Source organism: Haematobia irritans, chromosome 3 (assembly GCF_050003625.1).
Source record: "Haematobia irritans isolate KBUSLIRL chromosome 3, ASM5000362v1, whole genome shotgun sequence".
Classification (NCBI taxonomy): Eukaryota; Metazoa; Arthropoda; class Insecta; order Diptera; family Muscidae; genus Haematobia; species Haematobia irritans.
The window spans coordinates 91,197,804-91,269,892 of record NC_134399.1 but is presented as its reverse complement, the minus strand read 5'-3'; positions in this window follow the sequence as shown (position 1 = coordinate 91,269,892).

Genomic DNA, 72,089 nt, shown 5'->3' with positions numbered 1-72,089 from the left:
AATTTTTTGGGGGTGGTCACGAATTAAAGTCCTTTTCGCTCTAGGACGCATATTTAAGGAGATATGGGCAAAAGAAGTTTTTCATATAAAAATTTCAATTTTTGTAGGTTTTGGGTGGATTTTTCAATTTTTTGGGGGTGGTCACGAATTAAAGTCCTTTTCGCTCTAGGACGCATATTTAAGGAGATATGGGCAAAAGAAGTTTTTCATATAAAAATTTCAATTTTTTTAGGTTTTGGGTGGATTTTTCAATTTTTTGGGGGTGGTCACGAATTAAAGTCCTTTTCGCTCTAGGACGCATATTTAAGGAGATATGGGCAAAAGAAGTTTTTCATATAAAAATTTCAATTTTTTTAGGTTTTGGGTGGATTTTTAAATTTTTTGGGGGTGGTCACGAATTAAAGTCCTTTTCGCTCTAGGACGCATATTTAAGGAGATATGGGCAAAAGAAGTTTTTCATATAAAAATTTCAATTTTTTTAGGTTTTGGGTGGATTTTTCAATTTTTTGGGGGTGGTCACGAATTAAAGTCCTTTTCGCTCTAGAACGCATATTTAAGGAGATATGGGCAAAAGAAGTTTTTCATATAAAAATTTCAATTTTTGTAGGTTTTGGGTGGATTTTTCAATTTTTTGGGGGTGGTCACGAATTAAAGTCCTTTTCGCTCTAGGACGCATATTTAAAGAGATATGGGCAAAAGAAGTTTTTCATATAAAAATGTCAATTTTTTTAGGTTTTGGGTGGATTTTTCAATTTTTTGGGGGTGGTCACGAATTAAAGTCCTTTTCGCTCTAGGACGCATATTTAAGGAGATATGGGCAAAAGAAGTTTTTCATATAAAAATTTCAATTTTTGTAGGTTTTGGGTGGATTTTTCAATTTTTTGGGGGTGGTCACGAATTAAAGTCCTTTTCGCTCTAGGACACATATTTAAGGTGATATGGGCAAAAGAAGTTTTTCATATAAAAATTTCAATTTTTTTAGGTTTTGGGTGGATTTTTCAATTTTTTGGGGGTGGTCACGAATTAAAGTCCTTTTCGCTCTAGGACGCATATTTAAGGAGATATGGGCAAAAGAAGTTTTTCATATAAAAATTTCAATTTTTGTAGGTTTTGGGTGGATTTTTCAATTTTTTGGGGGTGGTCACGAATTAAAGTCCTTTTCGCTCTAGGACGCATATTAAAGGAGATATGGGCAAAAGAAGTTTTTCATATAAAAATTTAAATTTTTTTTTAGATTTTGGGTGGATTTTTCAATTTTTTGGGGGTGGTCACGAATTAAAGTCCTTTTCGCTCTAGGACACATATTTAAGGAGATATGGGCAAAAGAAGTTTTTCATATAAAAATTTCAATTTTTGTAGGTTTTGGGTGGATTTTTCAATTTTTTGGGGGTGGTCACGAATTAAAGTCCTTTTCGCTCTAGGACACATATTTAAGGAGATATGGGCAAAAGAAGTTTTTCATATAAAAATTTCAATTTTTGTAGGTTTTGGGTGGATTTTTCAATTTTTTGGGGGTGGTCACGAATTAAAGTCCTTTTCGCTCTAGAACGCATATTTAAGGAGATATGGGCAAAAGAAGTTTTTCATATAAAAATTTCAATTTTTTTAGGTTTTGGGTGGATTTTTCAATTTTTTTGGGGGTGGTCACGAATTAAAGTCCTTTTCGCTCTAGGACGCATATTTAAGGAGATATGGGCAAAAGAAGTTTTTCATATAAAAATTTAATTTTTTTTAGGTTTTGGGTGGATTTTTCGCTCTAGGACGCATATTTAAGGAGATATGGGCAAAAGAAGTTTTTCATATAAAAATTTAAATTTTTTTAGGATTTGGGTGGATTTTTCAATTTTTTGGGGGTGGTCACGAATTAAAGTCCTTTTCGCTCTAGGACGGATATTTAAGGAGATATGGGCAAAAGAAGTTTTTCATATAAAAATGTCAATTTTTTTAGGTTTTTTTTTCATATAAAAATTTAAATTTTTTTTTAGGTTTTGGGTGGATTTTTCAATTTTTGGGGGTGGTCACGAATTAAAGTCCTTTTCGCTCTAGAACGCATATTTAAGGAGATATGGGCAAAAGAAGTTTTTCATATAAAAATTTCAATTTTTTTAGGTTTTGGGTGGATTTTTCAATTTTTTGGGGGTGGTCACGAATTAAAGTCCTTTTCGCTCTAGGACGCATATTTAAGGAGATATGGGCAAAAGAAGTTTTTCATATAAAAATTTAAATTTTTTTAGGTTTTGGTTGGATTTTTCGCTCTAGGACGTATATTTAAGGAGATATGGGCAAAAGAAGTTTTTCATATAAAAATTTAAATTTTTTTAGGATTTGGGTGGATTTTTCAATTTTTTGGGGGTGGTCACGAATTAAAGTCCTTTTCGCTCTAGGACGCATATTTAAGGAGATATGGGCAAAAGAAGTTGTTCATATAAAAATGTCAATTTTTTTAGGTTTTGGATGGATTTTTCAATTTTTTGGGGGTGGTCACGAATTAAAGTCCTTTTCGCTCTAGGACGCATATTTAAGGAGATATGGGCAAAAGAAGTTTTTCATATAAAAATTTAAATTTTTTTAGGTTTTGGGTGGATTTTTCAATTTTTTGGGGGTGGTCACGAATTAAAGTCCTTTTCGCTCTAGGACGCATATTTAAGGAGATATGGGCAAAAGAAGTTTTTCATATAAAAATTTAAATTTTTTTAGGTTTTGGGTGGATTTTTCAATTTTTTGGGGGTGGTCACGAATTAAAGTCCTTTTCGCTCTAGGACGCATATTTAAGGAGATATGGGCGAAAGAAGTTTTTCATATAAAAATTTCAATTTTTGTAGGTTTTGGGTGGATTTTTCAATTTTTTGGGGGTGGTCACGAATTAAAGTCCTTTTCGCTCTAGGACGCATATTTAAGGAGATATGGGCAAAAGAAGTTTTTCATATAAAAATTTCAATTTTTGTAGGTTTTGGGTGGATTTTTCAATTTTTTGGGGGTGGTCACGAATTAAAGTCCTTTTTGCGCTAGGACGCATATTTAAGGAGATATGGGCAAAAGAAGTTTTTCATATAAAAATTTCAATTTTTGTAGGTTTTGGGTGGATTTTTCAATTTTTTGGGGGTGGTCACGAATTAAAGTCCTTTTCGCTCTAGGACGCATATTTAAGGAGATATGGGCAAAAGAAGTTTTTCATATAAAAATTTAAATTTTTTTTAGGTTTTGGGTGGATTTTTCAATTTTTTGGGGGTGGTCACGAATTAAAGTCCTTTTCGCTCTAGAACGCATATTTAAGGAGATATGGGCAAAAGAAGTTTTTCATATAAAAATTTCAATCTTTTTAGGTTTTGGGTGGATTTTTCAATTTTTTGGGGGTGGTCACGAATTAAAGTCCTTTTCGCTCTAGGACGCATATTTAAGGAGATATGGGCAAAAGAAGTTTTTCATATAAAAATTTAAATTTTTTTAGGTTTTGGGTGGATTTTTCGCTCTAGGACGCATATTTAAGGAGATATGGGCAAAAGAAGTTTTTCATATAAAAATTTAAATTTTTTTAGGTTTTGGGTGGATTTTTCAATTTTTTGGGGGTGGTCACGAATTAAAGTCCTTTTCGCTCTAGGACGCATATTTAAGGAGATATGGGCAAAAGAAGTTTTTCATATAAAAATGTCAATTTTTTTAGGTTGGGGTGGATTTTTCAATTTTTTGGGGGTGGTCACGAATTAAAGTCCTTTTCGCTCTAGGACGCATATTTAAGGAGATATGGGCAAAAGAAGTTTTTCATATAAAAATTTAAATTTTTTTAGGTTTTGGGTGGATTTTTCAATTTTTTGGGGGTGGTCACGAATTAAAGTCCTTTTCGCTCTAGGACGCATATTTAAGGAGATATGGGCAAAAGAAGTTTTTCATATAAAAATTTCAATTTTTTTAGGTTTTGGGTGGATTTTTCAATTTTTTGGGGGTGGTCACGAATTAAAGTCCTTTTCGCTCTAGGACGCATATTTAAGGAGATATGGGCAAAAGAAGTTTTTCATATAAAAATTTCAATTTTTTTAGGTTTTGGGTGGATTTTTCATTTTTTTGGGGGTGGTCACGAATTAAAGTCCTTTTCGCTCTAGGACGCATATTTAAGGAGATATGGGCAAAAGAAGTTTTTCATATAAAAATTTCAATTTTTTATACCCACCACCATAGAATGGTGACGGGGGTATAATAAGTTTGTCATTCCGTTTGTAACACATCGAAATATCGATTTCCGACTATATAAAGTATATATATTCTTGATCAGGGAGAAATTCTAAGACGATATAACGATGTCCGTCTGTCCGTCTGTCTGTCTGTCTGTCTGTCTGTCTGTCTGTTGTAATCACGCTACAGTCTTCAATAATGAAGCAATCGTGCTGAAATTTTGCACAAGCTCGTCTTTTGTCTGCAGGCAGGTCAAGTTCGAAGATGGGCTATATCGGTCCAGGTTTTGATATAGTCCCCATATAAACCGACCTCCCGATTTGCGGTCTTGGGTTTATAGAAATCGTAGTTTTTATCCAATTTGCCTGAAATTTGAAATCCAGAGGTATTTTATGACCATAAAGAGGTGTGCCAAAAATATTGAGTATCGGTCCATGTTTTGGTATAGGCCCCATATAGACCAATCTCCCGATTTTACTTCTTGGACTTATAGAAACCGCAGTTTTTATTCAATTTACCTGAAATTGGAAATCTAGAGGTATTGTGGGACCACAAATACGTGTGCCAAAAATTGTGAGTATCGGTCCATGTTTTGGTATGGTCCCCATATAAAACGACCACCCGATTTGGGGTCTTGGGCTTATAGAAACCGTAGTTTTTATCCAATTTGTATGAAATTGGAAATCTAGAGGTATTTTAGGACAAAAAGAGGTGTGCCGAAAATGGTGAGTATCGGTCCATATTTTGGTATAGCCCCCATATAGACCGATCTCCCGATTTTACTTCTTGGGCTTATAGAAACCGCAGTTTTTATTCAATTTACTTGAAATTGGAAATCTAGAGGTATTGTAGGACCACAAATACGTGTGCCAAAAATTGTGAGTATCGGTCCATGTTTTGGTATGGTCCCCATATAAAACGACCACCCGATTTGGGGTCTTGGGCTTATAGAAACCGTAGTTTTTATCCAATTTGTATGAAATTGGAAATCTAGAGGTATTTTAGGACAAAAAGAGGTGTGCCGAAAATGGTGAGTATCGGTCCATATTTTGGTATAGCCCCCATATAGACCGATCTCCCGATTTTACTTCTTGGGCTTATAGAAACCGCAGTTTTTATTCAATTTACCTGAAATTGGAAATCTAGAGGTATTGTAGGACCACAAATACGTGTGCCAAAAATTGTGAGTATCGGTCCATGTTTTGGTATGGTCCCCATATAAAACGACCTCCCGATTTGGGGTCTTGGGCTTATAGAAACCGTAGTTTTTATCCAATTTGTATGAAATTGAAAATCTAGAGGTATTTTAGGACCATAAAGAGGTGTGCCGAAAATGGTGAGAATCGGTCCAAATTTTGGTATGGCCCCATATAGACCGATCTCCCGATTTTACTTCTTGGGCTTATATAAACCGCAGTTTTTATTCAATTTACCAGAAATTGGAAATCTAGAGGTATTGTAGAACCAAATACGTGTGTCAAAAATTGTGAGTATCGGTCCATATTTTAGTATTGCCCCCATAAGAACGATCTCCCGATTTAACTCTTTGGGTTTCTAGAAACCGAAGTTTTTATCCAATTTGCCTGAAAATTTAAATATTCTGGTATTTTAGGCTCACAAAAACGTGTATCGGATTAAGTTTTTATCGGTCCATTTGGTAATGGCTCCATATAGACCGACTTCACTTCTTGAGGGTGTAGAAGGCGCACTGATCATGAAAATTGCTTGAAACTCAATGTAAAATTTCCAGATTTTACTTCTACAGATTTAGGATTTCAAATCAAGACTTTATTTTATAATTTTCTTGCACACTAACAAGAGATGTTAATGATTCCTCTAAAACTCAAACAAAAATGGTTCTTATAAATCCAGAATCTGATATAGTCCTCATAGGTGAAATCTTTAAATTTATCTTCGGGAAGTGTCCTCAAGTCCTCAAGCCCTCCTGAAATTTCAAAGGAAACCCTAATATTTGGTTCATGGTGATGGGTATTTAAGATTCGGCCCGGCCGAACTTACTGCTGTATATACTTGTTTAGGATTTGGGTGGATTTTTCAATTTTTTGGGGGTGGTCACGAATTAAAGTCCTTTTCGCTCTAGGCCGCATATTTAAGGAGATATGGGCAAAAGAAGTTTTTCATATAAAAATTTCAATTTTTTTAGGTTTTGGGTGGATTTTTCAATTTTTTGGGGGTGGTCACGAATTAAAGTCCTTTTCGCTCTAGGACGCATATTTAAGGAGATATGGGCAAAAGAAGTTTTTCATATAAAAATTTCAATTTTTTTAGGTTTTGGGTGGATTTTTCAATTTTTTGGGGGTGGTCACGAATTAAAGTCCTTTTCGCTCTAGGACGCATATTTAAGGAGATATGGGCAAAAGAAGTTTTTCATATAAAAATTTAAATTTTTTTAGGTTTTGGGTGGATTTTTCAATTTTTTGGGGGTGGTCACGAATTAAAGTCCTTTTCGCTCTAGGACGCATATTTAAGGAGATATGGGCAAAAGAAGTTTTTCATATACAAATTTCAATTTTTGTAGGTTTTGGGTGGATTTTTCAATTTTTTGGGGGTGGTCACGAGTTAAAGTCCTTTTCGCTCTAGGACGCATATTTAAGGAGATATGGGCAAAAGAAGTTTTTCATATAAAAATTTAAATTTTTTTAGGTTTTGGGTGGATTTTTCAATTTTTTGGGGGTGGTCACGAATTAAAGTCCTTTTCGCTCTAGGACGCATATTTAAGGAGATATGGGCAAAAGAAGTTTTTCATATAAAAATTTCAATTTTTGTAGGTTTTGGGTGGATTTTGCAATTTTTTGGGGGTGGTCACGAATTAAAGGCCTTTTCGCTCTAGGACGCATATTTAAGGAGATTTGGGCAAAAGAAGTTTTTCATATAAAAATTTCAATTTTTTTTAGGTTTTGGGTGGATTTTTCAATTTTTTGGGGGTGGTCACGAATTAAAGTCCTTTTCGCTCTAGAACGCATATTTAAGGAGATATGGGCAAAAGAAGTTTTTCATATAAAAATTTCAATTTTTTTTAGGTTTTGGGTGGATTTTTCAATTTTTTGGGGGTGGTCACGAATTAAAGTCCTTTTCGCTCTAGGACGCATATTTAAGGAGATATGGGCAAAAGAAGTTTTTCATATAAAAATTTCAATTTTTTAGGTTTTGGGTGGATTTTTCAATTTTTTGGGGGTGGTCACGAATTAAAGTCCTTTTCGCTCTAGGACGCATATTTAAGGAGATATGGGCAAAAGAAGTTTTTCATATAAAAATTTAAATTTTTTTAGGGTTTGGGTGGATTTTTAAATTTTTTGGGGGTGGTCACGAATTAAAGTCCTTTTCGCTCTAGGACGCATATTTAAGGAGATATGGGCAAAAGAAGTTTTTCATATAAAAATTTCAATTTTTGTAGGTTTTGGGTGGATTTTTCAATTTTTTGGGGGTGGTCACGAATTAAAGTCCTTTTCGCTCTAGGACGCATATTTAAGGAGATATGGGCAAAAGAAGTTTTTCATATAAAAATTTAAATTTTTTTAGGTTTTGGGTGGATTTTTCAATTTTTTGGGGGTGGTCACGAATTAAAGTCCTTTTCGCTCTAGGAAGCATATTTAAGGAGATATGGGCAAAAGAAGTTTTTCATATAAAAATTTCAATTTTTTTAGGTTTTGGGTGGATTTTTCAATTTTTTGGGGGTGGTCACGAATTAAAGTCCTTTTCGCTCTAGGACGCATATTTAAGGAGATATGGGCAAAAGAAGTTTTTCATATAAAAATTTAAATTTTTTTAGGTTTTGGGTGGATTTTTCAATTTTTTGGGGGTGGTCACGAATTAAAGTCCTTTTCGCTCTAGGACGCATATTTAAGGAGATATGGGCAAAAGAAGTTTTTCATATGAAAATGTCAATTTTTTTAGGTTTTGGGTGGATTTTTCAATTTTTTGGGGGTGGTCACGAATTAAAGTCCTTTTCGCTCTAGGACGCATATTTAAGGAGATATGGGCAAAAGAAGTTTTTCATATAAAAATTTAAAATTTTGTAGGTTTTGGGTGGATTTTTCAATTTTTTGGGGGTGGTCACGAATTAAAGTCCTTTTCGCTCTAGGACGCATATTTAAGGAGATATGGGCAAAAGAAGTTTTTCATATAAAAATTTCAATTTTTGTAGGTTTTGGGTGGATTTTTCAATTTTTTGGGGGTGGTCACGAATTAAAGTCCTTTTCGCTCTAGGACGCATATTTAAAGAGATATGGGCAAAAGAAGTTTTTCATATAAAAATGTCAATTTTTGTAGGTTTTGGGTGGATTTTTCAATTTTTTGGGGGTGGTCACGAATTAAAGTCCTTTTCGCTCTAGGACGCATATTTAAGGAGATATGGGCAAAAGAAGTATTTCATATAAAAATTTCAATTTTTGTAGGTTTTGGGTGGATTTTTCAATTTTTTGGGGGTGGTCACGAATTAAAGTCCTTTTCGCTCTAGGACACATATTTAAGGAGATATGGGCAAAAGAAGTTTTTCATATAAAAATTTCAATTTTTGTAGGTTTTGGGTGGATTTTTCAATTTTTTGGGGGTGGTCACGAATTAAAGTCCTTTTCGCTCTAGGACGCATATTTAAGGAGATATGGGCAAAAGAAGTTTTTCATATAAAAATTTCAATTTTTGTAGGTTTTGGGTGGATTTTTCAATTTTTTGGGGGTGGTCACGAATTAAAGTCCTTTTCGCTCTAGGACGCATATTAAAGGAGATATGGGCAAAAGAAGTTTTTCATATAAAAATTTAATTTTTTTTTTAGATTTTGGGTGGATTTTTCAATTTTTTGGGGGTGGTCACGAATTAAAGTCCTTTTCGCTCTAGAACGCATATTTAAGGAGATATGGGCAAAAGAAGTTTTTCATATAAAAATTTCAATTTTTTTAAGTTTTGGGTGGATTTTTCAATTTTTTTGGGGGTGGTCACGAATTAAAGTCCTTTTCGCTCTAGGACGCATATTTAAGGAGATATGGGCAAAAGAAGTTTTTCATATAAAAATTTAATTTTTTTTAGGTTTTGGGTGGATTTTTCGCTCTAGGACGCATATTTAAGGAGATATGGGCAAAAGAAGTTTTTCATATAAAAATTTAAATTTTTTTAGGATTTGGGTGGATTTTTCAATTTTTTGGGGGTGGTCACGAATTAAAGTCCTTTTCGCTCTAGGACGCATATTTAAGGAGATATGGGCAAAAGAAGTTTTTCATATAAAAATGTCAATTTTTTTAGGTTTTTTTCATATAAAAATTTAAATTTTTTTTTAGGTTTTGGGTGGATTTTTCAATTTTTGGGGGTGGTCACGAATTAAAGTCCTTTTCGCTCTAGAACGCATATTTAAGGAGATATGGGCAAAAGAAGTTTTTCATATAAAAATTTCAATTTTTTTAGGTTTTGGGTGGATTTTTCAATTTTTTGGGGGTGGTCACGAATTAAAGTCCTTTTCGCTCTAGGACGCATATTTAAGGAGATATGGGCAAAAGAAGTTTTTCATATAAAAATGTCAATTTTTTTAGGTTTTTTTCATATAAAAATTTAAATTTTTTTTTAGGTTTTGGGTGGATTTTTCAATTTTTGGGGGTGGTCACGAATTAAAGTCCTTTTCGCTCTAGAACGCATATTTAAGGAGATATGGGCAAAAGAAGTTTTTCATATAAAAATTTCAATTTTTTTAGGTTTTGGGTGGATTTTTCAATTTTTTGGGGGTGGTCACGAATTAAAGTCCTTTTCGCTCTAGGACGCATATTTAAGGAGATATGGGCAAAAGAAGTTTTTCATATAAAAATTTAAATTTTTTTAGGTTTTGGGTGGATTTTTCGCTCTAGGACGCATATTTAAGGAGATATGGGCAAAAGAAGTTTTTCATATAAAAATTTAAATTTTTTTAGGATTTGGGTGGATTTTTCAATTTTTTGGGGGTGGTCACGAATTAAAGTCCTTTTCGCTCTAGGACGCATATTTAAGGAGATATGGGCAAAAGAAGTTGTTCATATAAAAATGTCAATTTTTTTAGGTTTTGGGTGGATTTTTCAATTTTTTGGGGGTGGTCACGAATTAAAGTCCTTTTCGCTCTAGGACGCATATTTAAGGAGATATGGGCAAAAGAAGTTTTTCATATAAAAATTTAAATTTTTTTAGGTTTTGGGTGGATTTTTCAATTTTTTGGGGGTGGTCACGAATTAAAGTCCTTTTCGCTGTAGGACGCATATTTAAGGAGATATGGGCGAAAGAAGTTTTTCATATAAAAATTTCAATTTTTGTAGGTTTTGGGTGGATTTTTCAATTTTTTGGGGGTGGTCACGAATTAAAGTCCTTTTCGCTCTAGGACGCATATTTAAGGAGATATGGGCAAAAGAAGTTTTTCATATAAAAATTTCAATTTTTTTAGGATTTGGGTGGATTTTTCAATTTTTTGGGGGTGGTCACGAATTAAAGTCCTTTTCGCTCTAGGACGCATATTTAAGGAGATATGGGCCAAAGAAGTTTTTCATATAAAAATTTCAATTTTTGTAGGTTTTGGGTGGATTTTTCAATTTTTTGGGGGTGGTCACGAATTAAAGTCCTTTTCGCTCTAGGACGCATATTTAAGGAGATATGGGCAAAAGAAGTTTTTCATATAAAAATTTAAATTTTTTTTTAGGTTTTGGGTGGATTTTTCAATTTTTTGGGGGTGGTCACGAATTAAAGTCCTTTTCGCTCTAGAACGCATATTTAAGGAGATATGGGCAAAAGAAGTTTTTCATATAAAAATTTAAATTTTTTTAGGTTTTGGGTGGATTTTTCAATTTTTTGGGGGTGGTCACGAATTAAAGTCCTTTTCGCTCTAGGACGCATATTTAAGGAGATATGGGCGAAAGAAGTTTTTCATATAAAAATTTCAATTTTTGTAGGTTTTGGGTGGATTTTTCAATTTTTTGGGGGTGGTCACGAATTAAAGTCCTTTTCGCTCTAGGACGCATATTTAAGGAGATATGGGCAAAAGAAGTTTTTCATATAAAAATTTCAATTTTTGTAGGTTTTGGGTGGATTTTTCAATTTTTTGGGGGTGGTCACGAATTAAAGTCCTTTTCGCTCTAGGACGCATATTTAAGGAGATATGGGCAAAAGAAGTTTTTCATATAAAAATTTCAATTTTTTTAGGATTTGGGTGGATTTTTCAATTTTTTGGGGGTGGTCACGAATTAAAGTCCTTTTCGCTCTAGGACGCATATTTAAGGAGATATGGGCCAAAGAAGTTTTTCATATAAAAATTTCAATTTTTGTAGGTTTTGGGTGGATTTTTCAATTTTTTGGGGGTGGTCACGAATTAAAGTCCTTTTCGCTCTAGGACGCATATTTAAGGAGATATGGGCAAAAGAAGTTTTTCATATAAAAATTTAAATTTTTTTTTAGGTTTTGGGTGGATTTTTCAATTTTTTGGGGGTGGTCACGAATTAAAGTCCTTTTCGCTCTAGAACGCATATTTAAGGAGATATGGGCAAAAGAAGTTTTTCATATAAAAATTTCAATCTTTTTAGGTTTTGGGTGGATTTTTCAATTTTTTGGGGGTGGTCACGAATTAAAGTCCTTTTCGCTCTAGGACGCATATTTAAGGAGATATGGGCAAAAGAAGTTTTTCATATAAAAATTTAAATTTTTTTAGGTTTTGGGTGGATTTTTCAATTTTTTGGGGGTGGTCACGAATTAAAGTCCTTTTCGCTCTAGGACGCATATTTAAGGAGATATGGGCAAAAGAAGTTTTTCATATAAAAATGTCAATTTTTTTAGGTTTGGGTGGATTTTTCAATTTTTTGGGGGTGGTCACGAATTAAAGTCCTTTTCGCTCTAGGACGCATATTTAAGGAGATATGGGCAAAAGAAGTTTTTCATATAAAAATTTAAATTTTTTTAGGTTTTGGGTGGATTTTTCAATTTTTTGGGGGTGGTCACGAATTAAAGTCCTTTTCGCTCTAGGACGCATATTTAAGGAGATATGGGCAAAAGAAGTTTTTCATATAAAAATTTAAATTTTTTTAGGTTTTGGGTGGATTTTTCAATTTTTTGGGGGTGGTCACGAATTAAAGTCCTTTTCGCTCTAGGACGCATATTTAAGGAGATATGGGCAAAAGAAGTTTTTCATATAAAAATTTCAATTTTTTTAGGTTTTGGGTGGATTTTTCATTTTTTTGGGGGTGGTCACGAATTAAAGTCCTTTTCGCTCTAGGACGCATATTTAAGGAGATATGGGCAAAAGAAGTTTTTCATATAAAAATTTCAATTTTTTTAGGATTTGGGTGGATTTTTCAATTTTTTGGGGGTGGTCACGAATTAAAGTCCTTTTCGCTCTAGGACGCATATTTAAGGAGATATGGGCAAAAGAAGTTTTTCATATAAAAATTTCAATTTTTTTAGGTTTTGGGTGGATTTTTCAATTTTTTGGGGGTGGTCACGAATTAAAGTCCTTTTCGCTCTAGGACGCATATTTAAGGAGATATGGGCAAAAGAAGTTTTTCATATAAAAATTTAATTTTTTTTAGGTTTTGGGTGGATTTTTCGCTCTAGGACGCATATTTAAGGAGATATGGGCAAAAGAAGTTTTTCATATAAAAATTTAAATTTTTTTAGGATTTGGGTGGATTTTTCAATTTTTTGGGGGTGGTCACGAATTAAAGTCCTTTTCGCTCTAGGACGCATATTTAAGGAGATATGGGCAAAAGAAGTTTTTCATATAAAAATGTCAATTTTTTTAGGTTTTTTTTCATATAAAAATTTAAATTTTTTTTTAGGTTTTGGGTGGATTTTTCAATTTTTGGGGGTGGTCACGAATTAAAGTCCTTTTCGCTCTAGAACGCATATTTAAGGAGATATGGGCAAAAGAAGTTTTTCATATAAAAATTTAAATTTTTTTAGGTTTTGGGTGGATTTTTCAATTTTTTGGGGGTGGTCACGAATTAAAGTCCTTTTCGCTCTAGGACGCATATTTAAGGAGATATGGGCAAAAGAAGTTTTTCATATAAAAATTTAAATTTTTTTAGGTTTTGGGTGGATTTTTCGCTCTAGGACGCATATTTAAGGAGATATGGGCAAAAGAAGTTTTTCATATAAAAATTTAAATTTTTTTAGGATTTGGGTGGATTTTTCAATTTTTTGGGGGTGGTCACGAATTAAAGTCCTTTTCGCTCTAGGACGCATATTTAAGGAGATATGGGCAAAAGAAGTTTTTCATATAAAAATTTCAATTTTTTTAGGTTTTGGGTGGATTTTTCAATTTTTTGGGGGTGGTCACGAATTAAAGTCCTTTTCGCTCTAGGACGCATATTTAAGGAGATATGGGCAAAAGAAGTTTTTCATATAAAAATTTAAATTTTTTTAGGTTTTGGGTGGATTTTTCAATTTTTTGGGGGTGGTCACGAATTAAAGTCCTTTTCGCTCTAGGACGCATATTTAAGGAGATATGGGCAAAAGAAGTTTTTCATATAAAAATTTAAATTTTTTTAGGTTTTGGGTGGATTTTTCAATTTTTTGGGGGTGGTCACGAATTAAAGTCCTTTTCGCTCTAGGACGCATATTTAAGGAGATATGGGCGAAAGAAGTTTTTCATATAAAAATTTCAATTTATGTAGGTTTTGGGTGGATTTTTCAATTTTTTGGGGGTGGTCACGAATTAAAGTCCTTTTCGCTCTAGGACGCATATTTAAGGAGATATGGGCAAAAGAAGTTTTTCATATAAAAATTTCAATTTTTGTAGGTTTTGGGTGGATTTTTCAATTTTTTGGGGGTGGTCACGAATTAAAGTCCTTTTCGCTCTAGGACGCATATTTAAGGAGATATGGGCAAAAGAAGTTTTTCATATAAAAATTTCAATTTTTTTAGGATTTGGGTGGATTTTTCAATTTTTTGGGGGTGGTCACGAATTAAAGTCCTTTTCGCTCTAGGACGCATATTTAAAGAGATATGGGCCAAAGAAGTTTTTCATATGAAAATTTCAATTTTTGTAGGTTTTGGGTGGATTTTTCAATTTTTTGGGGGTGGTCACGAATTAAAGTCCTTTTCGCTCTAGGACGCATATTTAAGGAGATATGGGCAAAAGAAGTTTTTCATATAAAAATTTCAATTTTTTTTTAGGTTTTGGGTGGATTTTTCAATTTTTTGGGGGTGGTCACGAATTAAAGTCCTTTTCGCTCTAGAACGCATATTTAAGGAGATATGGGCAAAAGAAGTTTTTCATATAAAAATTTAAATTTTTTTAGGTTTTGGGTGGATTTTTCAATTTTTTGGGGGTGGTCACGAATTAAAGTCCTTTTCGCTCTAGGACGCATATTTAAGGAGATATGGGCGAAAGAAGTTTTTCATATAAAAATTTCAATTTTTGTAGGTTTTGGGTGGATTTTTCAATTTTTTGGGGGTGGTCACGAATTAAAGTCCTTTTCGCTCTAGGACGCATATTTAAGGAGATATGGGCAAAAGAAGTTTTTCATATAAAAATTTCAATTTTTGTAGGTTTTGGGTGGATTTTTCAATTTTTTGGGGGTGGTCACGAATTAAAGTCCTTTTCGCTCTAGGACGCATATTTAAGGAGATATGGGCAAAAGAAGTTTTTCATATAAAAATTTCAATTTTTTTAGGATTTGGGTGGATTTTTCAATTTTTTGGGGGTGGTCACGAAATAAAGTCCTTTTCGCTCTAGGACGCATATTTAAGGAGATATGGGCCAAAGAAGTTTTTCATATAAAAATTTCAATTTTTGTAGGTTTTGGGTGGATTTTTCAATTTTTTGGGGGTGGTCACGAATTAAAGTCCTTTTCGCTCTAGGACGCATATTTAAGGAGATATGGGCAAAAGAAGTTTTTCATATAAAAATTTAAATTTTTTTTTAGGTTTTGGGTGGATTTTTCAATTTTTTGGGGGTGGTCACGAATTAAAGTCCTTTTCGCTCTAGAACGCATATTTAAGGAGATATGGGCAAAAGAAGTTTTTCATATAAAAATTTCAATCTTTTTAGGTTTTGGGTGGATTTTTCAATTTTTTGGGGGTGGTCACGAATTAAAGTCCTTTTCGCTCTAGGACGCATATTTAAGGAGATATGGGCAAAAGAAGTTTTTCATATAAAAATTTAAATTTTTTTAGGTTTTGGGTGGATTTTTCAATTTTTTGGGGGTGGTCACGAATTAAAGTCCTTTTCGCTCTAGGACGCATATTTAAGGAGATATGGGCAAAAGAAGTTTTTCATATAAAAATGTCAATTTTTTTAGGTTTGGGTGGATTTTTCAATTTTTTGGGGGTGGTCACGAATTAAAGTCCTTTTCGCTCTAGGACGTATATTTAAGGAGATATGGGCAAAAGAAGTTTTTCATATAAAAATTTAAATTTTTTTAGGTTTTGGGTGGATTTTTCAATTTTTTGGGGGTGGTCACGAATTAAAGTCCTTTTCGCTCTAGGACGCATATTTAAGGAGATATGGGCAAAAGAAGTTTTTCATATAAAAATTTCAATTTTTTTAGGTTTTGGGTGGATTTTTCAATTTTTTGGGGGTGGTCACGAATTAAAGTCCTTTTCGCTCTAGGACGCATATTTAAGGAGATATGGGCAAAAGAAGTTTTTCATATAAAAATTTAAATTTTTTTAGGTTTTGGGTGGATTTTTCATTTTTTTGGGGGTGGTCACGAATTAAAGTCCTTTTCGCTCTAGGACGCATATTTAAGGAGATATGGGCAAAAGAAGTTTTTCATATAAAAATTTCAATTTTTTTAGGATTTGGGTGGATTTTTCAATTTTTTGGGGGTGGTCACGAATTAAAGTCCTTTTCGCTCTAGGACGCATATTTAAGGAGATATGGGCAAAAGAAGTTTTTCATATAAAAATTTCAATTTTTTTAGGTTTTGGGTGGATTTTTCAATTTTTTGGGGGTGGTCACGAATTAAAGTCCTTTTCGCTCTAGGACGCATATTTAAGGAGATATGGGCAAAAGAAGTTTTTCATATAAAAATTTAATTTTTTTTAGGTTTTGGGTGGATTTTTCGCTCTAGGACGCATATTTAAGGAGATATGGGCAAAAGAAGTTTTTCATATAAAAATTTAAATTTTTTTAGGATTTGGGTGGATTTTTCAATTTTTTGGGGGTGGTCACGAATTAAAGTCCTTTTCGCTCTAGGACGCATATTTAAGGAGATATGGGCAAAAGAAGTTTTTCATATAAAAATGTCAATTTTTTTAGGTTTTTTTTCATATAAAAATTTAAATTTTTTTTTAGGTTTTGGGTGGATTTTTCAATTTTTGGGGGTGGTCACGAATTAAAGTCCTTTTCGCTCTAGAACGCATATTTAAGGAGATATGGGCAAAAGAAGTTTTTCATATAAAAATTTAAATTTTTTTAGGTTTTGGGTGGATTTTTCAATTTTTTGGGGGTGGTCACGAATTAAAGTCCTTTTCGCTCTAGGACGCATATTTAAGGAGATATGGGCAAAAGAAGTTTTTCATATAAAAATTTAAATTTTTTTAGGTTTTGGGTGGATTTTTCGCTCTAGGACGCATATTTAAGGAGATATGGGCAAAAGAAGTTTTTCATATAAAAATTTAAATTTTTTTAGGATTTGGGTGGATTTTTCAATTTTTTGGGGGTGGTCACGAATTAAAGTCCTTTTCGCTCTAGGACGCATATTTAAGGAGATATGGGCAAAAGAAGTTGTTCATATAAAAATGTCAATTTTTTTAGGTTTTGGGTGGATTTTTCAATTTTTTGGGGGTGGTCACGAATTAAAGTCCTTTTCGCTCTAGGACGCATATTTAAGGAGATATGGGCAAAAGAAGTTTTTCATATAAAAATTTAAATTTTTTTAGGTTTTGGGTGGATTTTTCAATTTTTTGGGGGTGGTCACGAATTAAAGTCCTTTTCGCTCTAGGACGCATATTTAAGGAGATATGGGCAAAAGAAGTTTTTCATATAAAAATTTAAATTTTTTTAGGTTTTGGGTGGATTTTTCAATTTTTTGGGGGTGGTCACGAATTAAAGTCCTTTTCGCTCTAGGACGCATATTTAAGGAGATATGGGCGAAAGAAGTTTTTCATATAAAAATTTCAATTTTTGTAGGTTTTGGGTGGATTTTTCAATTTTTTGGGGGTGGTCACGAATTAAAGTCCTTTTCGCTCTAGGACGCATATTTAAGGAGATATGGGCAAAAGAAGTTTTTCATATAAAAATTTCAATTTTTGTAGGTTTTGGGTGGATTTTTCAATTTTTTGGGGGTGGTCACGAATTAAAGTCCTTTTCGCTCTAGGACGCATATTTAAGGAGATATGGGCAAAAGAAGTTTTTCATATAAAAATTTCAATTTTTTTAGGATTTGGGTGGATTTTTCAATTTTTTGGGGGTGGTCACGAATTAAAGTCCTTTTCGCTCTAGGACGCATATTTAAAGAGATATGGGCCAAAGAAGTTTTTCATATGAAAATTTCAATTTTTGTAGGTTTTGGGTGGATTTTTCAATTTTTTGGGGGTGGTCACGAATTAAAGTCCTTTTCGCTCTAGGACGCATATTTAAGGAGATATGGGCAAAAGAAGTTTTTCATATAAAAATTTCAATTTTTTTTTAGGTTTTGGGTGGATTTTTCAATTTTTTGGGGGTGGTCACGAATTAAAGTCCTTTTCGCTCTAGAACGCATATTTAAGGAGATATGGGCAAAAGAAGTTTTTCATATAAAAATTTAAATTTTTTTAGGTTTTGGGTGGATTTTTCAATTTTTTGGGGGTGGTCACGAATTAAAGTCCTTTTCGCTCTAGGACGCATATTTAAGGAGATATGGGCGAAAGAAGTTTTTCATATAAAAATTTCAATTTTTGTAGGTTTTGGGTGGATTTTTCAATTTTTTGGGGGTGGTCACGAATTAAAGTCCTTTTCGCTCTAGGACGCATATTTAAGGAGATATGGGCAAAAGAAGTTTTTCATATAAAAATTTCAATTTTTGTAGGTTTTGGGTGGATTTTTCAATTTTTTGGGGGTGGTCACGAATTAAAGTCCTTTTCGCTCTAGGACGCATATTTAAGGAGATATGGGCAAAAGAAGTTTTTCATATAAAAATTTCAATTTTTTTAGGATTTGGGTGGATTTTTCAATTTTTTGGGGGTGGTCACGAAATAAAGTCCTTTTCGCTCTAGGACGCATATTTAAGGAGATATGGGCCAAAGAAGTTTTTCATATAAAAATTTCAATTTTTGTAGGTTTTGGGTGGATTTTTCAATTTTTTGGGGGTGGTCACGAATTAAAGTCCTTTTCGCTCTAGGACGCATATTTAAGGAGATATGGGCAAAAGAAGTTTTTCATATAAAAATTTAAATTTTTTTTTAGGTTTTGGGTGGATTTTTCAATTTTTTGGGGGTGGTCACGAATTAAAGTCCTTTTCGCTCTAGAACGCATATTTAAGGAGATATGGGCAAAAGAAGTTTTTCATATAAAAATTTCAATCTTTTTAGGTTTTGGGTGGATTTTTCAATTTTTTGGGGGTGGTCACGAATTAAAGTCCTTTTCGCTCTAGGACGCATATTTAAGGAGATATGGGCAAAAGAAGTTTTTCATATAAAAATTTAAATTTTTTTAGGTTTTGGGTGGATTTTTCGCTCTAGGACGCATATTTAAGGAGATATGGGCAAAAGAAGTTTTTCATATAAAAATTTAAATTTTTTTAGGTTTTGGGTGGATTTTTCAATTTTTTGGGGGTGGTCACGAATTAAAGTCCTTTTCGCTCTAGGACGCATATTTAAGGAGATATGGGCAAAAGAAGTTTTTCATATAAAAATTTCAATTTTTTTAGGTTTTGGGTGGATTTTTCATTTTTTTGGGGGTGGTCACGAATTAAAGTCCTTTTCGCTCTAGGACGCATATTTAAGGAGATATGGGCAAAAGAAGTTTTTCATATAAAAATTTCAATTTTTTATACCCACCACCATAGAATGGTGACGGGGGTATAATAAGTTTGTCATTCCGTTTGTAACACATCCAAATATCGATTTCCGACTATATAAAGTATATATATTCTTGATCAGGGAGAAATTCTAAGACGATATAACGATGTCCGTCTGTCCGTCTGTCTGTCTGTCTGTCTGTCTGTCTGTCTGTTGTAATCACGCTACAGTCTTCAATAATGAAGCAATCGTGCTGAAATTTTGCACAAGCTCGTCTTTTGTCTGCAGGCAGGTCAAGTTCGAAGATGGGCTATATCGGTCCAGGTTTTGATATAGTCCCCATATAAACCGACCTCCCGATTTGCGGTCTTGGGTTTATAGAAATCGTAGTTTTTATCCAATTTGCCTGAAATTTGAAATCCAGAGGTATTTTATGACCATAAAGAGGTGTGCCAAAAATATTGAGTATCGGTCCATGTTTTGGTATAGGCCCCATATAGACCAATCTCCCGATTTTACTTCTTGGACTTATAGAAACCGCAGTTTTTATTCAATTTACCTGAAATTGGAAATCTAGAGGTATTGTGGGACCACAAATACGTGTGCCAAATAATGTGCGTATTCGTCCATATTTTGGTATAGCCCCTATATAGACCGATCTCCCGATTTTACTTCTTGGGCTTATAGAAACCGCAGTTTTTATTCAATTTACCTGAAATTGGAAATCTAGAGGTATTGTAGGACCACAAATACGTGTGCCAAAAATTGTGAGTATCGGTCCATGTTTTGGTATGGTCCCCATATAAAACGACCACCCGATTTGGGGTCTTGGGCTTATAGAAACCGTAGTTTTTATCCAATTTGTATGAAATTGGAAATCTAGAGGTATTTTAGGACCAAAAAGAGGTGTGCCGAAAATGGTGAGTATCGGTCCATATTTTGGTATAGCCCCCATATAGACCGATCTCCCGATTTTACTTCTTGGGCTTATAGAAACCGCAGTTTTTATTCAATTTACCTGAAATTGGAAATCTAGAGGTATTGTAGGACCACAAATACGTGTGCCAAAAATTGTGAGTATCGGTCCATGTTTTGGTATGGTCCCCATATAAAACGACCTCCCGATTTGGGGTCTTGGGCTTATAGAAACCGTAGTTTTTATCCAATTTGTATGAAATTGAAAATCTAGAGGTATTTTAGGACCATAAAGAGGTGTGCCGAAAATGGTGAGAATCGGTCCAAATTTTGGTATGGCCCCATATAGACCGATCTCCCGATTTTACTTCTTGGGCTTATATAAACCGCAGTTTTTATTCAATTTACCAGAAATTGGAAATCTAGAGGTATTGTAGAACCAAATACGTGTGTCAAAAATTGTGAGTATCGGTCCATATTTTAGTATTGCCCCCATAAGAACGATCTCCCGATTTAACTCTTTGGGTTTCTAGAAACCGAAGTTTTTATCCAATTTGCCTGAAAATTTAAATATTCTGGTATTTTAGGCTCACAAAAACGTGTATCGGATTAAGTTTTTATCGGTCCATTTGGTAATGCCTCCATATAGACCGACTTCACTTCTTGAGGGTGTAGAAGGCGCACTGATCATGAAAATTGCTTGAAACTCAATGTAAAATTTCCAGATTTTACTTCTACAGATTTAGGATTTCAAATCAAGACTTTATTTTATAATTTTCTTGCACACTAACAAGAGATGTTAATGATTCCTCTAAAACTCAAACAAAAATGGTTCTTATAAATCCAGAATCTGATATAGTCCTCATAGGTGAAATCTTTAAATTTATCTTCGGGAAGTGTCCTCAAGTCCTCCAGCCCTCCTGAAATTTCAAAGGAAACCCTAATATTTGGTTCATGGTGATGGGTATTTAAGATTCGGCCCGGCCGAACTTACTGCTGTATATACTTGTTTAGGATTTGAGTGGATTTTTCAATTTTTTGGGGGTGGTCACGAATTAAAGTCCTTTTCGCTCTAGGCCGCATATTGAAGGAGATATGGGCAAAAGAAATTTTTCATATAAAAATTTCAATTTTTTTAGGTTTTGGGTGGATTTTTCAATTTTTTGGGGGTGGTCACGAATTAAAGTCCTTTTCGCTCTAGGACGCATATTTAAGGAGATATGGGCAAAAGAAGTTTTTCATATAAAAATTTCAATTTTTTTAGGTTTTGGGTGGATTTTTCAATTTTTTGGGGGTGGTCACGAATTAAAGTCCTTTTCGCTCTAGGACGCATATTTAAGGAGATATGGGCAAAAGAAGTTTTTCATATAAAAATTTAAATTTTTTTAGGTTTTGGGTGGATTTTTCAATTTTTTGGGGGTGGTCACGAATTAAAGTCCTTTTCGCTCTAGGACGCATATTTAAGGAGATATGGGCAAAAGAAGTTTTTCATATACAAATTTCAATTTTTGTAGGTTTTGGGTGGATTTTTCAACTTTTTGGGGGTGGTCACGAGTTAAAGTCCTTTTCGCTCTAGGACGCATATTTAAGGAGATATGGGCAAAAGAAGTTTTTCATATAAAAATTTAAAATTTTTTAGGTTTTGGGTGGATTTTTCAATTTTTTGGGGGTGGTCACGAATTAAAGTCCTTTTCGCTCTAGGACGCATATTTAAGGAGATATGGGCAAAAGAAGTTTTTCATATAAAAATTTCAATTTTTGTAGGTTTTGGGTGGATTTTGCAATTTTTTGGGGGTGGTCACGAATTAAAGTCCTTTTCGCTCTAGGACGCATATTTAAGGAGATTTGGGCAAAAGAAGTTTTTCATATAAAAATTTCAATTTTTTTTAGGTTTTGGGTGGATTTTTCAATTTTTTGGGGGTGGTCACGAATTAAAGTCCTTTTCGCTCTAGAACGCATATTTAAGGAGATATGGGCAAAAGAAGTTTTTCATATAAAAATTTCAATTTTTTTTAGGTTTTGGGTGGATTTTTCAATTTTTTGGGGGTGGTCACGAATTAAAGTCCTTTTCGCTCTAGGACGCATATTTAAGGAGATATGGGCAAAAGAAGTTTTTCATATAAAAATTTCAATTTTTTAGGTTTTGGGTGGATTTTTCAATTTTTTGGGGGTGGTCACGAATTAAAGTCCTTTTCGCTCTAGGACGCATATTTAAGGAGATATGGGCAAAAGAAGTTTTTCATATAAAAATTTAAATTTTTTTAGGGTTTGGGTGGATTTTTAAATTTTTTGGGGGTGGTCACGAATTAAAGTCCTTTTCGCTCTAGGACGCATATTTAAGGAGATATGGGCAAAAGAAGTTTTTCATATAAAAATTTCAATTTTTGTAGGTTTTGGGTGGATTTTTCAATTTTTTGGGGGTGGTCACGAATTAAAGTCCTTTTCGCTCTAGGACGCATATTTAAGGAGATATGGGCAAAAGAAGTTTTTCATATAAAAATTTAAATTTTTTTAGGTTTTGGGTGGATTTTTCAATTTTTTGGGGGTGGTCACGAATTAAAGTCCTTTTCGCTCTAGGAAGCATATTTAAGGAGATATGGGCAAAAGAAGTTTTTCATATAAAAATTTCAATTTTTTTAGGTTTTGGGTGGATTTTTCAATTTTTTGGGGGTGGTCACGAATTAAAGTCCTTTTCGCTCTAGGACGCATATTTAAGGAGATATGGGCAAAAGAAGTTTTTCATATAAAAATTTAAATTTTTTTAGGTTTTGGGTGGATTTTTCAATTTTTTGGGGGTGGTCACGAATTAAAGTCCTTTTCGCTCTAGGACGCATATTTAAGGAGATATGGGCAAAAGAAGTTTTTCATATAAAAATGTCAATTTTTTTAGGTTTTGGGTGGATTTTTCAATTTTTTGGGGGTGGTCACGAATTAAAGTCCTTTTCGCTCTAGGACGCATATTTAAGGAGATATGGGCAAAAGAAGTTTTTCATATAAAAATTTAAAATTTTTTAGGTTTTGGGTGGATTTTTCAATTTTTTGGGGGTGGTCACGAATTAAAGTCCTTTTCGCTCTAGGACGCATATTTAAGGAGATATGGGCAAAAGAAGTTTTTCATATAAAAATTTAAAATTTTGTAGGTTTTGGGTGGATTTTTCAATTTTTTGGGGGTGGTCACGAATTAAAGTCCTTTTCGCTCTAGGACGCATATTTAAGGAGATATGGGCAAAAGAAGTTTTTCATATAAAAATTTCAATTTTTGTAGGTTTTGGGTGGATTTTTCAATTTTTTGGGGGCGGTCACGAATTAAAGTCCTTTTCGCTCTAGGACGCATATTTAAAGAGATATGGGCAAAAGAAGTTTTTCATATAAAAATGTCAATTTTTTTAGGTTTTGGGTGGATTTTTCAATTTTTTGGGGGCGGTCACGAATTAAAGTCCTTTTCGCTCTAGGACGCATATTTAAGGAGATATGAGCAAAAGAAGTTTTTCATATAAAAATTTCAATTTTTGTAGGTTTTGGGTGGATTTTTCAATTTTTTGGGGGTGGTCACGAATTAAAGTCCTTTTCGCTCTAGGACACATATTTAAGGAGATATGGGCAAAAGAAGTTTTTCATATAAAAATTTCAATTTTTGTAGGTTTTGGGTAGATTTTTCAATTTTTTGGGGATGGTCACGAATTAAAGTCCTTTTCGCTCTAGGACGCATATTTAAGGAGATATGGGCAAAAGAAGTTTTTCATATAAAAATTTAAATTTTTGTAGGTTTTGGGTGGATTTTTCAATTTGTTGGGGGTGGTCACGAATTAAAGTCCTTTTTGCGCTAGGACGCATATTTAAGGAGATATGGGCAAAAGAAGTTTTTCATATAAAAATTTCAATTTTTGTAGGTTTTGGGTGGATTTTTCAATTTTTTGGGGGTGGTCACGAATTAAAGTCCTTTTCGCTCTAGGACGCATATTTAAGGAGATATGGGCAAAAGAAGTTTTTCATATAAAAATTTAAATTTTTTTTAGGTTTTGGGTGGATTTTTCAATTTTTTGGGGGTGGTCACGAATTAAAGTCCTTTTCGCTCTAGAACGCATATTTAAGGAGATATGGGCAAAAGAAGTTTTTCATATAAAAATTTCAATCTTTTTAGGTTTTGGGTGGATTTTTCAATTTTTTGGGGGTGGTCACGAATTAAAGTCCTTTTCGCTCTAGGACGCATATTTAAGGAGATATGGGCAAAAGAAGTTTTTCATATAAAAATTTAAATTTTTTTAGGTTTTGGGTGGATTTTTCGCTCTAGGACGCATATTTAAGGAGATATGGGCAAAAGAAGTTTTTCATATAAAAATTTAAATTTTTTTAGGTTTTGGGTGGATTTTTCAATTTTTTGGGGGTGGTCACGAATTAAAGTCCTTTTCGCTCTAGGACGCATATTTAAGGAGATATGGGCAAAAGAAGTTTTTCATATAAAAATGTCAATTTTTTTAGGTTTGGGTGGATTTTTCAATTTTTTGGGGGTGGTCACGAATTAAAGTCCTTTTCGCTCTAGGACGCATATTTAAGGAGATATGGGCAAAAGAAGTTTTTCATATAAAAATTTAAATTTTTTTAGGTTTTGGGTGGATTTTTCAATTTTTTGGGGGTGGTCACGAATTAAAGTCCTTTTCGCTCTAGGACGCATATTTAAGGAGATATGGGCAAAAGAAGTTTTTCATATAAAAATTTCAATTTTTTTAGGTTTTGGGTGGATTTTTCAATTTTTTGGGGGTGGTCACGAATTAAAGTCCTTTTCGCTCTAGGACGCATATTTAAGGAGATATGGGCAAAAGAAGTTTTTCATATAAAAATTTCAATTTTTTTAGGTTTTGGGTGGATTTTTCATTTTTTTGGGGGTGGTCACGAATTAAAGTCCTTTTCGCTCTAGGACGCATATTTAAGGAGATATGGGCAAAAGAAGTTTTTCATATAAAAATTTCAATTTTTTATACCCACCACCATAGAATGGTGACGGGGGTATAATAAGTTTGTCATTCCGTTTGTAACACATCGAAATATCGATTTCCGACTATATAAAGTATATATATTCTTGATCAGGGAGAAATTCTAAGACGATATAACGATGTCCGTCTGTCCGTCTGTCTGTCTGTCTGTCTGTCTGTCTGTTGTAATCACGCTACAGTCTTCAATAATGAAGCAATCGTGCTGAAATTTTGCACAAGCTCGTCTTTTGTCTGCAGGCAGGTCAAGTTCGGAGATGGGCTATATCGGTCCAGGTTTTGATATAGTCCCCATATAAACCGACCTCCCGATTTGCGGTCTTGGGTTTATAGAAATCGTAGTTTTTATCCAATTTGCCTGAAATTTGAAATCCAGAGGTATTTTATGACCATAAAGAGGTGTGCCAAAAATATTGAGTATCGGTCCATGTTTTGGTATAGGCCCCATATAGACCAATCTCCCGATTTTACTTCTTGGACTTATAGAAACCGCAGTTTTTATTCAATTTACCTGAAATTGGAAATCTAGAGGTATTGTGGGACCACAAATACGTGTGCCAAATAATGTGCGTATTCGTCCATATTTTGGTATAGCCCCCATATAGACCGATCTCCCGATTTTACTTCTTGGGCTTATAGAAACCGCAGTTTTTATTCAATTTACCTGAAATTGGAAATCTAGAGGTATTGTAGGACCACAAATACGTGTGCCAAAAATTGTGAGTATCGGTCCATGTTTTGGTATGGTCCCCATATAAAACGACCACCCGATTTGGGGTCTTGGGCTTATAGAAACCGTAGTTTTTATCCAATTTGTATGAAATTGGAAATCTAGAGGTATTTTAGGACCAAAAAGAGGTGTGCCGAAAATGGTGAGTATCGGTCCATATTTTGGTATAGCCCCCATATAGACCGATCTCCCGATTTTACTTCTTGGGCTTATAGAAACCGCAGTTTTTATTCAATTTACCTGAAATTGGAAATCTAGAGGTATTGTAGGACCACAAATACGTGTGCCAAAAATTGTGAGTATCGGTCCATGTTTTGGTATGGTCCCCATATAAAACGACCTCCCGATTTGGGGTCTTGGGCTTATAGAAACCGTAGTTTTTATCCAATTTGTATGAAATTGAAAATCTAGAGGTATTTTAGGACCATAAAGAGGTGTGCCGAAAATGGTGAGAATCGGTCCAAATTTTGGTATGGCCCCATATAGACCGATCTCCCGATTTTACTTCTTGGGCTTATATAAACCGCAGTTTTTATTCAATTTACCAGAAATTGGAAATCTAGAGGTATTGTAGAACCAAATACGTGTGTCAAAAATTGTGAGTATCGGTCCATATTTTAGTATTGCCCCCATAAGAACGATCTCCCGATTTAACTCTTTGGGTTTCTAGAAACCGAAGTTTTTATCCAATTTGCCTGAAAATTTAAATATTCTGGTATTTTAGGCTCACAAAAACGTGTATCGGATTAAGTTTTTATCGGTCCATTTGGTAATGCCTCCATATAGACCGACTTCACTTCTTGAGGGTGTAGAAGGCGCACTGATCATGAAAATTGCTTGAAACTCAATGTAAAATTTCCAGATTTTACTTCTACAGATTTAGGATTTCAAATCAAGACTTTATTTTATAATTTTCTTGCACACTAACAAGAGATGTTAATGATTCCTCTAAAACTCAAACAAAAATGGTTCTTATAAATCCAGAATCTGATATAGTCCTCATAGGTGAAATCTTTAAATTTATCTTCGGGAAGTGTCCTCAAGTCCTCAAGCCCTCCTGAAATTTCAAAGGAAACCCTAATATTTGGTTCATGGTGATGGGTATTTAAGATTCGGCCCGGCCGAACTTACTGCTGTATATACTTGTTTAGGATTTGGGTGGATTTTTCAATTTTTTGGGGGTGGTCACGAATTAAAGTCCTTTTCGCTCTAGGCCGCATATTTAAGGAGATATGGGCAAAAGAAGTTTTTCATATAAAAATTTCAATTTTTTTAGGTTTTGGGTGGATTTTTCAATTTTTTGGGGGTGGTCACGAATTAAAGTCCTTTTCGCTCTAGGACGCATATTTAAGGAGATATGGGCAAAAGAAGTTTTTCATATAAAAATTTCAATTTTTTTAGGTTTTGGGTGGATTTTTCAATTTTTTGGGGGTGGTCACGAATTAAAGTCCTTTTCGCTCTAGGACGCATATTTAAGGAGATATGGGCAAAAGAAGTTTTTCATATAAAAATTTAAATTTTTTTAGGTTTTGGGTGGATTTTTCAATTTTTTGGGGGTGGTCACGAATTAAAGTCCTTTTCGCTCTAGGACGCATATTTAAGGAGATATGGGCAAAAGAAGTTTTTCATATACAAATTTCAATTTTTGTAGGTTTTGGGTGGATTTTTCAACTTTTTGGGGGTGGTCACGAGTTAAAGTCCTTTTCGCTCTAGGACGCATATTTAAGGAGATATGGGCAAAAGAAGTTTTTCATATAAAAATTTAAAATTTTTTAGGTTTTGGGTGGATTTTTCAATTTTTTGGGGGTGGTCACGAATTAAAGTCCTTTTCGCTCTAGGACGCATATTTAAGGAGATATGGGCAAAAGAAGTTTTTCATATAAAAATTTCAATTTTTGTAGGTTTTGGGTGGATTTTGCAATTTTTTGGGGGTGGTCACGAATTAAAGTCCTTTTCGCTCTAGGACGCATATTTAAGGAGATTTGGGCAAAAGAAGTTTTTCATATAAAAATTTCAATTTTTTTTAGGTTTTGGGTGGATTTTTCAATTTTTTGGGGGTGGTCACGAATTAAAGTCCTTTTCGCTCTAGAACGCATATTTAAGGAGATATGGGCAAAAGAAGTTTTTCATATAAAAATTTCAATTTTTTTTAGGTTTTGGGTGGATTTTTCAATTTTTTGGGGGTGGTCACGAATTAAAGTCCTTTTCGCTCTAGGACGCATATTTAAGGAGATATGGGCAAAAGAAGTTTTTCATATAAAAATTTCAATTTTTTAGGTTTTGGGTGGATTTTTCAATTTTTTGGGGGTGGTCACGAATTAAAGTCCTTTTCGCTCTAGGACGCATATTTAAGGAGATATGGGCAAAAGAAGTTTTTCATATAAAAATTTAAATTTTTTTAGGGTTTGGGTGGATTTTTAAATTTTTTGGGGGTGGTCACGAATTAAAGTCCTTTTCGCTCTAGGACGCATATTTAAGGAGATATGGGCAAAAGAAGTTTTTCATATAAAAATTTCAATTTTTGTAGGTTTTGGGTGGATTTTTCAATTTTTTGGGGGTGGTCACGAATTAAAGTCCTTTTCGCTCTAGGACGCATATTTAAGGAGATATGGGCAAAAGAAGTTTTTCATATAAAAATTTAAATTTTTTTAGGTTTTGGGTGGATTTTTCAATTTTTTGGGGGTGGTCACGAATTAAAGTCCTTTTCGCTCTAGGAAGCATATTTAAGGAGATATGGGCAAAAGAAGTTTTTCATATAAAAATTTCAATTTTTTTAGGTTTTGGGTGGATTTTTCAATTTTTTGGGGGTGGTCACGAATTAAAGTCCTTTTCGCTCTAGGACGCATATTTAAGGAGATATGGGCAAAAGAAGTTTTTCATATAAAAATTTAAATTTTTTTAGGTTTTGGGTGGATTTTTAAATTTTTTGGGGGTGGTCACGAATTAAAGTCCTTTTCGCTCTAGGACGCATATTTAAGGAGATATGGGCAAAAGAAGTTTTTCATATAAAAATGTCAATTTTTTTAGGTTTTGGGTGGATTTTTCAATTTTTTGGGGGTGGTCACGAATTAAAGTCCTTTTCGCTCTAGGACGCATATTTAAGGAGATATGGGCAAAAGAAGTTTTTCATATAAAAATTTAAAATTTTTTAGGTTTTGGGTGGATTTTTCAATTTTTTGGGGGTGGTCACGAATTAAAGTCCTTTTCGCTCTAGGACGCATATTTAAGGAGATATGGGCAAAAGAAGTTTTTCATATAAAAATTTAAAATTTTGTAGGTTTTGGGTGGATTTTTCAATTTTTTGGGGGTGGTCACGAATTAAAGTCCTTTTCGCTCTAGGACGCATATTTAAGGAGATATGGGCAAAAGAAGTTTTTCATATAAAAATTTCAATTTTTGTAGGTTTTGGGTGGATTTTTCAATTTTTTGGGGGTGGTCACGAATTAAAGTCCTTTTCGCTCTAGGACGCATATTTAAAGAGATATGGGCAAAAGAAGTTTTTCATATAAAAATGTCAATTTTTTTAGGTTTTGGGTGGATTTTTCAATTTTTTGGGGGCGGTCACGAATTAAAGTCCTTTTCGCTCTAGGACGCATATTTAAGGAGATATGGGCAAAAGAAGTTTTTCATATAAAAATTTCAATTTTTGTAGGTTTTGGGTGGATTTTTCAATTTTTTGGGGGTGGTCACGAATTAAAGTCCTTTTCGCTCTAGGACACATATTTAAGGAGATATGGGCAAAAGAAGTTTTTCATATAAAAATTTCAATTTTTGTAGGTTTTGGGTAGATTTTTCAATTTTTTGGGGGTGGTCACGAATTAAAGTCCTTTTCGCTCTAGGACGCATATTTAAGGAGATATGGGCAAAAGAAGTTTTTCATATAAAAATTTCAATTTTTGTAGGTTTTGGGTGGATTTTTCAATTTTTTGGGGGTGGTCACGAATTAAAGTCCTTTTCGCTCTAGGACGCATATTAAAGGAGATATGGGCAAAAGAAGTTTTTCATATAAAAATTTAAATTTTTTTTTAGATTTTGGGTGGATTTTTCAATTTTTTGGGGGTGGTCACGAATTAAAGTCCTTTTCGCTCTAGAACGCATATTTAAGGAGATATGGGCAAAAGAAGTTTTTCATATAAAAATTTCAATTTTTTTAGGTTTTGGGTGGATTTTTCAATTTTTTTGGGGGTGGTCACGAATTAAAGTCCTTTTCGCTCTAGGACGCATATTTAAGGAGATATGGGCAAAAGAAGTTTTTCATATAAAAATTTAATTTTTTTTAGGTTTTGGGTGGATTTTTCGCTCTAGGACGCATATTTAAGGAGATATGGGCAAAAGAAGTTTTTCATATAAAAATTTAAATTTTTTTAGGATTTGGGTGGATTTTTCAATTTTTTGGGGGTGGTCACGAATTAAAGTCCTTTTCGCTCTAGGACGCATATTTAAGGAGATATGGGCAAAAGAAGTTTTTCATATAAAAATGTCAATTTTTTTAGGTTTTTTTTCATATAAAAATTTAAATTTTTTTTTAGGTTTTGGGTGGATTTTTCAATTTTTGGGGGTGGTCACGAATTAAAGTCCTTTTCGCTCTAGAACGCATATTTAAGGAGATATGGGCAAAAGAAGTTTTTCATATAAAAATTTCAATTTTTTTAGGTTTTGGGTGGATTTTTCAATTTTTCGGGGGTGGTCACGAATTAAAGTCCTTTTCGCTCTAGGACGCATATTTAAGGAGATATGGGCAAAAGAAGTTTTTCATATAAAAATTTAAATTTTTTTAGGATTTGGGTGGATTTTTCAATTTTTTGGGGGTGGTCACGAATTAAAGTCCTTTTCGCTCTAGGACGCATATTTAAGGAGATATGGGCAAAAGAAGTTGTTCATATAAAAATGTCAATTTTTTTAGGTTTTGGGTGGATTTTTCAATTTTTTGGGGGTGGTCACGAATTAAAGTCCTTTTCGCTCTAGGACGCATATTTAAGGAGATATGGGCAAAAGAAGTTTTTCATATAAAAATTTAAATTTTTTTAGGTTTTGGGTGGATTTTTCAATTTTTTGGGGGTGGTCACGAATTAAAGTCCTTTTCGCTCTAGGACGCATATTTAAGGAGATATGGGCAAAAGAAGTTTTTCATATAAAAATTTAAATTTTTTTAGGTTTTGGGTGGATTTTTCAATTTTTTGGGGGTGGTCACGAATTAAAGTCCTTTTCGCTCTAGGACGCATATTTAAGGAGATATGGGCGAAAGAAGTTTTTCATATAAAAATTTCAATTTTTGTAGGTTTTGGGTGGATTTTTCAATTTTTTTGGGGGTGGTCACGAATTAAAGTCCTTTTCGCTCTAGGACGCATATTTAAGGAGATATGGGCAAAAGAAGTTTTTCATATAAAAATTTCAATTTTTGTAGGTTTTGGGTGGATTTTTCAATTTTTTGGGGGTGGTCACGAATTAAAGTCCTTTTCGCTCTAGGACGCATATTTAAGGAGATATGGGCAAAAGAAGTTTTTCATATAAAAATTTCAATTTTTTTAGGATTTGGGTGGATTTTTCAATTTTTTGGGGGTGGTCACGAATTAAAGTCCTTTTCGCTCTAGGACGCATATTTAAGGAGATATGGGCCAAAGAAGTTTTTCATATAAAAATTTCAATTTTTGTAGGTTTTGGGTGGATTTTTCAATTTTTTGTGGGTGGTCACGAATTAAAGTCCTTTTCGCTCTAGGACGCATATTTAAGGAGATATGGGCAAAAGAAGTTTTTCATATAAAAATTTAAATTTTTTTTAGGTTTTGGGTGGATTTTTCAATTTTTTGGGGGTGGTCACGAATTAAAGTCCTTTTCGCTCTAGAACGCATATTTAAGGAGATATGGGCAAAAGAAGTTTTTCATATAAAAATTTCAATTTTTGTAGGTTTTGGGTGGATTTTTCAATTTTTTGGGGGTGGTCACGAATTAAAGTCCTTTTCGCTCTAGGACGCATATTTAAGGAGATATGGGCGAAAGAAGTTTTTCATATAAAAATTTCAATTTTTGTAGGTTTTGGGTGGATTTTTCAATTTTTTGGGGGTGGTCACGAATTAAAGTCCTTTTCGCTCTAGGACGCATATTTAAGGAGATATGGGCAAAAGAAGTTTTTCATATAAAAATTTCAATTTTTGTAGGTTTTGGGTGGATTTTTCACGAATTAAAGTCCTTTTCGCTCTAGGACGCATATTTAAGGAGATATGGGCAAAAGAAGTTTTTCATATAAAAATTTCAATTTTTTTAGGATTTGGGTGGATTTTTCAATTTTTTGGGGGTGGTCACGAATTAAAGTCCTTTTCGCTCTAGGACGCATATTTAAGGAGATATGGGCCAAAGAAGTTTTTCATATAAAAATTTCAATTTTTGTAGGTTTTGGGTGGATTTTTCAATTTTTTGGGGGTGGTCACGAATTAAAGTCCTTTTCGCTCTAGGACGCATATTTAAGGAGATATGGGCAAAAGAAGTTTTTCATATAAAAATTTAAATTTTTTTTAGGTTTTGGGTGGATTTTTCAATTTTTTGGGGGTGGTCACGAATTAAAGTCCTTTTCGCTCTAGAACGCATATTTAAGGAGATATGGGCAAAAGAAGTTTTTCATATAAAAATTTCAATCTTTTTAGGTTTTGGGTGGATTTTTCAATTTTTTGGGGGTGGTCACGAATTAAAGTCCTTTTCGCTCTAGGACGCATATTTAAGGAGATATGGGCAAAAGAAGTTTTTCATATAAAAATTTAAATTTTTTTAGGTTTTGGGTGGATTTTTCAATTTTTTGGGGGTGGTCACGAATTAAAGTCCTTTTCGCTCTAGGACGCATATTTAAGGAGATATGGGCAAAAGAAGTTTTTCATATAAAAATGTCAATTTTTTTAGGTTTGGGTGGATTTTTCAATTTTTTGGGGGTGGTCACGAATTAAAGTCCTTTTCGCTCTAGGACGCATATTTAAGGAGATATGGGCAAAAGAAGTTTTTCATATAAAAATTTAAATTTTTTTAGGTTTTGGGTGGATTTTTCAATTTTTTGGGGGTGGTCACGAATTAAAGTCCTTTTCGCTCTAGGACGCATATTTAAGGAGATATGGGCAAAAGAAGTTTTTCATATAAAAATTTCAATTTTTTTAGGTTTTGGGTGGATTTTTCAATTTTTTGGGGGTGGTCACGAATTAAAGTCCTTTTCGCTCTAGGACGCATATTTAAGGAGATATGGGCAAAAGAAGTTTTTCATATAAAAATTTCAATTTTTTTAGGTTTTGGGTGGATTTTTCATTTTTTTGGGGGTGGTCACGAATTAAAGTCCTTTTCGCTCTAGGACGCATATTTAAGGAGATATGGGCAAAAGAAGTTTTTCATATAAAAATTTCAATTTTTTTAGGATTTGGGTGGATTTTTCAATTTTTTGGGGGTGGTCACGAATTAAAGTCCTTTTCGCTCTAGGACGCATATTTAAGGAGATATGGGCAAAAGAAGTTTTTCATATAAAAATGTCAATTTTTTTAGGTTTTTTTTCATATAAAAATTTAAATTTTTTTTTTAGGTTTTGGGTGGATTTTTCAATTTTTGGGGGTGGTCACGAATTAAAGTCCTTTTCGCTCTAGAACGCATATTTAAGGAGATATGGGCAAAAGAAGTTTTTCATATAAAAATTTAAATTTTTTTAGGTTTTGGGTGGATTTTTCAATTTTTTGGGGGTGGTCACGAATTAAAGTCCTTTTCGCTCTAGGACGCATATTTAAGGAGATATGGGCAAAAGAAGTTTTTCATATAAAAATTTCAATTTTTTTAGGTTTTGGGTGGATTTTTCAATTTTTTGGGGGTGGTCACGAATTAAAGTCCTTTTCGCTCTAGGACGCATATTTAAGGAGATATGGGCAAAAGAAGTTTTTCATATAAAAATTTCAATTTTTTTAGGTTTTGGGTGGATTTTTCATTTTTTTGGGGGTGGTCACGAATTAAAGTCCTTTTCGCTCTAGGACGCATATTTAAGGAGATATGGGCAAAAGAAGTTTTTCATATAAAAATTTCAATTTTTTTAGGATTTGGGTGGATTTTTCAATTTTTTGGGGGTGGTCACGAATTAAAGTCCTTTTCGCTCTAGGACGCATATTTAAGGAGATATGGGCAAAAGAAGTTTTTCATATAAAAATTTAATTTTTTTTAGGTTTTGGGTGGATTTTTCGCTCTAGGACGCATATTTAAGGAGATATGGGCAAAAGAAGTTTTTCATATAAAAATTTAAATTTTTTTAGGATTTGGGTGGATTTTTCAATTTTTTGGGGGTGGTCACGAATTAAAGTCCTTTTCGCTCTAGGACGCATATTTAAGGAGATATGGGCAAAAGAAGTTTTTCATATAAAAATGTCAATTTTTTTAGGTTTTTTTTCATATAAAAATTTAAATTTTTTTTTAGGTTTTGGGTGGATTTTTCAATTTTTGGGGGTGGTCACGAATTAAAGTCCTTTTCGCTCTAGAACGCATATTTAAGGAGATATGGGCAAAAGAAGTTTTTCATATAAAAATTTCAATTTTTTTAGGTTTTGGGTGGATTTTTCAATTTTTTGGGGGTGGTCACGAATTAAAGTCCTTTTCGCTCTAGGACGCATATTTAAGGAGATATGGGCAAAAGAAGTTTTTCATATAAAAATTTAAATTTTTGTAGGTTTTGGGTGGATTTTTCGCTCTAGGACGCATATTTAAGGAGATATGGGCAAAAGAAGTTTTTCATATAAAAATTTAAATTTTTTTAGGATTTGGGTGGATTTTTCAATTTTTTGGGGGTGGTCACGAATTAAAGTCCTTTTCGCTCTAGGACGCATATTTAAGGAGATATGGGCAAAAGAAGTTGTTCATATAAAAATGTCAATTTTTTTAGGTTTTGGGTGGATTTTTCAATTTTTTGGGGGTGGTCACGAATTAAAGTCCTTTTCGCTCTAGGACGCATATTTAAGGAGATATGGGCAAAAGAAGTTTTTCATATAAAAATGTCAATTTTTTTAGGTTTTGGGTGGATTTTTCAATTTTTTGGGGGTGGTCACGAATTAAAGTCCTTTTCGCTCTAGGACGCATATTTAAGGAGATATGGGCAAAAGAAGTTTTTCATATAAAAATTTCAATTTTTTTAGGTTTTGGGTGGATTTTTCAATTTTTTGGGGGTGGTCACGAATTAAAGTCCTTTTCGCTCTAGGACGCATATTTAAGGAGATATGGGCAAAAGAAGTTTTTCATATAAAAATTTCAATTTTTTTAGGTTTTGGGTGGATTTTTCATTTTTTTGGGGGTGGTCACGAATTAAAGTCCTTTTCGCTCTAGGACGCATATTTAAGGAGATATGGGCAAAAGAAGTTTTTCATATAAAAATTTCAATTTTTTTAGGATTTGGGTGGATTTTTCAATTTTTTGGGGGTGGTCACGAATTAAAGTCCTTTTCGCTCTAGGACGCATATTTAAGGAGATATGGGCAAAAGAAGTTTTTCATATAAAAATTTAATTTTTTTTAGGTTTTGGGTGGATTTTTCGCTCTAGGACGCATATTTAAGGAGATATGGGCAAAAGAAGTTTTTCATATAAAAATTTAAATTTTTTTAGGATTTGGGTGGATTTTTCAATTTTTTGGGGGTGGTCACGAATTAAAGTCCTTTTCGCTCTAGGACGCATATTTAAGGAGATATGGGCAAAAGAAGTTTTTCATATAAAAATGTCAATTTTTTTAGGTTTTTTTTCATATAAAAATTTAAATTTTTTTTTAGGTTTTGGGTGGATTTTTCAATTTTTGGGGGTGGTCACGAATTAAAGTCCTTTTCGCTCTAGAACGCATATTTAAGGAGATATGGGCAAAAGAAGTTTTTCATATAAAAATTTCAATTTTTTTAGGTTTTGGGTGGATTTTTCAATTTTTTGGGGGTGGTCACGAATTAAAGTCCTTTTCGCTCTAGGACGCATATTTAAGGAGATATGGGCAAAAGAAGTTTTTCATATAAAAATTTAAATTTTTTTAGGTTTTGGGTGGATTTTTCGCTCTAGGACGCATATTTAAGGAGATATGGGCAAAAGAAGTTTTTCATATAAAAATTTAAATTTTTTTAGGATTTGGGTGGATTTTTCAATTTTTTGGGGGTGGTCACGAATTAAAGTCCTTTTCGCTCTAGGACGCATATTTAAGGAGATATGGGCAAAAGAAGTTGTTCATATAAAAATGTCAATTTTTTTAGGTTTTGGGTGGATTTTTCAATTTTTTGGGGGTGGTCACGAATTAAAGTCCTTTTCGCTCTAGGACGCATATTTAAGGAGATATGGGCAAAAGAAGTTTTTCATATAAAAATGTCAATTTTTTTAGGTTTTGGGTGGATTTTTCAATTTTTTGGGGGTGGTCACGAATTAAAGTCCTTTTCGCTCTAGGACGCATATTTAAGGAGATATGGGCAAAAGAAGTTTTTCATATAAAAATTTAAATTTTTTTAGGTTTTGGGTGGATTTTTCAATTTTTTGGGGGTGGTCACGAATTAAAGTCCTTTTCGCTCTAGGACGCATATTTAAGGAGATATGGGCGAAAGAAGTTTTTCATATAAAAATTTCAATTTTTGTAGGTTTTGGGTGGATTTTTCAATTTTTTGGGGGTGGTCACGAATTAAAGTCCTTTTCGCTCTAGGACGCATATTTAAGGAGATATGGGCAAAAGAGTTTTTCATATAAAAATTTCAATTTTTGTAGGTTTTGGGTGGATTTTTCAATTTTTTGGGGGTGGTCACGAATTAAAGTCCTTTTCGCTCTAGGACGCATATTTAAGGAGATATGGGCAAAAGAAGTTTTTCATATAAAAATTTCAATTTTTTTAGGATTTGGGTGGATTTTTCAATTTTTTGGGGGTGGTCACGAATTAAAGTCCTTTTCGCTCTAGGACGCATATTTAAGGAGATATGGGCAAAAGAAGTTTTTCATATAAAAATTTCAATTTTTTTAGGATTTGGGTGGATTTTTCAATTTTTTGGGGGTGGTCACGAATTAAAGTCCTTTTCGCTCTAGGACGCATATTTAAAGAGATATGGGCCAAAGAAGTTTTTCATATAAAAATTTCAATTTTTGTAGGTTTTGGGTGGATTTTTCAATTTTTTGGGGGTGGTCACGAATTAAAGTCCTTTTCGCTCTAGGACGCATATTTAAGGAGATATGGGCAAAAGAAGTTTTTCATATAAAAATTTAAATTTTTTTTTAGGTTTTGGGTGGATTTTTCAATTTTTTGGGGGTGGTCACGAATTAAAGTCCTTTTCGCTCTAGAACGCATATTTAAGGAGATATGGGCAAAAGAAGTTTTTCATATAAAAATTTAAATTTTTTTAGGTTTTGGGTGGATTTTTCAATTTTTTGGGGGTGGTCACGAATTAAAGTCCTTTTCGCTCTAGGACGCATATTTAAGGAGATATGGGCGAAAGAAGTTTTTCATATAAAAATTTCAATTTTTGTAGGTTTTGGGTGGATTTTTCAATTTTTTGGGGGTGGTCACGAATTAAAGTCCTTTTCGCTCTAGGACGCATATTTAAGGAGATATGGGCAAAAGAAGTTTTTCATATAAAAATTTCAATTTTTGTAGGTTTTGGGTGGATTTTTCAATTTTTTGGGGGTGGTCACGAATTAAAGTCCTTTTCGCTCTAGGACGCATATTTAAGGAGATATGGGCAAAAGAAGTTTTTCATATAAAAATTTCAATTTTTTTAGGATTTGGGTGGATTTTTCAATTTTTTGGGGGTGGTCACGAAATAAAGTCCTTTTCGCTCTAGGACGCATATTTAAGGAGATATGGGCCAAAGAAGTTTTTCATATAAAAATTTCAATTTTTGTAGGTTTTGGGTGGATTTTTCAATTTTTTGGGGGTGGTCACGAATTAAAGTCCTTTTCGCTCTAGGACGCATATTTAAGGAGATATGGGCAAAAGAAGTTTTTCATATAAAAATTTAAATTTTTTTTTAGGTTTTGGGTGGATTTTTCAATTTTTTGAGGGTGGTCACGAATTAAAGTCCTTTTCGCTCTAGAACGCATATTTAAGGAGATATGGGCAAAAGAAGTTTTTCATATAAAAATTTCAATCTTTTTAGGTTTTGGGTGGATTTTTCAATTTTTTGGGGGTGGTCACGAATTAAAGTCCTTTTCGCTCTAGGACGCATATTTAAGGAGATATGGGCAAAAGAAGTTTTTCATATAAAAATTTAAATTTTTTTAGGTTTTGGGTGGATTTTTCGCTCTAGGACGCATATTTAAGGAGATATGGGCAAAAGAAGTTTTTCATATAAAAATTTAAATTTTTTTAGGTTTTGGGTGGATTTTTCAATTTTTTGGGGGTGGTCACGAATTAAAGTCCTTTTCGCTCTAGGACGCATATTTAAGGAGATATGGGCAAAAGAAGTTTTTCATATAAAAATGTCAATTTTTTTAGGTTTGGGTGGATTTTTCAATTTTTTGGGGGTGGTCACGAATTAAAGTCCTTTTCGCTCTAGGACGCATATTTAAGGAGATATGGGCAAAAGAAGTTTTTCATATAAAAATTTCAATTTTTTTAGGTTTTGGGTGGATTTTTCAATTTTTTGGGGGTGGTCACGAATTAAAGTCCTTTTCGCTCTAGGACGCATATTTAAGGAGATATGGGCAAAAGAAGTTTTTCATATAAAAATTTCAATTTTTTTAGGTTTTGGGTGGATTTTTCATTTTTTTGGGGGTGGTCACGAATTAAAGTCCTTTTCGCTCTAGGACGCATATTTAAGGAGATATGGGCAAAAGAAGTTTTTCATATAAAAATTTCAATTTTTTTAGGATTTGGGTGGATTTTTCAATTTTTTGGGGGTGGTCACGAATTAAAGTCCTTTTCGCTCTAGGACGCATATTTAAGGAGATATGGGCAAAAGAAGTTTTTCATATAAAAATTTCAATTTTTTTAGGTTTTGGGTGGATTTTTCAATTTTTTGGGGGTGGTCACGAATTAAAGTCCTTTTCGCTCTAGGACGCATATTTAAGGAGATATGGGCAAAAGAAGTTTTTCATATAAAAATTTAAATTTTTTTTTAGATTTTGGGTGGATTTTTCAATTTTTTGGGGGTGGTCACGAATTAAAGTCCTTTTCGCTCTAGAACGCATATTTAAGGAGATATGGGCAAAAGAAGTTTTTCATATAAAAATTTCAATTTTTTTAGGTTGTGGGTGGATTTTTCAATTTTTTTGGGGGTGGTCACGAATTAAAGTCCTTTTCGCTCTAGGACGCATATTTAAGGAGATATGGGCAAAAGAAGTTTTTCATATAAAAATTTAATTTTTTTTAGGTTTTGGGTGGATTTTTCGCTCTAGGACGCATATTTAAGGAGATATGGGCAAAAGAAGTTTTTCATATAAAAATTTAAATTTTTTTAGGATTTGGGTGGATTTTTCAATTTTTTGGGGGTGGTCACGAATTAAAGTCCTTTTCGCTCTAGGACGCATATTTAAGGAGATATGGGCAAAAGAAGTTTTTCATATAAAAATGTCAATTTTTTTAGGTTTTTTTTCATATAAAAATTTAAATTTTTTTTTAGGTTTTGGGTGGATTTTTCAGTTTTTGGGGGTGGTCACGAATTAAAGTCCTTTTCGCTCTAGAACGCATATTTAAGGAGATATGGGCAAAAGAAGTTTTTCATATAAAAATTAAAATTTTTTTAGGTTTTGGGTGGATTTTTCAATTTTTTGGGGGTGGTCACGAATTAAAGTCCTTTTCGCTCTAGGACGCATATTTAAGGAGATATGGGCAAAAGAAGTTTTTCATATAAAAATTTAAATTTTTTTAGGTTTTGGGTGGATTTTTCAATTTTTTGGGGGTGGTCACGAATTAAAGTCCTTTTCGCTCTAGGACGCATATTTAAGGAGATATGGGCAAAAGAAGTTTTTCATATAAAAATTTAAATTTTTTTAGGTTTTGGGTGGATTTTTCAATTTTTTGGGGGTGGTCACGAATTAAAGTCCTTTTCGCTCTAGGACGCATATTTAAGGAGATATGGGCGAAAGAAGTTTTTCATATAAAAATTTCAATTTTTGTAGGTTTTGGGTGGATTTTTCAATTTTTTGGGGGTGGTCACGAATTAAAGTCCTTTTCGCTCTAGGACGCATATTTAAGGAGATATGGGCAAAAGAAGTTTTTCATATAAAAATTTCAATTTTTGTAGGTTTTGGGTGGATTTTTCAATTTTTTGGGGGTGGTCACGAATTAAAGTCCTTTTCGCTCTAGGACGCATATTTAAGGAGATATGGGCAAAAGAAGTTTTTCATATAAAAATTTCAATTTTTGTAGGTTTTGGGTGGATTTTTCAATTTTTTGGGGGTGGTCACGAATTAAAGTCCTTTTCGCGCTAGGACGCATATTTAAGGAGATATGGGCAAAAGAAGTTTTTCATATAAAAATTTCAATTTTTGTAGGTTTTGGGTGGATTTTTCAATTTTTTGGGGGTGGTCACGAATTAAAGTCCTTTTCGCTCTAGGACGCATATTTAAGGAGATATGGGCAAAAGAAGTTTTTCATATAAAAATTTAAATTTTTTTTTAGGTTTTGGGTGGATTTTTCAATTTTTTGGGGGTGGTCACGAATTAAAGTCCTTTTCGCTCTAGGACGCATATTTAAGGAGATATGGGCAAAAGAAGTTTTTCATATAAAAATTTAAATTTTTTTAGGTTTTGGGTGGATTTTTCAATTTTTTGGGGGTGGTCACGAATTAAAGTCCTTTTCGCTCTAGGACGCATATTTAAGGAGATATGGGCAAAAGAAGTTTTTCATATAAAAATGTCAATTTTTTTAGGTTTGGGTGGATTTTTCAATTTTTTGGGGGTGGTCACGAATTAAAGTCCTTTTCGCTCTAGGACGCATATTTAAGGAGATATGGGCAAAAGAAGTTTTTCATATAAAAATTTAAATTTTTTTAGGTTTTGGGTGGATTTTTCAATTTTTTGGGGGTGGTCACGAATTAAAGTCCTTTTCGCTCTAGGACGCATATTTAAGGAGATATGGGCAAAAGAAGTTTTTCATATAAAAATTTAAATTTTTTTAGGTTTTGGGTGGATTTTTCAATTTTTTGGGGGTGGTCACGAATTAAAGTCCTTTTCGCTCTAGGACGCATATTTAAGGAGATATGGGCAAAAGAAGTTTTTCATATAAAAATTTCAATTTTTTTAGGTTTTGGGTGGATTTTTCATTTTTTTGGGGGTGGTCACGAATTAAAGTCCTTTTCGCTCTAGGACGCATATTTAAGGAGATATGGGCAAAAGAAGTTTTTCATATAAAAATTTCAATTTTTTTAGGATTTGGGTGGATTTTTCAATTTTTTTTGGGGGTGGTCACGAATTAAAGTCCTTTTCGCTCTAGGACGCATATTTAAGGAGATATGGGCAAAAGAAGTTTTTCATATAAAAATTTCAATTTTTGTAGGTTTTGGGTGGATTTTTCAATTTTTTGGGGGTGGTCACGAATTAAAGTCCTTTTCGCTCTAGGACGCATATTTAAGGAGATATGGGCAAAAGAAGTTTTTCATATAAAAATTTCAATTTTTTTAGGTTTTGGGTGGATTTTTCAATTTTTTGGGGGTGGTCACGAATTAAAGTCCTTTTCGCTCTAGGACGCATATTTAAGGAGATATGGGCAAAAGAAGTTTTTCATATAAAAATTTCAATTTTTTAGGTTTTGGGTGGATTTTTCAATTTTTTGGGGGTGGTCACGAATTAAAGTCCTTTTCGCTCTAGGACGCATATTTAAGGAGATATGGGCAAAAGAAGTTTTTCATATAAAAATTTAAATTTTTTTAGGTTTTGGGTGGATTTTTCAATTTTTTGGGGGTGGTCACGAATTAAAGTCCTTTTCGCTCTAGGACGCATATTTAAGGAGATATGGGCAAAAGAAGTTTTTCATATACAAATTTAAATTTTTGTAGGTTTTGGGTGGATTTTTCAATTTTTTGGGGGTGGTCACGAGTTAAAGTCCTTTTCGCTCTAGGACGCATATTTAAGGAGATATGGGCAAAAGAAGTTTTTCATATAAAAATTTAAATTTTTTTAGGTTTTGGGTGGATTTTTCAATTTTTTGGGGGTGGTCACGAATTAAAGTCCTTTTCGCTCTAGGACGCATATTTAAGGAGATATGGGCAAAAGAAGTTTTTCATATAAAAATTTCAATTTTTGTAGGTTTTGGGTGGATTTTGCAATTTTTTGGGGGTGGTCACGAATTAAAGTCCTTTTCGCTCTAGGACGCATATTTAAGGAGATTTGGGCAAAAGAAGTTTTTCATATAAAAATTTCAATTTTTTTAGGTTTTGGGTAAATTTTTCAATTTTTTGGGGGTGGTCACGAATTAAAGTCCTTTTCGCTCTAGAACGCATATTTAAGGAGATATGGGCAAAAGAAGTTTTTCATATAAAAATTTCAATTTTTTTTAGGTTTTGGGTGGATTTTTCAATTTTTTGGGGGTGGTCACGAATTAAAGTCCTTTACGCTTTAGGACGCATATTTAAGGAGATATGGGCAAAAGAAGTTTTTCATATAAAAATTTCAATTTTTTAGGTTTTGGGTGGATTTTTCAATTTTTTGGGGGTGGTCACGAATTAAAGTCCTTTTCGCTCTAGGACGCATATTTAAGGAGATATGGGCAAAAGAAGTTTTTCATATAAAAATTTAAATTTTTTTAGGTTTTGGGTGGATTTTTCACTTTTTTGGGGGTGGTCACGAATTAAAGTCCTTTTCGCTCTAGGAAGCATATTTAAGGAGATATGGGCAAAAGAAGTTTTTCATATAAAAATTTCAATTTTTTTAGGTTTTGGGTGGATTTTTCAATTTTTTGGGGGTGGTCACGAATTAAAGTCCTTTTCGCTCTAGGACGCATATTTAAGGAGATATGGGCAAAAGAAGTTTTTCATATAAAAATTTAAATTTTTTTAGGTTTTGGGTGGATTTTTCAATTTTTTGGGGGTGGTCACGAATTAAAGTCCTTTTCGCTCTAGGACGCATATTTAAGGAGATATGGGCAAAAGAAGTTTTTCATATAAAAATTTCAATTTTTTTAGGTTTTGGGTGGATTTTTCAATTTTTTGGGGGTGGTCACGAATTAAAGTCCTTTTCGCTCTAGGACGCATATTTAAGGAGATATGGGCAAAAGAAGTTTTTCATATAAAAATTTAAATTTTTTTAGGTTTTGGGTGGATTTTTCAATTTTTTGGGGGTGGTCACGAATTAAAGTCCTTTTCGCTCTAGGACGCATATTTAAGGAGATATGGGCAACAGAAGTTTTTCATATAAAAATTTAAAATTTTTTAGGTTTTGGGTGGATTTTTAAATTTTTTGGGGGTGGTCACGAATTAAAGTCCTTTTCGCTCTAGGACGCATATTTAAGGAGATATGGGCAAAAGAAGTTTTTCATATAAAAATTTCAATTTTTTTAGGTTTTGGGTGGATTTTGCAATTTTTTGGGGGTGGTCACGAATTAAAGTCCTTTTCGCTCTAGGACGCATATTTAAGGAGATATGGGCAAAAGAAGTTTTTCATATAAAAATTTCAATTTTTTTAGGTTTTGAGTGGATTTTTCAATTTTTTGGGGGTGGTCACGAATTAAAGTCCTTTTCGCTCTAGGACGCATATTTAAGGAGATATGGGCAAAAGAAGTTTTTCATATAAAAATTTCAATTTTTGTAGGTTTTGGGTGGATTTTTCAATTTTTTGGGGGTGGTCACGAATTAAAGTCCTTTTCGCTCTAGGACGCATATTTAAGGAGATATGGGCAAAAGAAGTTTTTCATATAAAAATTTAAATTTTTTTAGGTTTTGGGTGGATTTTTCAATTTTTTGGGGGTGGTCACGAATTAAAGTCCTTTTCGCTCTAGAACGCATATTTAAGGAGATATGGACAAAAGAAATTTTACATATAAAAATTTAAATTTTTTTAGGTTTTGGGTGGATTTTTCAATTTTTTGGGGGTGGTCACGAATTAAAGTCCTTTTCGCTCTAGGACGCATATTTAAGGAGATATGGGCAAAAGAAGTTTTTCATATAAAAATTTAAATTTTTTAGGTTTTGGGTGGATTTTTCAATTTTTTGGGGGTGGTCACGAATTAAAGTCCTTTTCGCTCTAGGACGCATATTTAAGGAGATATGGGCAAAAGAAGTTTTTCATATAAAAATGTCAATTTTTTTAGGTTTTGGGTGGATTTTTCAATTTTTTGGGGGTGGTCACGAATTAAAGTCCTTTTCGCTCTAGGACGCATATTTAAGGAGATATGGGCAAAAGAAGTTTTTCATATAAAAATTTCAATTTTTTAGGTTTTGGGTGGATTTTTCAATTTTTTGGGGGTGGTCACGAATTAAAGTCCTTTTCGCTCTAGGACGCATATTTAAGGAGATATGGGCAAAAGAAGTTTTTCATATAAAAATTTCAATTTTTTAGGTTTTGGGTGGATTTTTCAATTTTTTGGGGGTGGTCACGAATTAAAGTCCTTTTCGCTCTAGGACGCATATTTAAGGAGATATGGGCAAAAGAAGTTTTTCATATAAAAATTTAAATTTTTTTAGGTTTTGGGTGGATTTTTCACTTTTTTGGGGGTGGTCACGAATTAAAGTCCTTTTCGCTCTAGGAAGCATATTTAAGGAGATATGGGCAAAAGAAGTTTTTCATATAAAAATTTCAATTTTTTTAGGTTTTGGGTGGATTTTTCAATTTTTTGGGGGTGGTCACGAATTAAAGTCCTTTTCGCTCTAGGACGCATATTTAAGGAGATATGGGCAAAAGAAGTTTTTCATATAAAAATTTAAATTTTTTTAGGTTTTGGGTGGATTTTTCAATTTTTTGGGGGTGGTCACGAATTAAAGTCCTTTTCGCTCTAGGACGCATATTTAAGGAGATATGGGCAAAAGAAGTTTTTCATATAAAAATTTCAATTTTTTTAGGTTTTGGGTGGATTTTTCAATTTTTTGGGGGTGGTCACGAATTAAAGTCCTTTTCGCTCTAGGACGCATATTTAAGGAGATATGGGCAAAAGAAGTTTTTCATATAAAAATTTAAATTTTTTTAGGTTTTGGGTGGATTTTTCAATTTTTTGGGGGTGGTCACGAATTAAAGTCCTTTTCGCTCTAGGACGCATATTTAAGGAGATATGGGCAACAGAAGTTTTTCATATAAAAATTTAAAATTTTTTAGGTTTTGGGTGGATTTTTCAATTTTTTGGGGGTGGTCACGAATTAAAGTCCTTTTCGCTCTAGGACGCATATTTAAGGAGATATGGGCAAAAGAAGTTTTTCATATAAAAATTTCAATTTTTGTAGGTTTTGGGTGGATTTTTCAATTTTTTGGGGGTGGTCACGAATTAAAGTCCTTTTCGCTCTAGGACGCATATTTAAGGAGATATGGGCAAAAGAAGTTTTTCATATAAAAATTTCAATTTTTTTAGGTTTTGAGTGGATTTTTCAATTTTTTGGGGGTGGTCACGAATTAAAGTCCTTTTCGCTCTAGGACGCATATTTAAGGAGATATGGGCAAAAGAAGTTTTTCATATAAAAATTTCAATTTTTGTAGGTTTTGGGTGGATTTTTCAATTTTTTGGGGGTGGTCACGAATTAAAGTCCTTTTCGCTCTAGGACGCATATTTAAGGAGATATGGGCAAAAGAAGTTTTTCATATAAAAATTTAAATTTTTTTAGGTTTTGGGTGGATTTTTCAATTTTTTGGGGGTGGTCACGAATTAAAGTCCTTTTCGCTCTAGAACGCATATTTAAGGAGATATGGGCAAAAGAAATTTTACATATAAAAATTTAATTTTTTTTAGGTTTTGGGTGGATTTTTCAATTTTTTGGGGGTGGTCACGAATTAAAGTCCTTTTCGCTCTAGGACGCATATTTAAGGAGATATGGGCAAAAGAAGTTTTTCATATAAAAATTTAAATTTTTTAGGTTTTGGGTGGATTTTTCAATTTTTTGGGGGTGGTCACGAATTAAAGTCCTTTTCGCTCTAGGACGCATATTTAAGGAGATATGGGCAAAAGAAGTTTTTCATATAAAAATGTCAATTTTTTTAGGTTTTGGGTGGATTTTTCAATTTTTTGGGGGTGGTCACGAATTAAAGTCCTTTTCGCTCTAGGACGCATATTTAAGGAGATATGGGCAAAAGAAGTTTTTCATATAAAAATTTCAATTTTTTAGGTTTTGGGTGGATTTTTCAATTTTTTGGGGGTGGTCACGAATTAAAGTCCTTTTCGCTCTAGGACGCATATTTAAGGAGATATGGGCAAAAGAAGTTTTTCATATAAAAATTTCAATTTTTTTAGGTTTTGGGTGGATTTTTCAATTTTTTTGGGGGTGGTCACGAATTAAAGTCCTTTTCGCTCTAGGACGCATATTTAAGGAGATATGGGCAAAAGAAGTTTTTCATATAAAAATTTAAATTTTTTTAGGTTTTGGGTGGATTTTTCAATTTTTTGGGGGTGGTCACGAATTAAAGTCCTTTTCGCTCTAGGACGCATATTTAAGGAGATATGGGCAAAAGAAGTTTTTCATATAAAAATTTCAATTTTTTTAGGTTTTGGGTGGATTTTTCAATTTTTTGGGGGTGGTCACGAATTAAAGTCCTTTTCGCTCTAGGACGCATATTTAAGGAGATATGGGCAAAAGAAGTTTTTCATATAAAAATTTAAATTTTTTTAGGTTTTGGGTGGATTTTTCAATTTTTTGGGGGTGGTCACGAATTAAAGTCCTTTTCGCTCTAGGACGCATATTTAAGGAGATATGGGCAAAAGAAGTTTTTCATATAAAAATTTAAAATTTTTTAGGTTTTGGGTGGATTTTTCAATTTTTTGGGGGTGGTCACGAATTAAAGTCCTTTTCGCTCTAGGACGCATATTTAAGGAGATATGGGCAAAAGAAGTTTTTCATATAAAAATTTAAATTTTTTTAGGTTTTGGGTGGATTTTTCAATTTTTTGGGGGTGGTCACGAATTAAAGTCCTTTTCGCTCTAGGACGCATATTTAAGGAGATATGGGCAAAAGAAGTTTTTCATATAAAAATTTCAATTTTTTTAGGTTTTGGGTGGATTTTTCAATTTTTTGGGGGTGGTCACGAATTAAAGTCCTTTTCGCTCTAGGACGCATATTTAAGGAGATATGGGCAAAAGAAGTTTTTCATATAAAAATTTAAATTTTTTTAGGTTTTGGGTGGATTTTTCAATTTTTTGGGGGTGGTCACGAATTAAAGTCCTTTTCGCTCTAGGACGCATATTTAAGGAGATATGGGCAAAAGAAGTTTTTCATATAAAAATTTAAAATTTTTTAGGTTTTGGATGGATTTTTCAATTTTTTGGGGGTGGTCACGAATTAAAGTCCTTTTCGCTCTAGGACGCATATTTAAGGAGATATGGGCAAAAGAAGTTTTTCATATAAAAATTTCAATTTTTTTAGGTTTTGGGTGGATTTTGCAATTTTTTGGGGGTGGTCACGAATTAAAGTCCTTTTCGCTCTAGGACGCATATTTAAGGAGATATGGGCAAAAGAAGTTTTTCATATAAAAATTTCAATTTTTTTAGGTTTTGAGTGGATTTTTCAATTTTTTGGGGGTGGTCACGAATTAAAGTCCTTTTCGCTCTAGGACGCATATTTAAGGAGATATGGGCAAAAGAAGTTTTTCATATAAAAATTTCAATTTTTGTAGGTTTTGGGTGGATTTTTCAATTTTTTGGGGGTGGTCACGAATTAAAGTCCTTTTCGCTCTAGGACGCACATTTAAGGAGATATGGGCAAAAGAAGTTTTTCATATAAAAATTTAATTTTTTTTAGGTTTTGGGAGGATTTTTCAATTTTTTGGGGGTGGTCACGAATTAAAGTCCTTTTCGCTCTAGAACGCATATTTAAGGAGATATGGGCAAAAGAAATTTTACATATAAAAATTTAAATTTTTTTAGGTTTTGGGTGGATTTTTCAATTTTTTGGGGGTGGTCACGAATTAAAGTCCTTTTCGCTCTAGGACGCATATTTAAGGAGATATGGGCAAAAGAAGTTTTTCATATAAAAATTTCAATTTTTTTAGGTTTTGGGTGGATTTTTCAATTTTTTGGGGGTGGTCACGAATTAAAGTCCTTTTCGCTCTAGGACGCATATTTAAGGAGATATGGGCAAAAGAAGTTTTTCATATAAAAATTTCAATTTTTTTAGGTTTTGGGTGGATTTTTCAATTTTTTGGGGGTGGTCACGAATTAAAGTCCTTTTCGCTCTAGGACGCATATTTAAGGAGATATGGGCAAAAGAAGTTTTTCATATAAAAATTTAAATTTTTTAGGTTTTGGGTGGATTTTTCAATTTTTTGGGGGTGGTCACGAATTAAAGTCCTTTTCGCTCTAGGACGCATATTTAAGGAGATATGGGCAAAAGAAGTTTTTCATATAAAAATGTCAATTTTTTTAGGTTTTGGGTGGATTTTTCAATTTTTTGGGGGTGGTCACGAATTAAAGTCCTTTTCGCTCTAGGACGCATATTTAAGGAGATATGGGCAAAAGAAGTTTTTCATATAAAAATTTAAATTTTTTAGGTTTTGGGTGGATTTTTCAATTTTTTGGGGGTGGTCACGAATTAAAGTCCTTTTCGCTCTAGGACGCATATTTAAGGAGATATGGGCAAAAGAAGTTTTTCATATAAAAATTTCAATTTTTTTAGGTTTTGGGTGGATTTTTCAATTTTTTGGGGGTGGTCACGAATTAAAGTCCTTTTCGCTCTAGGACGCATATTTAAGGAGATATGGGCAAAAGAAGTTTTTCATATAAAAATTTCAATTTTTGTAGGTTTTGGGTGGATTTTTCAATTTTTTGGGGGTGGTCACGAATTAAAGTCCTTTTCGCTCTAGGACGCATATTTAAGGAGATATGGGCAAAAGAAGTTTTTCATATAAAAATTTCAATTTTTTTAGGTTTTGGGTGGATTTTTCAATTTTTTGGGGGTGGTCACGAATTAAAGTCCTTTTCGCTCTAGGACGCATATTTAAGGAGATATGGGCAAAAGAAGTTTTTCATATAAAAATTTCAATTTTTTTAGGTTTTGAGTGGATTTTTCAATTTTTTGGGGGTGGTCACGAATTAAAGTCCTTTTCGCTCTAGGATGCATATTTAAGGAGATATGGGCAAAAGAAGTTTTTCATATAAAAATTTAAATTTTTTTAGGTTTTGGGTGGATTTTTCAATTTTTTGGGGGTGGTCACGAATTAAAGTCCTTTTCGCTCTAGGACGCATATTTAAGGAGATATGGGCAAAAGAAGTTTTTCATATAAAAATGTCAATTTTTTTAGGTTTTGGGTGGATTTTTCAATTTTTTGGGGGTGGTCACGAATTAAAGTCCTTTTCGCTCTAGGACGCATATTTAAGGAGATATGGGCAAAAGAAGTTTTTCATATAAAAATTTCAATTTTTTTAGGTTTTGGGTGGATTTTTCAATTTTTTGGGGGTGGTCACGAATTAAAGTCCTTTTCGCTCTAGGACGCATATTTAAGGAGATATGGGCAAAAGAAGTTTTTCATATAAAAATTTCAATTTTTTTAGGTTTTGGGTGGATTTTTCAATTTTTTGGGGGTGGTCACGAATTAAAGTCCTTTTCGCTCTAGGACGCATATTTAAGGAGATATGGGCAAAAGAAGTTTTTCATATAAAAATTTCAATTTTTTTAGGTTTTGGGTGGATTTTTCAATTTTTTGGGGGTGGTCACGAATTAAAGTCCTTTTCGCTCTAGGAGGCATATTTAAGGAGATATGGGCAAAAGAAGTTTTTCATATAAAAATTTCAATTTTTTTAGGTTTTGGGTGGATTTTTCAATTTTTTGGGGGTGGTCACGAATTAAAGTCGTTTTCGCTCTAGGACGCATATTTAAGGAGATATGGGCAAAAGAAGTTTTTCATACAAAAATTTCAATTTTTTTAGGTTTTGGGTGGATTTTTCAATTTTTTGGGGGTGGTCACGAATTAAAGTCCTTTTCGCTCTAGGACGCATATTTAAGGAGATATGGGCAAAAGAAGTTTTTCATATAAAAATTTCAATTTTTTTAGGTTTTGAGTGGATTTTTCAATTTTTTGGGGGTGGTCACGAATTAAAGTCCTTTTCGCTCTAGGACGCATATTTAAGGAGATATGGGCAAAAGAAGTTTTTCATATAAAAATTTCAATTTTTTTAGGTTTTGGGTGGATTTTTCAATTTTTTGGGGGTGGTCACGAATTAAAGTCCTTTTCGCTCTAGGACGCATATTTAAGGAGATATGGGCAAAAGAAGTTTTTCATATAAAAATTTAAATTTTTTTAGGTTTTGGGTGGATTTTTCAATTTTTTGGGGGTGGTCACGAATTAAAGTCCTTTTCGCTCTAGGACGCATATTTAAGGAGATATGGGCAAAAGAAGTTTTTCATATAAAAATTTCAATTTTTTTAGGTTTTGGGTGGATTTTTCAATTTTTTGGGGGTGGTCACGAATTAAAGTCCTTTTCGCTCTAGGACGCATATTTAAGGAGATATGGGCAAAAGAAGTTTTTCATATAAAAATTTCAATTTTTTTAGGTTTTGGGTGGATTTTTCAATTTTTTGGGGGTGGTCACGAATTAAAGTCCTTTTCGCTCTAGGACGCATATTTAAGGAGATATGGGCAAAAGAAGTTTTTCATATAAAAATTTCAATTTTTTTAGGTTTTGGGTGGATTTTTCATTTTTTTTGGGGGTGGTCACGAATTAAAGTCCTTTTCGCTCTAGGACGCATATTTAAGGAGATATGGGCAAAAGAAGTTTTTCATATAAAAATTTCAATTTTTTTAGGATTTGGGTGGATTTTTCAATTTTTTGGGGGTGGTCACGAATTAAAGTCCTTTTCGCTCTAGGACGCATATTTAAGGAGATATGGGCAAAAGAAGTTTTTCATATAAAAATTTCAATTTTTTTAGGTTTTGGGTGGATTTTTCAATTTTTTGGGGGTGGTCACGAATTAAAGTCCTTTTCGCTCTAGGACGCATATTTAAGGAGATATGGGCAAAAGAAGTTTTTCATATAAAAATTTAAATTTTTTTTTAGATTTTGGGTGGATTTTTCAATTTTTTGGGGGTGGTCACGAATTAAAGTCCTTTTCGCTCTAGAACGCATATTTAAGGAGATATGGGCAAAAGAAGTTTTTCATATAAAAATTTCAATTTTTTTAGGTTTTGGGTGGATTTTTCAATTTTTTTGGGGGTGGTCACGAATTAAAGTCCTTTTCGCTCTAGGACGCATATTTAAGGAGATATGGGCAAAAGAAGTTTTTCATATAAAAATTTAATTTTTTTTAGGTTTTGGGTGGATTTTTCGCTCTAGGACGCATATTTAAGGAGATATGGGCAAAAGAAGTTTTTCATATAAAAATTTAAATTTTTTTAGGATTTGGGTGGATTTTTCAATTTTTTGGGGGTGGTCACGAATTAAAGTCCTTTTCGCTCTAGGACGCATATTTAAGGAGATATGGGCAAAAGAAGTTTTTCATATAAAAATGTCAATTTTTTTAGGTTTTTTTTCATATAAAAATTTAAAATTTTTTTTAGGTTTTGGGTGGATTTTTCAGTTTTTGGGGGTGGTCACGAATTAAAGTCCTTTTCGCTCTAGAACGCATATTTAAGGAGATATGGGCAAAAGAAGTTTTTCATATAAAAATTTAAATTTTTTTAGGTTTTGGGTGGATTTTTCAATTTTTTGGGGGTGGTCACGAATTAAAGTCCTTTTCGCTCTAGGACGCATATTTAAGGAGATATGGGCAAAAGAAGTTTTTCATATAAAAATTTAAATTTTTTTAGGTTTTGGGTGGATTTTTCGCTCTAGGACGCATATTTAAGGAGATATGGGCAAAAGAAGTTTTTCATATAAAAATTTAAATTTTTTTAGGATTTGGGTGGATTTTTCAATTTTTTGGGGGTGGTCACGAATTAAAGTCCTTTTCGCTCTAGGACGCATATTTAAGGAGATATGGGCAAAAGAAGTTTTTCATATAAAAATTTAAATTTTTTTAGGTTTTGGGTGGATTTTTCAATTTTTTGGGGGTGGTCACGAATTAAAGTCCTTTTCGCTCTAGGACGCATATTTAAGGAGATATGGGCAAAAGAAGTTTTTCATATAAAAATTTAAATTTTTTTAGGTTTTGGGTGGATTTTTCAATTTTTTGGGGGTGGTCACGAATTAAAGTCCTTTTCGCTCTAGGACGCATATTTAAGGAGATATGGGCGAAAGAAGTTTTTCATATAAAAATTTAAATTTTTGTAGGTTTTGGGTGGATTTTTCAATTTTTTGGGGGTGGTCACGAATTAAAGTCCTTTTCGCTCTAGGACGCATATTTAAGGAGATATGGGCAAAAGAAGTTTTTCATATAAAAATTTCAATTTTTGTAGGTTTTGGGTGGATTTTTCAATTTTTTGGGGGTGGTCACGAATTAAAGTCCTTTTCGCTCTAGGACGCATATTTAAGGAGATATGGGCAAAAGAAGTTTTTCATATAAAAATTTCAATTTTTGTAGGTTTTGGGTGGATTTTTCAATTTTTTGGGGGTGGTCACGAATTAAAGTCCTTTTCGCGCTAGGACGCATATTTAAGGAGATATGGGCAAAAGAAGTTTTTCATATAAAAATTTCAATTTTTGTAGGTTTTGGGTGGATTTTTCAATTTTTTGGGGGTGGTCACGAATTAAAGTCCTTTTCGCTCTAGGACGCATATTTAAGGAGATATGGGCAAAAGAAGTTTTTCATATAAAAATTAAAATTTTTTTTTAGGTTTTTGGTGGATTTTTCAATTTTTTGGGGGTGGTCACGAATTAAAGTCCTTTTCGCTCTAGAACGCATATTTAAGGAGATATGGGCAAAAGAAGTTTTTCATATAAAAATTTCAATCTTTTTAGGTTTTGGGTGGATTTTTCAATTTTTTGGGGGTGGTCACGAATTAAAGTCCTTTTCGCTCTAGGACGCATATTTAAGGAGATATGGGCAAAAGAAGTTTTTCATATAAAAATTTAAATTTTTTTAGGTTTTGGGTGGATTTTTCGCTCTAGGACGCATATTTAAGGAGATATGGGCAAAAGAAGTTTTTCATATAAAAATTTAAATTTTTTTAGGTTTTGGGTGGATTTTTCAATTTTTTGGGGGTGGTCACGAATTAAAGTCCTTTTCGCTCTAGGACGCATATTTAAGGAGATATGGGCAAAAGAAGTTTTTCATATAAAAATGTCAATTTTTTTAGGTTTGGGTGGATTTTTCAATTTTTTGGGGGTGGTCACGAATTAAAGTCCTTTTCGCTCTAGGACGCATATTTAAGGAGATATGGGCAAAAGAAGTTTTTCATATAAAAATTTAAATTTTTTTAGGTTTTGGGTGGATTTTTCAATTTTTTGGGGGTGGTCACGAATTAAAGTCCTTTTCGCTCTAGGACGCATATTTAAGGAGATATGGGCAAAAGAAGTTTTTCATATAAAAATTTCAATTTTTTTAGGTTTTGGGTGGATTTTTCAATGTTTTGGGGGTGGTCACGAATTAAAGTCCTTTTCGCTCTAGGACGCATATTTAAGGAGATATGGGCAAAAGAAGTTTTTCATATAAAAATTTCAATTTTTTTAGGTTTTGGGTGGATTTTTCATTTTTTTGGGGGTGGTCACGAATTAAAGTCCTTTTCGCTCTAGGACGCATATTTAAGGAGATATGGGCAAAAGAAGTTTTTCATATAAAAATTTCAATTTTTTTAGGATTTGGGTGGATTTTTCAATTTTTTGGGGGTGGTCACGAATTAAAGTCCTTTTCGCTCTAGGACGCATATTTAAGGAGATATGGGCAAAAGAAGTTTTTCATATAAAAATTTCAATTTTTGTAGGTTTTGGGTGGATTTTTCAATTTTTTGGGGGTGGTCACGAATTAAAGTCCTTTTCGCTCTAGGACGCATATTTAAGGAGATATGGGCAAAAGAAGTTTTTCATATAAAAATTTCAATTTTTTTAGGTTTTGGGTGGATTTTTCAATTTTTTGGGGGTGGTCACGAATTAAAGTCCTTTTCGCTCTAGGACGCATATTTAAGGAGATATGGGCAAAAGAAGTTTTTCATATAAAAATTTCAATTTTTTTAGGTTTTGGGTGGATTTTTCAATTTTTTGGGGGTGGTCACGAATTAAAGTCCTTTTCGCTCTAGGACGCATATTTAAGGAGATATGGGCAAAAGAAGTTTTTCATATAAAAATTTAAATTTTTTTAGGTTTTGGGTGGATTTTTCAATTTTTTGGGGGTGGTCACGAATTAAAGTCCTTTTCGCTCTAGGACGCATATTTAAGGAGATATGGGCAAAAGAAGTTTTTCATATACAAATTAAAATTTTTGTAGGTTTTGGGTGGATTTTTCAATTTTTTGGGGGTGGTCACGAGTTAAAGTCCTTTTCGCTCTAGGACGCATATTTAAGGAGATATGGGCAAAAGAAGTTTTTCATATAAAAATTTAAATTTTTTTAGGTTTTGGGTGGATTTTTCAATTTTTTGGGGGTGGTCACGAATTAAAGTCCTTTTCGCTCTAGGACGCATATTTAAGGAGATATGGGCAAAAGAAGTTTTTCATATAAAAATTTCAATTTTTGTAGGTTTTGGGTGGATTTTGCAATTTTTTGGGGGTGGTCACGAATTAAAGTCCTTTTCGCTCTAGGACGCATATTTAAGGAGATTTGGGCAAAAGAAGTTTTTCATATAAAAATTTCAATTTTTTTAGGTTTTGGGTAAATTTTTCAATTTTTTGGGGGTGGTCACGAATTAAAGTCCTTTTCGCTCTAGAACGCATATTTAAGGAGATATGGGCAAAAGAAGTTTTTCATATAAAAATTTCAATTTTTTTTAGGTTTTGGGTGGATTTTTCAATTTTTTGGGGGTGGTCACGAATTAAAGTCCTTTACGCTTTAGGACGCATATTTAAGGAGATATGGGCAAAAGAAGTTTTTCATATAAAAATTTCAATTTTTTAGGTTTTGGGTGGATTTTTCAATTTTTTGGGGGTGGTCACGAATTAAAGTCCTTTTCGCTCTAGGACACATATTTAAGGAGATATGGGCAAAAGAAGTTTTTCATATAAAAATTTCAATTTTTTTAGGTTTTGGGTGGATTTTTCAATTTTTTGGGGGTGGTCACGAATTAAAGTCCTTTTCGCTCTAGGAAGCATATTTAAGGAGATATGGGCAAAAGAAGTTTTTCATATAAAAATTTCAATTTTTTTAGGTTTTGGGTGGATTTTTCAATTTTTTGGGGGTGGTCACGAATTAAAGTCCTTTTCGCTCTAGGACGCATATTTAAGGAGATATGGGCAAAAGAAGTTTTTCATATAAAAATTTCAATTTTTTTAGGTTTTGGGTGGATTTTTCAATTTTTTGGGGGTGGTCACGAATTAAAGTCCTTTTCGCTCTAGGACGCATATTTAAGGAGATATGGGCAAAAGAAGTTTTTCATATAAAAATTTAAATTTTTTTAGGTTTTGGGTGGATTTTTCAATTTTTTGGGGGTGGTCACGAATTAAAGTCCTTTTCGCTCTAGGACGCATATTTAAGGAGATATGGGCAACAGAAGTTTTTCATATAAAAATTTAAAATTTTTTAGGTTTTGGGTGGATTTTTCAATTTTTTGGGGGTGGTCACGAATTAAAGTCCTTTTCGCTCTAGGACGCATATTTAAGGAGATATGGGCAAAAGAAGTTTTTCATATAAAAATTTCAATTTTTTTAGGTTTTGGGTGGATTTTGCAATTTTTTGGGGGTGGTCACGAATTAAAGTCCTTTTCGCTCTAGGACGCATATATAAGGAGATATGGGCAAAAGAAGTTTTTCATATAAAAATTTCAATTTTTTTAGGTTTTGAGTGGATTTTTCAATTTTTTGGGGGTGGTCACGAATTAAAGTCCTTTTCGCTCTAGGACGCATATTTAAGGAGATATGGGCAAAAGAAGTTTTTCATATAAAAATTTCAATTTTTGTAGGTTTTGGGTGGATTTTTCAATTTTTTGGGGGTGGTCACGAATTAAAGTCCTTTTCGCTCTAGGACGCATATTTAAGGAGATATGGGCAAAAGAAGTTTTTCATATAAAAATTTAAATTTTTTTAGGTTTTGGGTGGATTTTTCAATTTTTTGGGGGTGGTCACGAATTAAAGTCCTTTTCGCTCTAGAACGCATATTTAAGGAGATATGGGCAAAAGAAATTTTACATATAAAAATTTAAATTTTTTTAGGTTTTGGGTGGATTTTTCAATTTTTTGGGGGTGGTCACGAATTAAAGTCCTTTTCGCTCTAGGACGCATATTTAAGGAGATATGGGCAAAAGAAGTTTTTCATATAAAAATTTAAATTTTTTAGGTTTTGGGTGGATTTTTCAATTTTTTGGGGGTGGTCACGAATTAAAGTCCTTTTCGCTCTAGGACGCATATTTAAGGAGATATGGGCAAAAGAAGTTTTTCATATAAAAATGTCAATTTTTTTAGGTTTTGGGTGGATTTTTCAATTTTTTGGGGGTGGTCACGAATTAAAGTCCTTTTCGCTCTAGGACGCATATTTAAGGAGATATGGGCAAAAGAAGTTTTTCATATAAAAATTTCAATTTTTTAGGTTTTGGGTGGATTTTTCAATTTTTTGGGGGTGGTCACGAATTAAAGTCCTTTTCGCTCTAGGACGCATATTTAAGGAGATATGGGCAAAAGAAGTTTTTCATATAAAAATTTAAATTTTTTTAGGTTTTGGGTGGATTTTTCAATTTTTTTGGGGGTGGTCACGAATTAAAGTCCTTTTCGCTCTAGGACGCATATTTAAGGAGATATGGGCAAAAGAAGTTTTTCATATAAAAATTTAAATTTTTTTAGGTTTTGGGTGGATTTTTCAATTTTTTGGGGGTGGTCACGAATTAAAGTCCTTTTCGCTCTAGGACGCATATTTAAGGAGATATGGGCAAAAGAAGTTTTTCATATAAAAATTTCAATTTTTTTAGGTTTTGGGTGGATTTTTCAATTTTTTGGGGGTGGTCACGAATTAAAGTCCTTTTCGCTCTAGGACGCATATTTAAGGAGATATGGGCAAAAGAAGTTTTTCATATAAAAATTTAAATTTTTTTAGGTTTTGGGTGGATTTTTCAATTTTTTGGGGGTGGTCACGAATTAAAGTCCTTTTCGCTCTAGGACGCATATTTAAGGAGATATGGGCAAAAGAAGTTTTTCATATAAAAATTTAAAATTTTTTAGGTTTTGGGTGGATTTTTCAATTTTTTGGGGGTGGTCACGAATTAAAGTCCTTTTCGCTCTAGGACGCATATTTAAGGAGATATGGGCAAAAGAAGTTTTTCATATAAAAATTTCAATTTTTGTAGGTTTTGGGTGGATTTTTCAATTTTTTGGGGGTGGTCACGAATTAAAGTCCTTTTCGCTCTAGGACGCATATTTAAGGAGATATGGGCAAAAGAAGTTTTTCATATAAAAATTTCAATTTTTTTAGGTTTTGAGTGGATTTTTCAATTTTTTGGGGGTGGTCACGAATTAAAGTCCTTTTCGCTCTAGGACGCATATTTAAGGAGATATGGGCAAAAGAAGTTTTTCATATAAAAATTTCAATTTTTGTAGGTTTTGGGTGGATTTTTCAATTTTTTGGGGGTGGTCACGAATTAAAGTCCTTTTCGCTCTAGGACGCATATTTAAGGAGATATGGGCAAAAGAAGTTTTTCATATAAAAATTTAAATTTTTTTAGGTTTTGGGTGGATTTTTCAATTTTTTGGGGGTGGTCACGAATTAAAGTCCTTTTCGCTCTAGAACGCATATTTAAGGAGATATGGGCAAAAGAAATTTTACATATAAAAATTTAAATTTTTTTAGGTTTTGGGTGGATTTTTCAATTTTTTGGGGGTGGTCACGAATTGAAGTCCTTTTCGCTCTAGGACGCATATTTAAGGAGATATGGGCAAAAGAAGTTTTTCATATAAAAATTTCAATTTTTTTAGGTTTTGGGTGGATTTTTCAATTTTTTGGGGGTGGTCACGAATTAAAGTCCTTTTCGCTCTAGGACGCATATTTAAGGAGATATGGGCAAAAGAAGTTTTTCATATAAAAATTTCAATTTTTTTAGGTTTTGGGTGGATTTTTCAATTTTTTTGGGGTGGTCACGAATTAAAGTCCTTTTCGCTCTAGGACGCATATTTAAGGAGATATGGGCAAAAGAAGTTTTTCATATAAAAATTTAAATTTTTTAGGTTTTGGGTGGATTTTTCAATTTATTGGGGGTGGTCACGAATTAAAGTCCTTTTCGCTCTAGGACGCATATTTAAGGAGATATGGGCAAAAGAAGTTTTTCATATAAAAATGTCAATTTTTTTAGGTTTTGGGTGGATTTTTCAATTTTTTGGGGGTGGTCACGAATTAAAGTCCTTTTCGCTCTAGGACGCATATTTAAGGAGATATGGGCAAAAGAAGTTTTTCATATAAAAATGTAAATTTTTGTAGGTTTTGGGTGGATTTTTCAATTTTTTGGGGGTGGTCACGAATTAAAGTCCTTTTCGCTCTAGGACGCATATTTAAGGAGATATGGGCAACAGAAGTTTTTCATATAAAAATTTAAAATTTTTTAGGTTTTGGGTGGATTTTTCAATTTTTTGGGGGTGGTCACGAATTAAAGTCCTTTTCGCTCTAGGACGCATATTTTAATTCCAAGTCATCCACTGGGTTGCTAACTTCAGGGCCCAGTGGACGGGTATCGACTGGAGTTATAAATCTGGGCAATGACCAAGAGTTAGGCCCAATTAGTCGACCTGTAGACGGGTCGACAGGTGGCGACACACTGACAAGTCGAACTTTTTCTAAGGTAACGACATCAAAAGGAGGTAATCCCTCACGAAAGAGATTCAAGGAACGCAGAAATGCTTTGTTTATCCTAAAGAAGTTAGGATCAGTCGACCCAAGCACGTTGTCGGCTAAACAAAGCGATTCCTTAAAATGGGCTCAAGGAATTCTTGAGACTGGAAAAAGGGAACGATCGCCGGATGAGCTGCCATCCTCCAAAAGGGATCAAAGATCGTTTGCCTCAGTTGCTAAATATAGCCTTGTGATGGCTATCATTAATAAAGGAGCATTGGACGGTATGGTTCCAAAGCAAAAATGGGGGGAAATTGAGAATGCTCTATCTGTCGTCTACTCACAGGTACTGGAAAAGTTTCCCGGCCCAGATCCTCGACACCAAGAGGCTGGTTGGTATCAAGGACGATTTAAGCTAGTCGCATTTGAGGACCAGAGGTCTATAGAATGTTTTAAAGCTGCTCTGATACTAATTGGTGAAGTTTGGGAAGGAGCTGCTCTAGAGTTAGTCGAGAAGAAAGACATACCGGCTAGACCTAGAGCACATGCCTGGATACCTGCAAACCCTTCTGACCCTGAATCTATTTTAAATAGACTGAAACGATGCAATCCAGATCTTCCAACAGCTGATTGGAAGGTTGGCCGTTTGGATGAAGTGGATGGACCAAGACGGCATGCAGTGTTTATATTGAACACTCAGTCTTTGCCACATCTGGCAAAGTCCCAGGGCCGTGTATGTTATGGCTTTCATTATATCCAAATGAAGGTGTATAAAAACGATCAGCTAAAGGATTCAGAAATGGACAAGCCTCTGTCTGAATCAGAAGTAAGCGGATCCTCTTGCGAAGTCGAGGGAGATACCAAAGTTGAAGACATGGATAGATACCGTATGCGTGAGGAGGCTTCTATTGCCTCAGAACTCACCAAAGTCGAACCTATGGTTATTGCGAGAGTCACCGATATCTCTGAAGAGGACATTCTTGATGACTCGATCGAAGCGGCTGATGTGACGGTTGTTGAAAATCTCGATGGTCCTACGGATCCTCCAGATAAATCTTCATCATTGTAAGGCTGCATGTGCTGCCTTAAAAGTTCTCCTGATGAAAGGGGACATAGATATAGTTCTTATTCAAGAACCATATGTTTACAAAAACAAAATATGTGAATTAAGTACTCCGGGGTTCAAACTATTGCAGTATACTGGTAATGATGTAAATCGAGCCTGTATAATTGCTAAAAACGAGCTCAATTTGTTTCTGCTTCCCTCAATGTGCAATACAGACACTGTCGTTGCAAGTTTAGAAATAGCCAAATGCAAATATTGGGTATCTTCGGTCTACATGGGACATGACAGGGAGATGCCTCCATATGCCGTTAAGACCTTAGTGGAGGAGTCACTGAAAACAAAGGCGAAACTCATTATGGGATGCGATGCGAATGCACATCATAGTATATGGGGAAGTAGTGATACTAATGCAAGGGGAGAGTCGCTAATAGAGTTTATTTTGCGTACTAATCTGGTAGTTTGCAACAAGGGAGATGTCCCAACCTTTGTCACTAAAAACAGGCAAGAGGTTTTGGACATCACCTTGGCCTCGCAAGAACTAAATGAAATGATATCTGAGTGGCAGGTTTTAAGTGAACACAGCTTCTCAGATCATCGCTACATCAGTTTCAAATTTGATGTTCATATCACCAAGATCATATTTCCGCCAAATGTTAGGAAAGCTGACTGGAATAGGTATAGGGAATCGTTCAATATGATGATACCGGAAATAACAGAGACAAATATGAGAAATGTGCAAGATATCGAACACGCAGTGGAGCGGATTACTAAGGCCTTCAACATCTCACTGAAAGCTGCATGCCCTAGAGGAAAGCCAAGGGGGAAACATCGACCACCATGGTGGTCTACGGAATTAAGTAATATGAGGAAATCCTGCAGGAAGCTCTTTAACAAGGCAAAGTCCACCAGAGCCCCTGAGGACTGGGACGCTTACAAGAAGAATCTGAGAGGATACAAGCGAGAACTGAGAAAGGCTCAGCATAACTCTTGGAATGCTTACTGCAGCAGTATTGAGAATACGTCCGAGGCTTCCAGACTACGGAAGGTTCTAGCATCCACCAACTCCGCTCCAGGTTTCATTAAAACATCGGAGGGCAATTGGACAACGTCCAGTAAGGAGACGCTGGAGGTACTATTGGACACACATTTTCCTGGAAATCAGACGGTTGAACCATGTACTGGCGGTGCCACAGTTGCTCAGCGGTCGTTTCCTGTCGAGGAAATTGTATCGGAAACTAGAATAAGATGGGCGCTAAATAGCTTTGGACCATTCAAATCCCCTGGACCTGATGGAATTACTCCGGCGGAGTTACAAGCTGTAACTGACAAAATTATCCCCTGGTTGTCGGTGATATATAAAGGATGTATCAACTTATCATATATCCCAGGAAAGTGGAGGGAAACAAAAGTCGTTTTCATACCTAAAGCGGGAAAAGCCTCTCACTCGAGGGCGAAGGATTTCCGACCAATCAGCTTATCCTCATTCCTACTTAAGACTCTGGAGAGGATGATAGATATTTATCTTAGAACTAGCATCGATTCAAGTTTGTTCTCGAAACGACAGCATGCATACTCGAAGGGCAGGTCTACTGAGACCGCACTACATGAACTAGTCAGCTTTATTGAAAGCTCACTATCTGTCAAAGAATACACAATCGTGGCGTTTCTAGACATCGAAGGGGCGTTCAATAATGTCCATCCGAGCTCGATATTAAATGGACTGACAACTCTGAATGTTGATCCATGTATACTCAGGCTGTTAGACGAACTGCTAATGAAGAGACGTATTTCAGCCACACTAGGACAAGCAAACATACAAAGGTATGTGAACAGAGGCACTCCCCAAGGAGGAGTCCTATCACCTCTTCTTTGGAATGTTGCTATAAATAGCCTTCTGGTTACTCTAGAAAAAGAAAGGATAAAAGTGGTGGCATACGCAGATGATGTGGCTCTGGCAGTCAGGGGAAAATTCCCATCCACAATCAGAGATATTATTCAGAGGGCCCTCCGGATGACTGAGAAATGGGCGAAAGACAATGGTCTTGGGGTAAATCCTGCAAAGACAGAATTAGTCATGTACTGCAACGATCGCAAAACTCCCACGGTTAGGCCTATTTCCTTAGGGGGTATTGAAATTCCCTTTGGTGAATGTGCAAAATACCTTGGCGTTATTTTGGACAGGAAGCTGAACTTTAAGCTTAATATTGAAGAAAGGGCGAGAAAGGCAACTGTAGCTTTGTACTCGTGCAAAAAGGCAATAGGAAAAAAGTGGGGACTGAAACCAAAAATTGTGCATTGGCTATACACGGCAGTGGTTAGACCAATAATGCTATATGGTGTTGTAGTCTGGTGGCCGGCACTTCAGAAACCGACTTGTTTAGATAAAGTTCAGCGTATGGCGTGTTTGTGTATTTCAGGCGCATTCAGCAAGACAGGAACAAATTCCCTTAATGTCGTGCTGCATCTATTGCCTTTAGACATTTTGGCCAAACAGTCAGCTGCAACAACGGCTGTGCGGTTGCGCGAACTATCGCTGTGGTCGGAAAAAGGTTACGGTCACAGTTCTGTCCTCAAAACAATGCCAGATGTGCCTAACGTAGTGGATTACACTTTGGCGAGTCCACTTTTCGACAAAAAGTTTGAGACTCTAATCCCCAACAGTGAGGCGTGGTGCACACAGACCCCGGGGAATAAAGAATATATAGATTTCTACACTGATGGCTCCAAATTGGATGGACAAGTGGGGTTCGGAGTATATTCTAATGATCTGGAACTTCGAATAGCGAAAAGATTACCTAATCACTGTAGTGTTTTTCAGGCTGAAATATTAGCAATAAGAGAGGTGGCGAATTGGCTGAGAAGTAATGTTCCAAAAAATGTGGGCATTAATATATACTCAGACAGTCAACCTGCAATAAAATCCTTGGACTCTGTGTTCCTCAACTCGAAAACGGCCATCGACTGCCGCAAATCTCTCAATGAGATGGCTGAGCAGTACAATATTCACCTAATATGGGTGCCTGGCCATAGGAACATACCGGGGAACTGCGAAGCGGATGAGTTGGCAAGGCTAGGGACTACCTTACATATTCCAGGGGAACTAGAATTTGTTGGTATGCCCCTAGCTACCTGCAAGCTCATGCTGCGTGAGAAGGCTGTTATGATGGCAAATGTTCGATGGGAGAATTGTAAGGGTTGTAACGACACCAAGCAAATATGGCCCCATTTCAACTTAAACCGCACACTAGATATGCTAATGTTCTCGAGACGTCAGATATCACTCCTGATATCTGCTATAACGGGTCGCTGCCTGATAGGCGATTTTGCAAAAACTATTGGCGCGAAGTATAATGACTATTGTATGAGCTGTCATGATGCAGAGGAAAAAGAATCAATTAAACACCTCTTGTGTGAGTGTCCTGCATTTTGTGTAAAGCGCAAGCAACTTTTAGGAGCATATAGCATCAGATTACTGGCGGATCTGGAAAACGTTAACTTAAGCAGTCTGCTACTGTTTTTGGAACAATCTGGTTGGTTCAACAAAGAAAAATAATCAAGAAGGTTCAGCGGTTAAAACTAGAAGTGCCCATATGTAATAGGTACTTTTAGTTAATGTGGTATCACAATGGACTGAATAGTCTAAGTGAGCCTGAATCTTAATCGGGCTGCCACTTTAACCTAACCTAACCTAACCTAGGACGCATATTTAAGGAGATATGGGCAAAAGAAGTTTTTCATATAAAAATTTCAATTTTTTTAGGTTTTGGGTGGATTTTGCAATTTTTTGGGGGTGGTCACGAATTAAAGTCCTTTTCGCTCTAGGACGCATATATAAGGAGATATGGGCAAAAGAAGTTTTTCATATAAAAATTTCAATTTTTTTAGGTTTTGAGTGGATTTTTCAATTTTTTGGGGGTGGTCACGAATTAAAGTCCTTTTCGCTCTAGGACGCATATTTAAGGAGATATGGGCAAAAGAAGTTTTTCATATAAAAATTTCAATTTTTGTAGGTTTTGGGTGGATTTTTCAATTTTTTGGGGGTGGTCACGAATTAAAGTCCTTTTCGCTCTAGGACGCATATTTAAGGAGATATGGGCAAAAGAAGTTTTTCATATAAAAATTTAAATTTTTTTAGGTTTTGGGTGGATTTTTCAATTTTTTGGGGGTGGTCACGAATTAAAGTCCTTTTCGCTCTAGAACGCATATTTAAGGAGATATGGGCAAAAGAAATTTTACATATAAAAATTTAAATTTTTTTAGGTTTTGGGTGGATTTTTCAATTTTTTGGGGGTGGTCACGAATTAAAGTCCTTTTCGCTCTAGGACGCATATTTAAGGAGATATGGGCAAAAGAAGTTTTTCATATAAAAATTTAAATTTTTTAGGTTTTGGGTGGATTTTTCAATTTTTTGGGGGTGGTCACGAATTAAAGTCCTTTTCGCTCTAGGACGCATATTTAAGGAGATATGGGCAAAAGAAGTTTTTCATATAAAAATGTCAATTTTTTTAGGTTTTGGGTGGATTTTTCAATTTTTTGGGGGTGGTCACGAATTAAAGTCCTTTTCGCTCTAGGACGCATATTTAAGGAGATATGGGCAAAAGAAGTTTTTCATATAAAAATTTCAATTTTTTAGGTTTTGGGTGGATTTTTCAATTTTTTGGGGGTGGTCACGAATTAAAGTCCTTTTCGCTCTAGGACGCATATTTAAGGAGATATGGGCAAAAGAAGTTTTTCATATAAAAATTTAAATTTTTTTAGGTTTTGGGTGGATTTTTCAATTTTTTTGGGGGTGGTCACGAATTAAAGTCCTTTTCGCTCTAGGACGCATATTTAAGGAGATATGGGCAAAAGAAGTTTTCATATAAAAATTTAATTTTTTTTAGGTTTTGGGTGGATTTTTCAATTTTTTGGGGGTGGTCACGAATTAAAGTCCTTTTCGCTCTAGGACGCATATTTAAGGAGATATGGGCAAAAGAAGTTTTTCATATAAAAATTTCAATTTTTTTAGGTTTTGGGTGGATTTTTCAATTTTTTGGGGGTGGTCACGAATTAAAGTCCTTTTCGCTCTAGGACGCATATTTAAGGAGATATGGGCAAAAGAAGTTTTTCATATAAAAATTTAAATTTTTTTAGGTTTTGGGTGGATTTTTCAATTTTTTGGGGGTGGTCACGAATTAAAGTCCTTTTCGCTCTAGGACGCATATTTAAGGAGATATGGGCAAAAGAAGTTTTTCATATAAAAATTTAAAATTTTTTAGGTTTTGGGTGGATTTTTCAATTTTTTGGGGGTGGTCACGAATTAAAGTCCTTTTCGCTCTAGGACGCATATTTAAGGAGATATGGGCAAAAGAAGTTTTTCATATAAAAATTTCAATTTTTGTAGGTTTTGGGTGGATTTTTCAATTTTTTGGGGGTGGTCACGAATTAAAGTCCTTTTCGCTCTAGGACGCATATTTAAGGAGATATGGGCAAAAGAAGTTTTTCATATAAAAATTTCAATTTTTTTAGGTTTTGAGTGGATTTTTCAATTTTTTGGGGGTGGTCACGAATTAAAGTCCTTTTCGCTCTAGGACGCATATTTAAGGAGATATGGGCAAAAGAAGTTTTTCATATAAAAATTTCAATTTTTGTAGGTTTTGGGTGGATTTTTCAATTTTTTGGGGGTGGTCACGAATTAAAGTCCTTTTCGCTCTAGGACGCATATTTAAGGAGATATGGGCAAAAGAAGTTTTTCATATAAAAATTTAAATTTTTTTAGGTTTTGGGTGGATTTTTCAATTTTTTGGGGGTGGTCACGAATTAAAGTCCTTTTCGCTCTAGAACGCATATTTAAGGAGATATGGGCAAAAGAAATTTTACATATAAAAATTTAAATTTTTTTAGGTTTTGGGTGGATTTTTCAATTTTTTGGGGGTGGTCACGAATTGAAGTCCTTTTCGCTCTAGGACGCATATTTAAGGAGATATGGGCAAAAGAAGTTTTTCATATAAAAATTTCAATTTTTTTAGGTTTTGGGTGGATTTTTCAATTTTTTGGGGGTGGTCACGAATTAAAGTCCTTTTCGCTCTAGGACGCATATTTAAGGAGATATGGGCAAAAGAAGTTTTTCATATAAAAATTTCAATTTTTTTAGGTTTTGGGTGGATTTTTCAATTTTTTTGGGGTGGTCACGAATTAAAGTCCTTTTCGCTCTAGGACGCATATTTAAGGAGATATGGGCAAAAGAAGTTTTTCATATAAAAATTTAAATTTTTTAGGTTTTGGGTGGATTTTTCAATTTATTGGGGGTGGTCACGAATTAAAGTCCTTTTCGCTCTAGGACGCATATTTAAGGAGATATGGGCAAAAGAAGTTTTTCATATAAAAATGTCAATTTTTGTAGGTTTTGGGTGGATTTTTCAATTTTTTGGGGGTGGTCACGAATTAATGTCCTTTTCGCTCTAGGACGCATATTTAAGGAGATATGGGCAAAAGAAGTTTTTCATATAAAAATTTAAATTTTTTAGGTTTTGGGTGGATTTTTCAATTTTTTGGGGGTGGTCACGAATTAAAGTCCTTTTCGCTCTAGGACGCATATTTAAGGAGATATGGGCAAAAGAAGTTTTTCATATAAAAATTTCAATTTTTTTAGGTTTTGGGTGGATTTTTCAATTTTTTGGGGGTGGTCACGAATTAAAGTCCTTTTCGCTCTAGGACGCATATTTAAGGAGATATGGGCAAAAGAAGTTTTTCATATAAAAATTTCAATTTTTGTAGGTTTTGGGTGGATTTTTCAATTTTTTGGGGGTGGTCACGAATTAAAGACCTTTTCGCTCTAGGACGCATATTTAAGGAGATATGGGCAAAAGAAGTTTTTCATATAAAAATTTCAATTTTTTTAGGTTTTGGGTGGATTTTTCAATTTTTTGGGGGTGGTCACGAATTAAAGTCCTTTTCGCTCTAGGACGCATATTTAAGGAGATATGGGCAAAAGAAGTTTTTCATATAAAAATTTCAATTTTTTTAGGTTTTGAGTGGATTTTTCAATTTTTTGGGGGTGGTCACGAATTAAAGTCCTTTTCGCTCTAGGATGCATATTTAAGGAGATATGGGCAAAAGAAGTTTTTCATATAAAAATTTAAATTTTTTTAGGTTTTGGGTGGATTTTTCAATTTTTTGGGGGTGGTCACGAATTAAAGTCCTTTTCGCTCTAGGACGCATATTTAAGGAGATATGGGCAAAAGAAGTTTTTCATATAAAAATGTCAATTTTTTTAGGTTTTGGGTGGATTTTTCAATTTTTTGGGGGTGGTCACGAATTAAAGTCCTTTTCGCTCTAGGACGCATATTTAAGGAGATATGGGCAAAAGAAGTTTTTCATATAAAAATTTCAATTTTTGTAGGTTTTGGGTGGATTTTTCAATTTTTTGGGGGTGGTCACGAATTAAAGTCCTTTTCGCTCTAGGACGCATATTTAAGGAGATATGGGCAAAAGAAGTTTTTCATATAAAAATTTCAATTTTTTTAGGTTTTGGGTGGATTTTTCAATTTTTTGGGGGTGGTCACGAATTAAAGTCCTTTTCGCTCTAGGACGCATATTTAAGGAGATATGGGCAAAAGAAGTTTTTCATATAAAAATTTCAATTTTTTTAGGTTTTGGGTGGATTTTTCAATTTTTTGGGGGTGGTCACGAATTAAAGTCCTTTTCGCTCTAGGAGGCATATTTAAGGAGATATGGGCAAAATAAGTTTTTCATATAAAAATTTCAATTTTTTTAGGTTTTGGGTGGATTTTTCAATTTTTTGGGGGTGGTCACGAATTAAAGTCGTTTTCGCTCTAGGACGCATATTTAAGGAGATATGGGCAAAAGAAGTTTTTCATACAAAAATTTCAATTTTTTTAGGTTTTGGGTGGATTTTTCAATTTTTTGGGGGTGGTCACGAATTAAAGTCCTTTTCGCTCTAGGACGCATATTTAAGGTGATATGGGCAAAAGAAGTTTTTCATATAAAAATTTCAATTTTTTTAGGTTTTGAGTGGATTTTTCAATTTTTTGGGGGTGGTCACGAATTAAAGTCCTTTTCGCTCTAGGACGCATATTTAAGGAGATATGGGCAAAAGAAGTTTTTCATATAAAAATTTCAATTTTTTTAGGTTTTGGGTGGATTTTTCAATTTTTTGGGGGTGGTCACGAATTAAAGTCCTTTTCGCTCTAGGACGCATATTTAAGGAGATATGGGCAAAAGAAGTTTTTCATATAAAAATTTAAATTTTTTTAGGTTTTGGGTGGATTTTTCAATTTTTTGGGGGTGGTCACGAATTAAAGTCCTTTTCGCTCTAGGACGCATATTTAAGTAGATATGGGCAAAAGAAGTTTTTCATATAAAAATTTCAATTTTTTTAGGTTTTGGGTGGATTTTTCAATTTTTTGGGGGTGGTCACGAATTAAAGTCCTTTTCGCTCTAGGACGCATATTTAAGGAGATATGGGCAAAAGAAGTTTTTCATATAAAAATTTCAATTTTTTTAGGTTTTGAGTGGATTTTTCAATTTTTTGGGGGTGGTCACGAATTAAAGTCCTTTTCGCTCTAGGACGCATATTTAAGGAGATATGGGCAAAAGAAGTTTTTCATATAAAAATTTCAATTTTTGTAGGTTTTGGGTGGATTTTTCAATTTTTTGGGGGTGGTCACGAATTAAAGTCCTTTTCGCTCTATGACGCATATTTAAGGAGATATGGGCAAAAGAAGTTTTTCATATAAAAATTTAAATTTTTTTAGGTTTTGGGTGGATTTTTCAATTTTTTGGGGGTGGTCACGAATTAAAGTCCTTTTCGCTCTAGGACGCATATTTAAGGAGATATGGGCAAAAGAAGTTTTTCATATAAAAATGTCAATTTTTTTAGGTTTTGAGTGGATTTTTCAATTTTTTGGGGGTGGTCACGAATTAAAGTCCTTTTCGCTCTAGGACGCATATTTAAGGAGATATGGGCAAAAGAAGTTTTTCATATAAAAATTTCAATTTTTGTAGGTTTTGGGTGGATTTTAAATTTTTTGGGGGTGGTCACGAATTAAAGTCCTTTTCGCTCTAGGACGCATATTTAAGTAGATAAGGGCAAAAGAAGTTTTTCATATAAAAATTTCAATTTTTTTAGGTTTTGGGTGGATTTTTCAATTTTTTGGGGGTGGTCACGAATTAAAGTCCTTTTCGCTCTAGGACGCATATTTAAGGAGATATGGGCAAAAGAAGTTTTTCATATAAAAATTTCAATTTTTTTAGGTTTTGAGTGGATTTTTCAATTTTTTGGGGGTGGTCACGAATTAAAGTCCTTTTCGCTCTAGGACGCATATTTAAGGAGATATGGGCAAAAGAAGTTTTTCATATAAAAATTTCAATTTTTGTAGGTTTTGGGTGGATTTTTCAATTTTTTGGGGGTGGTCACGAATTAAAGTCCTTTTCGCTCTATGACGCATATTTAAGGAGATATGGGCAAAAGAAGTTTTTCATATAAAAATTTAAATTTTTTTAGGTTTTGGGTGGATTTTTCAATTTTTTGGGGGTGGTCACGAATTAAAGTCCTTTTCGCTCTAGGACGCATATTTAAGGAGATATGGGCAAAAGAAGTTTTTCATATAAAAATGTCAATTTTTTTAGGTTTTGAGTGGATTTTTCAATTTTTTGGGGGTGGTCACGAATTAAAGTCCTTTTCGCTCTAGGACGCATATTTAAGGAGATATGGGCAAAAGAAGTTTTTCATATAAAAATTTCAATTTTTGTAGGTTTTGGGTGGATTTTAAATTTTTTGGGGGTGGTCACGAATTAAAGTCCTTTTCGCTCTAGGACGCATATTTAAGGAGATATGGGCAAAAGAAGTTTTTCATATAAAAATTTAAATTTTTTTAGGTTTTAGGTGGATTTTTCAATTTTTTGGGGGTGGTCACGAATTAAAGTCCTTTTCGCTCTAGGACGCATATTTAAGGAGATATGGGCAAAAGAAGTTTTTCATATAAAAATGTCAATTTTTTTAGGTTTTGGGTGGATTTTTCAATTTTTTGGGGGTGGTCACGAATTAAAGTCCTTTTCGCTCTAGGACGCATATTTAAGGAGATATGGGCAAAAGAAGTTTTTCATATAAAAATTTCAATTTTTGTAGGTTTTGGGTGGATTTTAAATTTTTTGGGGGTGGTCACGAATTAAAGTCCTTTTCGCTCTAGGACGCATATTTAAGGAGATATGGGCAAAAGAAGTTTTTCATATAAAAATTTAAATTTTTTTAGGTTTTGGGTGGATTTTTCAATTTTTTGGGGGTGGTCACGAATTAAAGTCCTTTTCGCTCTAGGACGCATATTTAAGGAGATATGGGCAAAAGAAGTTTTTCATATAAAAATGTCAATTTTTTTAGGTTTTGAGTGGATTTTTCAATTTTTTGGGGGTGGTCACGAATTAAAGTCCTTTTCGCTCTAGGACGCATATTTAAGGAGATATGGGCAAAAGAAGTTTTTCATATAAAAATTTCAATTTTTGTAGGTTTTGGGTGGATTTTAAATTTTTTGGGGGTGGTCACGAATTAAAGTCCTTTTCGCTCTAGGACGCATATTTAAGGAGATATGGGCAAAAGAAGTTTTTCATATAAAAATTTAAATTTTTTTAGGTTTTAGGTGGATTTTTCAATTTTTTGGGGGTGGTCACGAATTAAAGTCCTTTTCGCTCTAGGACGCATATTTAAGGAGATATGGGCAAAAGAAGTTTTTCATATAAAAATGTCAATTTTTTTAGGTTTTGGGTGGATTTTTCAATTTTTTGGGGGTGGTCACGAATTAAAGTCCTTTTCGCTCTAGGACGCATATTTAAGGAGATATGGGCAAAAGAAGTTTTTCATATAAAAATTTCAATTTTTGTAGGTTTTGGGTGGATTTTAAATTTTTTGGGGGTGGTCACGAATTAAAGTCCTTTTCGCTCTAGGACGCATATTTAAGGAGATATGGGCAAAAGAAGTTTTTCATATAAAAATTTAAATTTTTTTAGGTTTTAGGTGGATTTTTCAATTTTTTGGGGGTGGTCACGAATTAAAGTCCTTTTCGCTCTAGGACGCATATTTAAGGAGATATGGGCAAAAGAAGTTTTTCATATAAAAATTTAATTTTTTTAGGTTTTGGGTGGATTTTTCAATTTTTTGGGGGTGGTCACGAATTAAAGTCCTTTTCGCTCTAGGACGCATATTTAAGGAGATATGGGCAAAAGAAGTTTTTCATATAAAAATTTCAATTTTTTTAGGTTTTGGGTGGATTTTTCAATTTTTTGGGGGTGGTCACGAATTAAAGTCCTTTTCGCTCTAGGACGCATATTTAAGGAGATATGGACAAAAGAAGTTTTTCATATAAAAATTTCAATTTTTTTAGGTTTTGGGTGGATTTTTCAATTTTTTGGGGGTGGTCACGAATTAAAGTCCTTTTCGCTCTAGGACGCATATTTAAGGAGATATGGGCAAAAGAAGTTTTTCATATAAAAATTTCAATTTTTGTAGGTTTTGGGTCGATTTTTCAATTTTTTGGGGGTGGTCACGAATTAAAGTCCTTTTCGCTCTAGGACGCATATTTAAGGAGATATGGGCAAAAGAAGTTTTTCATATAAAAATTTAAATTTTTTTAGGTTTTGGGTGGATTTTTCAATTTTTTGGGGGTGGTCACGAATTAAAGTCCTTTTCGCTCTAGGACGCATATTTAAGGAGATATGGGCAAAAGAAGTTTTTCATATAAAAATTTCAATTTTTTTAGGTTTTGAGTGGATTTTTCAATTTTTTGGGGGTGGTCACGAATTAAAGTCCTTTTCGCTCTAGGACGCATATTTAAGGAGATATGGGCAAAAGAAGTTTTTCATATAAAAATTTCAATTTTTTTAGGTTTTGGGTGGATTTTTCAATTTTTTGGGGGTGGTCACGAATTAAAGTCCTTTTCGCTCTAGGATGCATATTTAAGGAGATATGGGCAAAATAAGTTTTTCATATAAAAATTTCAATTTTTTTAGGTTTTGGGTGGATTTTTCAATTTTTTGGGGGTGGTCACGAATTAAAGTCCTTTTCGCTCTAGGACGCATATTTAAGGAGATATGGGCAAAAGAAGTTTTTCATATAAAAATTTCAATTTTTGTAGGTTTTGGGTGGATTTTTCAATTTTTTGGGGGTGGTCACGAATTAAAGTCCTTTTCGCTCTAGGACGCATATTTAAGGAGATATGGGCAAAAGAAGTTTTTCATATAAAAATTTCAATTTTTGTAGGTTTTGGGTGGATTTTTCAATTTTTTGGGGGTGGTCACGAATTAAAGTCCTTTTCGCTCTAGGACGCATATTTAAGGAGATATGGGCAAAAGAAGTTTTTCATATAAAAATTTCAATTTTTTTAGATTTTGGGTGGATTTTTCAATTTTTTGGGGGTGGTCACGAATTAAAGTCCTTTTCGCTCTAGAACGCATATTTAAGGAGATATGGGCAAAAGAAGTTTTTCATATAAAAATTTCAATT